At 43.0% G+C, this 72,089-nt stretch overlaps 2 protein-coding genes across 2 annotated transcripts; one reads left to right on the forward strand and one right to left on the reverse strand.

Annotated features, from left to right (window-relative positions):
- Nucleotides 1–23,429: 23,429 nt before the first annotated feature.
- Nucleotides 23,430–55,272, forward strand: TNKS2 (tankyrase 2). The gene is given in 28 exon segments (XM_033149246.1): nucleotides 23,430–23,864; nucleotides 27,286–27,510; nucleotides 31,052–31,147; nucleotides 32,774–32,810; nucleotides 34,014–34,089; nucleotides 35,002–35,096; nucleotides 36,516–36,582; nucleotides 37,494–37,680; nucleotides 38,385–38,506; nucleotides 39,271–39,362; nucleotides 40,099–40,177; nucleotides 40,679–40,850; nucleotides 41,710–41,789; nucleotides 42,041–42,186; nucleotides 42,976–43,141; nucleotides 44,007–44,226; nucleotides 45,039–45,148; nucleotides 46,892–47,080; nucleotides 47,924–48,173; nucleotides 49,161–49,243; nucleotides 49,649–49,769; nucleotides 50,281–50,378; nucleotides 50,942–51,014; nucleotides 51,843–51,950; nucleotides 53,343–53,468; nucleotides 53,471–53,528; nucleotides 55,047–55,060; nucleotides 55,063–55,272. Coding segments are annotated over 28 exon segments (3,495 nt in total). The 5' UTR covers nucleotides 23,430–23,614; the 3' UTR covers nucleotides 55,218–55,272.
- A 13,719-nt stretch (nucleotides 55,273–68,991) lies between these two features.
- Nucleotides 68,992–71,447, reverse strand: FGFBP3 (fibroblast growth factor binding protein 3). Its single transcript, XM_033149247.1, is given in 4 exon segments — nucleotides 68,992–69,940; nucleotides 69,942–70,190; nucleotides 70,192–70,356; nucleotides 71,315–71,447. Coding segments are annotated over 3 exon segments (786 nt in total). The 5' UTR covers nucleotides 70,267–70,356; nucleotides 71,315–71,447; the 3' UTR covers nucleotides 68,992–69,478.
- Nucleotides 71,448–72,089: the final 642 nt, after the last annotated feature.

Raw genomic sequence — 72,089 nt, forward strand, 5'->3', positions numbered from 1 at the left:
CCATTCTTGCTCAACCAACTGACAAGGGACCTGGAATTGCCTATTGGGGTTGCAAAGGAGCCATTACTCAGGCTGCATTTGGCTTCTCAGTTATTGGAGGGGGGGCAGCTGCTCTTGCTGTAGATTTCTTCATTTTAAAACCTGTGTCAAGAGTCCCTGCTAAGCACCACACTGCCTTTTGTTGGTTCTGTGTTTTTCTTTCAAACCAACAGGCATGTATGTTAAGCATGTTAAATGAATGAAAAGATCAATGTTATAGTTTTTTCAATGTGTGTGTGTGTGTGTGTGTATATATATATATATATATATATATATATATATATATATATAAATATAATGATATTTTTAAAAATGTTAAGCAGCATTTAAAATAGTATCTCTCTCCCTCTTTTTAATACAGTGGTACCTCAGGTTAAGAACTTAATTCGTTCTGGAGGTCCGTTCTTAACCTGAAACTGTTCTTAACCTGAAGCACCACTTTAGCTAACGGGACCTCCCGCTGCCGCTGCGCCGCCAGAGCACAATTTCTGTTCTTATCCTGAAGCAAAGTTCGTAACCTGAAGTGTTATTTCTGGGTTAGCAGAGTCTGTAACCTGAAGCGTCTGTAACCTGAAGCGTCTGTAACCTGAAGTACCACTGTATTGCCCAATTTTATTTAATACTGCTTAACAGAGAGACCAAGATTAAATCCAAATTTTTAGTATCATCCACATGGATGATGCCCACACCTTTTCCAAGACCTTCCTCAAGGTTGGCACGTGAGATGCTGGGTGATACTTATACAAAATGAAAGAGTCCACATTAGAATTTGTTCTGTGGGAATTTAACCTTTGCCTCTCTTAGTAAGCTCGGACCAAGCAGATTTTAATAACCAGGATGGGCAAGGATTTGAAGAACAGTTGAAGGGTCCCAATCCTCCTAGAAGCTTGTCTACAACCAGTGCTTTTTCTGGGGGTACATGGGGGTACACATACCCCTAAACATTTTGTGAATCTAATGGGAGAAGAAACTGTTTTTTAAAAAAGTTTCTTCTCTAGCTCGGTGAATCGTCAGTTCCGTTGCTACCCCCAATGGCGTCCTCATTGCTGTCATGGTGTTTCCTGAGTCTCAGACATAAGTGAGTGTTTAATGTGTGAAGTAGGAGTTGGAATCTAGCACGGTGATTCATCAGTTTCGCTGTTACTACTCCCAATGCTGGCTTCATTTCCTTTCCGGTGTTTCCTGAGTCTCAGATGGAAGCGAGTGTTTAATGTGTGAAGTAGTGTGGAATGTGGATGTTAGTGCACACAAACTCTTGCCAATGTGGAAGTTACTGTGAGCTGTCAGTTGTGTAATATGATGTAATGCATGTTCTTTGTACTTTTGTCCATTTACTGTATTTATTTTCCCCGATTTGAACTATAAAATGGTGATTTTCTTGAGTCAAAGAGAGAGTACCCCTAAACATTTTTTTTAGGTGGAAAAAGCACTGTCTACAACACCAGGTTGCACAAGCTGAAACATGTCCAAAAGTGCATCCATATCCAACTATGTTAAAGATCCTGTGTGGTGTAGTAGTTAAACTGCCAGAATAGCACTTGGGAGACCGGGCTTTGAATCCCCATTTGGCCATGAAGCTCATGGGGTAACCTTGGGCCAGTCACTGCTGCCTCTCAGTCTAAACTTACTTCACAGGGTTGTTGTGATTAAATGAGGAGAGAGAGAACCATGTGCGCCAATTTGAGCTCCTTGGAGAAGAATTTAAATTCATTAAATAAAATAAAAATAAATACATAAAATAAAAGCCCATGGCATCCAAGTCAGAACAGATGTGAGCAATTCCATCTGCAGCATATACTGTACTGTAATGCAAATTGCTCTCCAGAAACATCCGCAGAAATGTCGCTTTCCTGCACTGTGATTCCATGAAAGTGTTTGGAACACTCTGTTTCATTTGCCATTGGTTTCATGCTAGGCCTTTCAAGCACCAATATTAAGCATTTGTTCTCTTTTCTTGGAAAGGGCGCAATACAAAACAATCTGCATGTGGCAATGTGGATAAATATCTGAGCCATAGCTCCATGGAATCAACTGTTATATAAATAGGAATGGAGCCACCTCTGACAGTGAGGGTCTCTCGCTGCTTTAAGTTGTTGGTTTTGATAATGCACACGGAGCTTGTGTGTGCCTTTCTCTTCAATTATTGTCTGTTTTCCCCACCCTCACTGGTTCGTGGGCAGAAGGAACTGGCGCAGATTGTGTTCTAAGATATAAACAGAGTTCCTGGCACTAAGAAAAGAAGGAACAGTTTGTCAGGACTTATAGAACTTACGTTCCTAGATTCTGGACGCAGTTCTCTTCCATCCCATAATACAGACCTAGTTGAATTGCTATCAAGCTTCCGGAGAAAATTAAATTATCCAAGTCTTTGTATTAGAAAGTCAATTAACATCAAACCATAGGTTGTTATGAAAATATAATAGCATGGATCTGATCCCTTATATAACCACGGTTGCAATCCTTTACACTGGGGACAGGGAACCTGGTGGACTACAACTCCCATCATCCCTGAAAGTTGGCCATGCTGCCCTCCCAAAACTTGCTGCCACTCTGTTCCAAGCAGCTTCTGCCGCCTGAAGCAGCCGTCCCACTCTTCCTAATGGTGGGACTGGCTTCATATTCACCAGGGTGAAAATTCAGAGTCCATGTGTGTCATACTTTTGGTACTGATCCCTCCCAAAAAAATTTCAGAGGGAAAACCATACAGGTCACAGCGAAAACCAGGGTTATGTAACATTTCTAAATACCTTAGGTTTTAACCATGAAACGTTTACAGAAAATGGATGCCTGGGGCCTGCTGTTGACCTAAGGAGCAGTATATCTTACCCTAGTGTGGTTGCTGCTTAGATCTCCATGGACTGGGTGCACTTTTTGAGCCAGACAGTTAACAACCACACCCTGCAATATCTTTTCTCTTGCTGACCTCACTTATTAGCATGACATGGACACAGGCTGCAAGTTGCAACAAAACAGCCAGGAACAACTTTTGGTAGCTCCGAAAAGGGGCATTGAGTACAGAACAAAAGCATTACCTCAAACTGCTGGCAAACCCTTCCTCCAGCCAGAACCGGACTCGACTAAAAGCTTATTATTCAAGCCAGAGTTAGAAAGTAGACAGGATTGTTTATTTCAAAGGTGTCAGCAACTACACATCAAGGCTCACCTCCCGTTTTTTTAACGCCACCAACCTCCCTCCTTTTTACACGTTCATCTGTGAGAGGAATTCCAAAATTGCTACGGGGGTGGGGGGGCATGGCGTAACACAAATGTGGCTGGTGCAGAGACACTGCATGGCACAAAATGGCTGACAGGACCACAACAAGGTATGGACATCCCTCCTTCACCATCACCATCAATGCGGGAAAGGCACCTACATCAGCTGCTGCTGCACTCACTCACAGTGAGATGCTCTTTGCACAAGCACACACCTGGTCGGAGTGGAAGAGAAGGTGGGTGTCCAATCCTGACATCCCATGAAATGTGGGCATGCTTAAGATGGTGTGTTCCATATAGGAGAATATGAGCCAGGGCAAACAGGAACTGAGCAGGAAGAGCAAAGGGTGGCTGCATATGCACACTATCCCCTTAAAACACATTCGAAGCGCATTTCCCCCTTCAAATAATTCTGGGCACTATAGTTTGTAAAGGGTTGCTGGCAACTGAAACTCTGCAAGGGTTAAACCTGAGTGCCCAGAATTCTTTGAGGGAAAGAATGTACTTTAAGGGTATAGTGGGTATGCAGCCCGTCTCTCAGACATTGTGGATTTATGAGGGGATATTTACGTAGCCCTATTGTAGGCACCATAGAAGGTATTGGCAGACCCACGGGTGCCTGTGGGTGCCATGTTGGCAGCCCCTGAGCTACACCCTTGAATGTTTAGCGAGGCAGAGGGGGAACTTGAGAGGGGGAACCTGAAAATAAAGCAACACTGTACCTAAGCAGTGGTAGCTGGTGGCTCTTGGGTCTTCCAGAGTAGAAGCAGGGTCCACCACACCTGAGGTTCTGTGTCCAGTTCTAGGCACCACAATTTAAGAAGGGTATTCACAAGCTGGAATGTGTACAGAGGAGGGCAATGAGGAGACTGAGAGGAGATATGATAGCCATTGGAATATTATATATAATTCAAATATCCAAAGGTTTGTCACATGGAAGGTGGAGCAAGCTTGTTTTACCCTGCTCTGAAGGGTAGGATCTAAACCAGGGGTCTGCAACCTTTAAGATAAAAAGAGCCACTTGGACCCGTTTCCGAAGAGAAAAAAAAACTGGGAGCCGCAAAACCATTGCGGCCCACAAAAATATAAATACCCAGAAGCTCATAGCACAATTTAGACAGGTAATGAAGAGCAGGTAATGAAGGCAAAATGGCAAAATATCACGAAACACTCCCCCCCCCCAGCCAAACAACAAGCACTGTATTAAAGGAACCGTCCGAACGCCTGACGCTGCAGGGGCAAATCAAGAAGGGGAAATCCAACCCCCCAGAATACTTCCGCCCCATGAACAGCACAAAAACCTCTTTCCCCCTTCTCTCATTGCACACTTTGTAAACCAAGAAAATCTTTTTTTTAAAAAAAAAAAACAATTTGGGAATCCAGTTGCGGTGAGGTAATAGCCCAGCTGTGATGGCCTGGGAGTCAGACTCTGATGCTGAACCTGAGGGATCCCAGCCTGCATGGGATTCCCCGCCTCCAGAACCAGCTGAGCCGGGGCCAGGGCTTGAGCCTGAAGGATCCCCACCTGTGCTGGATCCCCAGGTGCAGGCATCAGCAGAGTCTGCTCTGGCTCCTGATGGGAGGGAGGACCCATTGCCTGCAGGTGCTCCACTCCCAGCCTCTTCAGAGGAAGCTGAGGCATCCCCTGGGTCCAGTAACCCACCATCCTCTCCTGAGCTACAGAGGCTCAGGGCAGAGAGGCGAAGGGAGTTAAGTGTCTGCAGGAGGAGTGCTCGCCTCCAGGCCCGGAGGAGAGGCGAGTCTCCGGAGGATCGGGACCGCCCTAAGCATAGGGCCAGATAAAAGCCAGCCAGACCCAGCCCAAGTTGCGTGAGCAACTTAGTTGCAAGCGTGTGCTCAACCTGCAACCTTGTGCCTGAACCTGCCTTGGACCTTGATCTGCTCCCTGCCTCGCTCCCTGCCGGATTGACCTCCTTTGGACCCCTAGACCCAGGACTGGATTTGGACCTCGCTTCATGGACAAACCCTTGGGGCCAGCACAGTTTGCTCACGCCACACCCGCACTCCCCCTTCGCTGGGGTGCGTTCGGGAGGAACTAGTAGCCATGGCTGACCAGGCGGCTGCGCTGGTGGCATTGGCCCAGGAGAACCAGGCCTTGACCCACACCGTGCAGCAGCTAAGCAATGTGGTTACGGCGCTTCAGCAGCGTTTGGATGCCTTACTGGCTCCTGGGGCCGCCGCCCCAGCTCCTGGCAAGTACCCAGTGGCCCTGCCAGAGAAATTTGATGGGTCCCCAGCCAGCTTTCCCATGTTTCTCGCCCAGGCCAAGCTGTATATTCAGGGGCGAGCTCGGGATTTCCCTGACGATCGCACTAAGGTGCACTTCCTGATCAGCTTGCTGAAGGACCAGGCAGCCAAGTGGGCGTTGCCGCTGCTCCGGCAAGACTCCCCCTTGCTGACAGACTATACGGGGTTTTGCAATCATCTGGAAACCACGTTCGCCAACCCTCAGAAGGGGAGTCAAGCCAATCGGGCAATTCGGCGGTTGAAACAGGGCAAGTCCACAGTGGCCACCTATGCCACGGAATTTCGGCTGCTGGCGCAGGACTTGACCTGGAACGACTCTGCCCTGCGGGACCAGTATCTCGAGGGACTTTCAGACGAGATACTGGATCAGCTGGCCACGTTGGATCGCCCTGCCACACTGGATGCCCTCATCCAACGGAGTCTGCAGATAGACGATCGGTTGGAGGACCGTCGCCAGGCCCGGGGCCGCCGGCACTCCGGCCTCCCGGCGCCGGTGCTTCCCTGCAGTTCCGTGGCCAGAGCTGAGTCATTGGAGGAGCCGATGCAGCTCGGGGCAGCGCGGCCTCGCCTCTCCCCCTCGGAAAAGACTCGGCGTCGGGAGGGGAACCTGTGTCTCTACTGCGGTGGGAGTGGACACTACGCCCAAACCTGCCCTGAGAAACGCCAGCCGCAGGGAAAACGGCCAACCCCAGTAGCCGATGGCCCAGGCTACCTGGGGTCCCAAGCATCGCATGATGGGCCCTCACCAGTGGAATTGCAACACCTCATGATACCGGTGCGTCTATACCCCCCCGGTGGGCCCTGGATTCTCACCCACGCTCTGGTGGATTCGGGGGCAACCCGCTCCTATATGGACTCTGCCTTCGCCACTCAGCATCAGGTGCCGCTTCAGAACAAGCCGGAACCAGTACAGGTGGAGGCAATTGACGGACGGCTCCTACGCTCGGGCGCTGTTACTCGGGAGACCCAGCCCTTGGTCCTGTGCTACCAGCAGCACCGGGAGGTGCGAACCCTGGACATTGCCACCATGCCCCGGTTTCCCCTGGTGCTTGGGATGGACTGGCTGGAGTCGCACAATGTTCAGATCGACTGGGTCAATCGGACGGTACGCTTCCCAGACCCGGGTTCCCATGCTCAGTCCGAGTTAGTAGCAGCTGCCCCCATGGGTCAGGCTTTGTCAACGCTCCCTGCTGTGTACCAGGACTATTTAGACGTGTTCGAGGAACAGGGAGCAGACAAGCTGCCGCCTCATCGGTCCTTCGACTGCGGCATAGACCTACAGCCTGGGGCGCCCCTGCCTGTGAGCCGCTTATATTCTCTTTCGGAGCCAGAGCGTGAAGCCTTGCAGGACTTCCTTCGCAAGAACCTGGAACGCGGGTTCATTAGGCCCTCTACCTCACCCACTGCCGCTCCTGTACTCTTCGTTAAGAAGAAGTGTGGGGAGCTTCGCCTCTGCCATGACTACCGGGCCCTGAATAAGATCACCATCCCAGACCGGTACCCCTTGCCCCTTATTGCAGAATTGCTGGAGCGGGTGCAGGGGGCGCAGATGTTCACCAAACTGGACCTCCGAGGGGCCTACAACCTGATTCGGATCCGTGCCGGGGACGAGTGGAAGACTGCATTCGGGACCCGGTATGGGCAGTTTGAATACCTGGTTATGCCGTTCGGATTATGCAACGCGCCCGCCGTGTTTCAACGGTACATCAACCACGTGTTCCAGGACTTGCTAGACAAATACGTGGTGGTGTACCTAGATGATATTCTGGTTTATTCCCGTGACCCAGCCCGTCACGAGAGTCATGTTCGGTCCGTGTTGCAGCGCTTGCGGGAGCACCGACTGTACGCCAAGCTCAGCAAGTGCGAGTTCCACCAGCGGTCAGTGGACTTCCTTGGACACCGACTCTCCCCTGACGGGGTGCAGATGGACCCTGGGAAGGTGGCTGCGGTTCGAGAGTGGGCAGCGCCCCGGAACCGCAAGGACTTACAGCGGTTCCTAGGGTTCGCCAACTATTACCGGACCTTCATTGCAGATTATGCTCATCGCACCACCCCATTAACCCGACTGCTGCGCCCCAAGACGCCCTTCTCCTGGGATGAGGAGGCTGAAGTGGCATTTCAGGGGTTGAAAGCCTGTTTCCAGAGGGCGCCGATTTTACAGCATCCTGATCCCTCTCGTCCCTTCGTGGTGGAGACTGATGCCTCCAGTACGGCTCTCGGTGCCATCCTGTCTCAGCAACAAGGACCCGATGCGCCACTGTTACCCTGCGCTTATTACTCCCGGCAGCTCCTTCCGGCGGAGCGTAACTATACCGTGTGGGAGCGGGAACTACTGGCCATCAAGGTGGCCTTTGAGGTCTGGCGCCATCATCTTGAGGGGGCACGACACCCGGTGGAAGTGAGAACGGACCACCGGAATCTGGAGTACCTCCAGACCACCCGCAAGTTGAACCAAAGGCAGATCCGGTGGGCGCTGTTTTTCTCCCGGTTCCAGTTCCGGATCCGCTACATCCCTAGCTCCCAAAACCGGAAAGCGGATGCCCTGTCCCGGAAACCTGAGGACGTCGCAGACACTGTACAGCAGGCAGTACCGACGACTATCTTACCACCAGCCGCATTCCTGGCCACTCAGGAGGCCAAGCCGCTGCAGGCTCGGGTGCGAGAACAGCAACGGGTCGACGCTTGGGCACAGGAACGGCTCCGGGAACTGTCTGACGGGTCATGCCCTCGATATCCGGGGCTGGCCCTGCACCAGGGCCTACTGCTGCACCAGGGTCGTCTATACATCCCACCAGGACCATTGCGGGCTGAGGTTCTCCAGATGTCCCACGATGCCCCAGCAGCAGGGCACTTTGGGCGGTACCGGACCACCCATCTGGTAAGCCGGGAGTTCTGGTGGCCCCGCCTGAAGGCTGATGTGGCACGCTATGTTGCTGGTTGCGATGTCTGCCGGAGGGCCAAGGGTCCTACCGGGCGACCCCCCGGTCTGCTCCAGCCATTACCAGTCCCACCGCGTCCCTGGCACACGGTCTCACTGGACTTTGTGGTGGACTTGCCCCCATCTCGTCACTGTACCTGCCTCCTGGTTTTCACGGACCATTTCACTAAGATGGTGCACTGTGCCCCCTGCCCGTCCATACCCACAGCTAAGGAAACGGCTCAACTGTACTTGCAGCACATCTTCCGCCTGCATGGCCTGCCCGAGCGTGTGGTTTCTGACCGCGGCGTCCAGTTCACATCCCACTTCTGGCGAGCCCTGCACCAGACCCTTGGGACGGAGGTCTGTCTATCTTCGGCCCACCACCCGCAGACCGATGGCCAGACGGAACGGGCAAATGCGGTGCTGGAGCAGTACCTCCGGTGTTACTGCAGTTTCCAGCAGGATGACTGGGTCGATCACTTGCCATTGGCGGAGTTCGCCTACAACAATGCAGTGAACGCCTCCACCCAGCAGACCCCGTTCCAGGCCTCCTACGGCTACCATCCTCGTTTGTTCCCGGACGTGCTGCCAGCTTCCGCGGTCCCCGCAGTGACAGACTGGCTTCAGGAGCTTCAGTCCCAGCAACAATTATTGATGGAGCAACTGCGCCAGGCCAAGGACGCATACAAGGCCCAGGCTGACCGACATCGTCAGGAGGGGCCAGAACTCCATGTTGGCGATCGGGTGTGGCTCTCTACCCGTCACCTGCATCCTTCTCGGCCCTCACGAAAGCTGGATGCACGGTTTGCCGGCCCATTCACCATCACTGCGCAGGTGTCGCCGGTGGCGTTTCGCCTCCAGTTACCTCCATCGCTCAAGGTTCACCCAGTGTTCCACCGGTCCCTACTTAGTCCAGTCGCCCCGCCCGACGAGTTCCACCCAGACAATCCACGACCGCAGCCAGTTTTGGTTGAGGGGGAGCCTGAGTACGAGGTGGAGCGCATTCTCGACTCACGATACCGCAGGGGGAAGCTCCAATACCTCATCGACTGGAAGGGGTATGGGCCTGAGGATCGTTCATGGGAACCAGCGGAAAACGTCCACGCACCTGCCTGCCTCCGTGATTTCCATGCAGCTTACCCCAGCAAGCCTGGTCCGGCCCCTCGGTTGAGGGGGGGGCCTGGGAGGGGGGATGGTGTGATGGCCTGGGAGTCAGACTCTGATGCTGAACCTGAGGGATCCCAGCCTGCATGGGATTCCCCGCCTCCAGAACCAGCTGAGCCGGGGCCAGGGCTTGAGCCTGAAGGATCCCCACCTGTGCTGGATCCCCAGGTGCAGGCATCAGCAGAGTCTGCTCTGGCTCCTGATGGGAGGGAGGACCCATTGCCTGCAGGTGCTCCACTCCCAGCCTCTTCAGAGGAAGCTGAGGCATCCCCTGGGTCCAGTAACCCACCATCCTCTCCTGAGCTACAGAGGCTCAGGGCAGAGAGGCGAAGGGAGTTAAGTGTCTGCAGGAGGAGTGCTCGCCTCCAGGCCCGGAGGAGAGGCGAGTCTCCGGAGGATCGGGACCGCCCTAAGCATAGGGCCAGATAAAAGCCAGCCAGACCCAGCCCAAGTTGCGTGAGCAACTTAGTTGCAAGCGTGTGCTCAACCTGCAACCTTGTGCCTGAACCTGCCTTGGACCTTGATCTGCTCCCTGCCTCGCTCCCTGCCGGATTGACCTCCTTTGGACCCCTAGACCCAGGACTGGATTTGGACCTCGCTTCATGGACAAACCCTTGGGGCCAGCACACCAGCTATTAAAGAACAATGTAGCTAATTCCAAGGCAACTGAATAACAAAGAGGCCACCGATTAAGCTGGCCTGGGGGAAAAAAGTCAAAGGGCAATTCTAAAATGCAGCAGGGTGACTTTTAAAACATGACGTTTTTTACCCACCAAAACTGGTGACCTCCAATATGTCCCCAAACCACTGCCCAACACGGATGCAAGTACAGGCTCCAAGCACTATAAACACCCAGAAGCTCATAGCACAATTTAGACAGGTAATGAAGAGCAGGTAATGAAGGCAAAATGGCAAAATATCACGAAACGCTCTCCCCCCCCCCAGCCAAACAACAAGCACTGTATTAAAGGAACCGTCTGAACGCCTGACGCTGCAGGGGCAAATCTAGAAGGGGAAATCCAACCCCCCAGAATACTTCCGCCCCATGAACAGCACAAATGCAACCCTAACAGTTTAGCAAACTTATGCAAAAGCACACAGCATTCACACTGCCCCAATCACTATTGGCCAGCAGAGGGGCTGGGCAAGGCAGCTGAGAGGGGCTGAAGCAGGGGGCTGATCACGTCCCCCCTGCAGGCGCGGGAAAACATTCCTTCAGAATGGATAAAACCCTTCTTTCAGTCCATGGGACTCCCGCTTCTAGGGGGCAGGGGGCTTCTAGGGGGGGCGCTGCCCCCTCCTGCCCCCCCATTGGTACGCCCATGCTCGGGCCCCTTCTCATCCCGTTGGGCCGCCCTTAGCTGAACAGCCGGGCTTCCTTTTCCTTCCCAGACTGCCACGTGTCCTGGAGCCAGGCCCTTCCACTTTTTTAAAAGAGGGCTTCCCCCTTGCCCGCCGCCGCTGGCCCAGCCCGCAGCTGCCTCCTTACCTCGTCGAGTCGTCGCGCCTCGTCGAATCGCAGCAGCCAGCAGCTCCACCAGCAGCAGCCAAACACAAGCGCTGGGACAGGCGCCAAGGAGGGAAGCTGCTGCGGTCTGCTGCTGCGCCTTCGCTGGCACGAAATGAGGCACGCATGAGCAGCACAGCCGCCGGCAAGGTAGGGAAGTGGGTGGGTGCAGGCGGGCCAGCAGCGCGGCGCAGCGCCCCCTACATTTCGGCGCTAAACGCACCGGCCCTGCCCGGAGCCGCAGCAAAGGTGCAAAAGAGCCGCATGCGGCTCCGGAGCCGCAGGTTGCAGACCCCCGATCTAAACCATTGGCTTCAAGTTACAACAAAAGAGATGCCAACTAAACATCAGCAAGACCTATCTGATGGTTAAGAGCTGTTCGACAGTGGAACAGACTCCCTCAGAAGGTGGTGGACTCTCCTTCCTTGGAGGTTTTTAAACAATGCTTAGATGGCCGTCTGTCATGGATGCTTTAGTTGAGATTCCTTCATTGCAGGGGCTTGGACTAGATTACCCTTGGTATCCCTTTCCGCCATGGGTGTAACCAGGATTTTTGTTGGGGGGCAGGCCTTTTGATGGGGGGACAGAACCTCAGTTTGTTATGTATTTTCATTGATTTTTATTGATTTAGCAGAGGCAGCTGCCCCTCCCGGGCCCCCTGGCTACACCCATGTTTCCCACTCTACAATTCTATGATTCTTAATATCCTGTTATGTAATGTTTTTGCTTTCCAGGACATTGCTACTTTATCTTCTTCAGCCCAGCCCATCTGAAAATTGCATGCTTCGTTATAGATCACTTTGCCCTGCGGCTGATATATGGTAACCTATAATGTCTTAAGCATCAAGGGAAACTTTATTCCAGCATTGTTGTCTTGCTTGGAGCAGTTTCTGCAATTTCATATGTAACAAGGAAGTTCTAGAAGCTTTTGATCTTCAGGTCATATTTTCCTGTCAGGACTTCACCCACGTTTTGAGGAGACAACCGTCTCTACTAGATATACCCGTATGGGTGGGTTTGCCATTTTCTTGCTCCAAGATGCCTTTCCACCTACAAAACGAGATTCCACACACACACACACCCCACCACCACCATGGAAAAGTAAGTTGGGGTGGGGGTAGAATTCTGAGCAGCAAAATGGCTGGAGGGGAAAGGGTTAAGCAACTCTTCACCATTAACATTCTCTGATTCAAGCTTGCAGACTCCTTTCATTTTAAAAAAAAATCTGCCAGGAGATTATTGCATGCACGCTGTGTAACAGTTGCTCTCAAAGGTTGTGGCGCGTGACACTGGTGTGGCATTAGCAAATGGCAAGTGTGCTGGGAAGATTCAAGGGCAATCAAAGAAACTTTTAAACATTTCAGTTTAGTATAGCAGACCTTCCAAGTGTCCCTATTTTCCAGGAACGTCCCTGATTCAGAGAAGCCCTGCCGCTTTCTGATTTGATCCCAGAATGTCCCACGTTTCCTTAGGATGTCCCTATTTTCATTGGAGAAATGTTGGAGGGTATGGAGTTGTCTGACCCCCGAGCCATCTGAAGGCAATCTTGTATAGGGATTTTTTTTAAAAAAATGTTTAATGTTTTATTACCGGTATGGTGGAAGCTGCCCAGAGTGACTGGGGCAACCCAGTAAGGCGTGTGGGGTATAAATAGTAAAATTACCATTATGGAATGGGATGGCCCTATTTTCATCAGAGAAATGTTGGAGGGTATGGTATAGTGTAGTATCAAAATATTTTCCTTTTTTGCCTTCAGATGGATAGATATCTTTTCATGGATAGATATGGATAGATATCTTTTCAAAATGAGAGCAAAAGGATCAAGTGATGCTGAGGACAATCCTAGCTGCCGCTTGACTGGACTGCTGGAGAAGACTTGTTTAATTGGGCACCAGTAGCCAGTGCAAACAACCCCCCCTGCCCACATTGGCTATGCATTTCCATATAATATCTACACTGGCCAACAAATGCTATGATGTCAAAATGTTTCAACAAAATTTGTTCCAAATAAAGGGACATTTCCTTCCTTCAGTTTTGTTAGGTGACCTTTTGTGGTCAGTTTTTAATATTCATCCCTTTTTGTAGCTCATTATAATCAGTGCTTTTTTTCTTTTGGAAAAAAATGCACCAGTACTCATCATGAAGTTGTTACAGTAAGTGCCACACTTTTAACATTTTGAGGAGGAAATGTGCCGGTAGGCCTACTGCATACCCTTGAGTACTCCCAGGAAAAAAAACCAGGTACTGATTATAATTTTTAAAATGTTCTGATTACCCCTTTATTTCAAAATATCTAAAGGTGCATTGAACTCCATGGAATGGGCCAGATTTTCACAACATCCCTTCTATTTGAATATTGACCTTTCACAAGGCTTTGGATTTTTGAATGTTGCTTTTGTATGTTATTTTTTCATACATTTGCTTCACATTGTGAGAGCTATTCTAATCGGTACTGTTATAGACCCACATTAAAGACAGAGGAAAACTATGGGGCAGATGTATTCATTTATTGGCTGGAATGATGCTTTGGGAAGGAGGGTAACCCTTGGGGTAGAATATCCTGTTGCTTTCTTTGTACATCAAAATGCTGGATGCCAATGAGTCATTCATACTATTATTTCAGATGCGTACGTTCTGAGATCTTGCCCCTTGTGCAGTGATTATCACAACGTGGTTTCCTAGTGGAATATATTATTTCTAGACACGAAATGGAACCTGTTGCGACTCTATAAACAAATGGCCCTGAAGGATGATTAGTGTTGACACAGAGCTAAAAATGTATGTTCTTTGGCTTTTGAAAACAACCGTCCTTTCTTACTATCTCTTATGTAGGGGTATCTGTTAAGTAGAATTAAAACCCTGTGTATGTCAATTGCAGGTCACTGCTTTTCAATCAGCCAGTTATGTTTTAACTCTCAGCAGGGTAGGAGAGTAAAAATATAAGAATATGAGAAGTGCCCTGCTGGCTCAGGCCAAAGTTCCATCTAGTCCAGCATCCTGTTCTCACAATGGCCAACCAGATGTTTCTGGCAATCAGAACCTAAATGCAACAGAACTTGCCCCACCTGTGATTTCCACCGACTGGCATTGAGAGGAATGCTGCCTCTGAACCTAGGGCATTGCTTTTGTAAATGGAATTATCTAAGTCACATATTCAGCCATCCTGGGCCTCAGTATTGGAAGGTATGTTTCCTATAGGTTCAGACCCTGGTGTGGAACTTAAGAAACAACCATCACTTTCTTAAATAGGAAACAACAGGGATCAGAATTCCAAGCAGATGAGGCAGGGATTGACAGGATGATTCCAACTCATGATAGGTTTATTATCTGTGCTCTGGACAGGATGGGTGTCCTGACTAGGGGAGAGGATAATACGCAGGGGATGGATAATACCCAGAGTGGCTGGGGAAACTCAGCCAGATGGGCGGGGTACAAATAAATAAATTATTATTATTATTATTATTATTATTATTATTATTATTATTATTATTATTATTATTATTTGCTCCTTGATAGCAGATAGCAGAGGGCCTTCTCAGTAGTGGCACCCGCCCTGTGGAATGCCCTCCCACCAGATGTCAAAGAGAACAACAACTACCAGACTTTTAGAAGACATCTGAAGGCAGCCCTATTTAGGGAAGCTTTTAATGTTTGATGAATTATTGTATTTTAATATTTTGTTGGAAGCCGCCCAGAGTGGCTGGGGAAGCCCAGTCAGATGTGCGGGGTATAAATAAATTATGATTATGATTATGATTATGATTATTATTATTATTATTAAGCATACTCTTAAGGGGAGTATAGATCAGGCATAGGCAAACTTGGCCCTCCAGATGTTTTGGGACTACAACGCCCATGATCCCTAGCTAACAGGACCAGTGGTCAGGGATGATGGGAATTGTAGTCCCAAAACATCTGGAGGGCTGAGTTTGCCTATGCCTGGTATAGATGTTGAAAAGCAGTTTAAAGCCCTCTTAAACACTAGCTCAGCTGCCTGGAGTCTGCAAGGGGTAGCTTTTTGTATTCCTGGAGTCTTCTTGCACATTATAGAACCCTAATTATGCAAGGGGCTGCAGGAAATTGCACCCAAACATAACTATGCATGAACTTTAGTGAGTGCATGAAGGAATTAAGATCATAGAACTGTGTTCCTGGACTCAGGTAGGCCATGCCGTCTCTTCTCTGATGTGGGAGGAAGTGAAATTTTCTCATTCTTCCTGTCTCTCTTCTCCCCATGTAACTGACCAAGGAAGATGTGTCTAAGCTTTGCTCCAAGCTTAGAGCATGTGTTTGAAGCTATCTCTCTGTGTTTTCTACACAAGAGTATTCTGCCTGTGTTCTCCTTACTGTTGCTTGGGTAAATGCATGAATCTAACATTTGGAATGTTTGGTAAGTAACACATTTTAAACTTACTTAACAGTGAGTGGTCTGTCCATTGCAAGATGGGTAGAAAGAGGGGAGCGCTTTGCAAGTGGACTAAATGGAATATGCAAAAGGTTTAATAGCCTATATGCCAATGCTTCACTGTACTTGCTTGAGTGTGTGGCTCTCCCCTGCTGGAGAGAGAATTTAGCCCACGTTTTGAATCAAAGCACTCAGTTGATTCTTTTATTATTTACCATGCACACAGGTGTCACAGGAATTCATATTTTTCCTCACACAGAAACTTCTATAGAAACAAAAGTCTCCCTGCTGTGAAATAGCAATAGAGATGGAAATGTCTTCCCATCCTTACTGCCTCTCTCCCTTCCAGGTGTTTAATGCCCAAAAAGGGTTTAAGAAAGCTTTGAATATGAAAAGATGGTTAGATGGCCGTCCATGATCAGAGGCATCTCTTGACTCTCTCTATAGCACTCGATTGTTTTCAAATTGCATTCTGGAGGACCCTGGTGTTCTTCAGTGAGAAAACCAGCAAAGATGAGCTGGCTTCCATGAAATACCATTTGTTCTGCACTGTTTATCTTCCCCCATACAGTTGCGCACCATGTGGGCAGTTTTGCATATATTCTAAGTTCATGTCCTGGCTTGTGCAAACTTTTTAAGTTCACCCTAGAACATGACCCAGAATGCTCTTCAGCAGACAAGGGCTCTGTGCATATGCACAGGGGTTCCAAAGCAGACAAGTCTTGGAAGGCAAAAAGCTTGAAAACCACTTCAAAGCATTTGATTTGCCAGGCCTTTTGAACTGCCACCCTTTATTCTCACCCTCCTGCCACTTCCAATTCATTATTTCTATACCTCAGAAGCTCACTAATTATTGAGGTGTTAAACATAATTATATTAGGTCATTATTGCTATTGCTAGTAATTAGAATGGTACATTGTGTAGGCTAAATCAATCACAGGGATGAGGTTGAGAACAGGCTCACCTTTTGTATGCCTTGAAACTAGGTGTTCCATGAAAAGGATGTCTAAATTGCTGAGAAACTGCCTGTCTAAGCTTTGTCCTGAACTGACATTTAGCCATTTTATGTGTGGGCTGCTGAAGTCACATTATTACGGCTTTTAAAACTCAGTTGCTTCCTTGTTCTCCTTCCATGTCCTTTCTCCCAATTAAAAATCTGGCAATGAAAACATCACCGGTCTTATGGCCAAATGCTCATATTTACACAAAGTCTATTCTGTAGTGTTCTTTGGGGCAAAAAGTATCTTCCTTTGGGGGTTTTCTTCCCTCCTTAGGAAGAAAAAAACACCTTTTTATAACTTAAGAATCCCTCCTTTCTCTTGGAATACTTGAACTCTCCTAGATATCTTTCTAATAAGTGGGAATTAAAGGAGGTGCAGTTTACTGGAAATTGAGTAAATCTGGAAAAAAATTATGTTAAATATCAGCCAGGGGGGTTCTCAAGTTGAGGAATAGCTACTGTGAATACAGCATCCTAAATCTTTCTTTCCTTTCTTTGACATTTCTAGTTTCCTGTCATGAAAGCTTGTTCTCTCACAACTCCCCCTTCATCAAATAGACTGAACATCTCGGTAAGTTAGGGAAGTATGCATGTGTGGGCAGGTGGGTGGAGAATCTTTCACTACCAGAAGGCTGGAGGCTAGCCTTATGTAAGTGAATACGGTTGGCTAGCACCTTGTCATCATGTGACCCGAGTCCACGAATAAAAATACTGGAACAGCATGTGCTGTGTTTTGTTTTATCTTTAGCACCTGCTCAGCCAATCTGTCCTCAGTGAGATATATTTGTGATCTGGCAGCATCCCTGTGAACTTTGGGATCTGACGAGCTTTAAATTTGTACCAGTATTTTAATTTGTATTTACTGGTGGTGGTGCACATGGGTTAGCAAACAGATTGCTGTGTCCTCCAGTCTTATTTCTGTGCCTCCTCTCCCATTACATAACAAGCAAGAGCTGGCTTAGGAAATGGTTGGAGCATCAGATATGTGATGGAAATGCTAAAGGAGATTTAGAGAGAATCTCCCAGGCCTTGAATTAATTATTTACATTGGTCTATACACTGTGGAAATTTAGAAGATGTACCTTGAGCAATGTTTTCAGGAGAGTCTTCAGAACTGAGTCCAAGGGGAGTGTCAAAGAGATGAAGTGATAGGGCTTATTGACCAAGTCATTGGGTCCACTGAGCATTCACTCAAGAGACCTTTATATATTCCTTCCCCCCTTCTTATTTGCAAAAATAATAGAAAAAGAATTACATTTAAACAGCAACCGCTCATTTCCAGCTGACATTAACAATGGGTATATCCCATTGGCTGGCATCCGTCTGTCTCAGGATGCCAGTCAATGGTCAAGCTGTTGGATGGTTGCAGCGCCGGCTGTGGCTGTGGAGAGACATGTTTTGTTGCAGCTGGGGCAAATGAAGGCGTCCAGTTGTGCTATCCAGTTGGCACAATTCAGAGTCTAGTTATGACCTATAAAGCCCTACATAGCTTCAGTCCAAGCTATCTGAAAAACCGTTTCCCCTCATATGACCCTGCCCAGGTTTTGAGATATTCAGGGGAGGCCCTTGGTCTTGCCACCCTCACAGGCCCATTTGGTGGGGATGCAGGAGAGGGCCTTCTCGGTGGCTGCTCCGACTCTGGAACTCCCTCCCTGGAGAAGCTAGACTGGCACCCTCCTTATTGTCCTTCTGCTGGCAGCTAAACCTTCTTGTTCCAGCAGGCTTTGGGGAAATGGCTGCTTTTAATGAAAGGGCCGCTGCCGTGCCATGCTGTTATTATTGTAATTATTTGTATGCTTTAAACAGATTTATATATGCATATAGTTTTAAATTCTATTAATTTTTAAATTTTGTTTTTCCCCCTATTTTCAGCAATTCTTGTTTTTTATCTCTCAGCAGCCTTGAGTCCTGTCAAAGAAAAAGTCAGGGCATAAAAAGAAGGAGGAGGAGGAAGAGGTGTATCTGAAGAAGTGTGCATGCACATGAAAACTCATACCAATAACAAACTTAGTTGGTCTCTAAGGTGCTACTGGAAGGAATTTTTTTTATTTTGTTTCGACCTCGGCAGACAAACATGGCTACCTACCTGTAAGAAGAAGAAGTGTTTAGGATTGCAGCCAAAGATATGACAGCTGGAGAAGTAAAAAAAACCATGATGACCAAACCTCGGCCTAGTTTTATGATATTTATAGCCACAGAAAAATCTATAATATATGTTTCTGTCAATACCAAGTGTGCCTTAATTCCATCCCCCACTAATTCCAAGCTATGCATCGTAGCTATCCTTCTTTGTGCTTTTCTGCCCCCTGGTGGCAAAAGTATTTTCAAGTCTGCAAGTCTTTGAAGAATGGTAACAAGGAATTTTAGGCTTGATAATGTACCACTAGCTGCCACGTTGCTTCATGCTATATAAGAATCCGTGGCATAACACTGCATATTGAGCACAAATAGAAACACAATAATTAAAATGAAAACAAAACACTACCCCTCCATCCCTTATGCTTTGAGGGACCGTCGCATGCCACACAGAGTGGTGCATATCCTGGCAGTCCATGGGCTCAAAACAGCAGCCCAGCCTGCAACAGTCAGTGTGGCATACCGGTAATAAAAAATGGCTGCAATGGTGAGGTGGCATAACACAAATGGGTGCCATATGTAAGAGAAGAAAAAGAGGCAGGGCCACAAAATTGTACAGGCACCCCATCAAGGAGTATTAGCCACTGCCTCACTTGTTCACAAAGAGGAACTCTTTGCACCTCTCCTCTGTTTAGAATGGAACAGAGGGAGAGTGTCTGGCATCCAAACACAGGCATGTTTAAAGGAGCACGTTCCATCAAGAAGGCAAGCCAGTGCAAACAGCATTGTGGATTTTTGAGGGGATATTTACTGAGCCCTGTGGTGGGTGCCATAAGGTTATTTCTTAATGAAGTTGCTCAGTCATGAGAAATTATTGAAAGAATGCTTCTGGCTAGAGATGAAATGGAATTCTCCTACTAATTTCAATGGAGTTGGGAATAAGTACAGTGGTGCCCCGCTAGACGAAAATAATTCGTTCTATGAATTTTTTCGTCTAGCGGTTTTTTCGTCTAGCGAAGCGGCAATGACAGCCGCGCTCCGCTAAACGAAAAAAAAGACAAAAAAATATTTGTCTTGCGAAGGAGCCCCGTTGACTTTTTCGTCTTGCGGGGCAGCTTCCGCTAGACAAATGCCGTTCGTCTAGCGGGTTTTTTGTCTAGCGAGGCATTCGTCTAGCGGGGCACCACTGTACAGTGGAACCTTGGGTTAAGAACTTGATTCATTGAAACTGTTCTTAACTTGAGGTACCACTTTAGCTAATGGGGGCCTTGTTGCGTGATTTCTGTTCTCATCCTGAAGCAAAATTCTTAAGCTGAGGTAGGCCTACTATTTCTGGGTTAGTGGAGTCTGTAACCTGAAGCATCTGTAACACGAGGTACCCCTGTAGTGTGTGTGTGTGTGTGTGTGTGTGTGTGTATAGAAATGTAATCTATAGTGGCAATGTTTTGTCTGCCAACCCAATTCTGAAAACTGGAATGGCAGTGCCAGTGGAAAAATAAATGGTCATAATAATCATTTGGTATTGTGAGCTTAGGCATCTGATTGCTGTGTAAATGAATTCATCAGTATGCTTTTACCTAAACAGCTACTTGATGGTGATCAGGGATTTGACAAAATAATAATTTATAAGTTATTTGTACCCCGCCCATTTGGCTGAGTTTCCCCAGCCACTCTGGGCGGCTCCCAATTGAGTGTTAAAACAATACAGCATTAAATATTAAAAACTTCCCTAAACAGGGCTGCCTTCAGATGTCTTTTAAAAATAGGATAGCTGCTTATTTCCTTGACATCTGATGGAAGGGTGTTCTACAGGGTGGGCGCCACTACCGAGAAGGCCCGCCATCTGGTTCCCTGTAACCTCACTTCTCGCAATGAGGGAACCGCCAGAAGGCCCTCGGCGCTGGATCTCACTGTCTGGGCTGAATGATGGGGGTGGAGACACTCTTTCAGGTATACAGGACCAAGGCCATTTAGGGCTTTAAAGGTCAGCACCAACACTTTGAACTGTGCTCGGAAACGTACTGGAAGCCAATGTAGATCTCTCAGGACCGGTGTTATGTGGTGCTGATGGGTTATTAATATTATTTTGCTGCACCAGTTTTAGCCTAGTTAGTACATCAGAGGGTCCCAAATTGTGCACCTTTCCAGGAAACTAACGTTTTGGATCCACTCTACCACTCTGGGGTCTTAGGATGGTGAAAATTATGGTGGCATGCAGTGTGGACCTCCACAGTAGTGCCTTTCCAAGAAAAAAGAGACAGAGAAAGAGTCTATGAGAGTTAGGCACCCCTAAGGCACTGACCAGGTGATCCTAACTGTACATAAGACTGGGCTGAATGGATTAAGTGTCTGTGTGTCTGTGAACGAACGATTGAATGAATGTGTGCAGAAATGTAATACATTATGGCACTATTTTATTTGCCAAATCAACTCTGGAAATGAAAATAGCTGTGTGTAGAAGGAAATGTGGTCAAAATGATCATTTGGTTTAGACATGATTACTCTAAATGAGTCTATCACTAAGCTATTATTCATATCTCAGGGATATGAATAAGAAAGTTAATGAATTGGATAGTTGCCTGAATGGGTAATTCACCTGAGGGGATGTGCTGAAACAACTAGCAGTTTGGAGTGTGTGTTTTTCCAGTTAGCATTAGCTGGAACTGGGATATAATATAGGAATACTATACAAGTTGCTCTCTTGGGTTTTGCTGCCAGTTTTTAGGAGTCTGCTCTCTTCACACAGGCTCTATTTGTATATTCATACATAAAGTGATTACAAAGTCTTCTGTGCTCTAATATCCAAATAAAACTAATCCCTAAAGTAAAATTTAAAAAGCTGAAATATATTTCTGTTCTTCACAAAACTCTTGTGTGTTTTGCTTAAGGCTTGAAGTAGATCTTGGTAGCAGCTGGATTTTTTGTTTTCAAAGATGTGAGATCAGTTATTGCATGCTTCTTTGTCCCAGAAATCTCCAGTTCAACCTGAAAACGGCATAGCATCAGAACTTAAGCCACTGTTATCCAAATCCCATGCTTGTCTACTCAGAAGCCCCACTGAGTTCAATGGAGCTTTCTCCTAAGTAAAGGATGCATAATGAGTAAGCCCCCATTAAATTCAATGGGTCTTACCTCTGAGTAAGCATTTTCAGGATTGTCCTATAAATCTGAAATCTCCTCTTATGCTCTATTTTAAAATGATGACTAAATATATACTTTGTGGCTTCAACATCAAGTTCAACTACCCCATTTTCTGAATACCAGGTCCAAGTTCTATTTTGTTATGTTTTCAAAGGTTGTAATGCAAGTATAACCCAATCTGAGGTTTTGGAATTTTTCTTATGGACTAAAAAATCTGTTGCTTTTCTAAACCCTTTAGTAATAAGCCATGTTTCACTATATTCACACTATAGCTATTTGCAAACCGACACAAAGTGAGATTTTTATGTGCCTCTAACTGAAACTTTTAAGAGACTTAAATCTTCACATCACAGCTCACAAGAGTCATGCTTCATGTGCTGAAACATTTTCCTTTGCATTGAGAAAGATAATCAAATATTGTTGTATTACAAAATCCTGCAATTTAAAATAAACCGAGCCATATCAATTGTGCTTGCCATTTTTTCCACCAGACATGTGTTTTAGAAAACCGAAATTAGCAATGGGGCAGGGGGGTCCCAACAAGCAGTTATCCTATTTGCCTAGGTCCTAGGACATGGACACTGGAATGAAGCCCAACTTTACACTGCGCTGCTGTCAGGTGGGCCTGAAGCCACCAATTTCTATGGCGGGCATGCCCAACACTGCCACTCAATACCAAACAACAATCCCATTTCGATGCCAAGGAAGCTTTACTCCAATACTGCAGGGGTGGCAGACTTCCAAGAGACTGTGATCTACTCACAGAGTTAAAAACTGGCAGTGATCTACCCCCTTTTGGGGGGTTCAGGTCAAAGTTGTTAATCTTTTTTTAGGAAGGAAAGACCTGTTTTTTGAGGTTCAGGTCAAAGTTGTTAAGAGGAGGAAAGTCCTGTTTTTGGGAGGTGCAGGGCAACAATGTTGAGCTTTTGGGGGGGCATGGTTGTTGAGCTTCTTTGGGGGAGCCAGTGATGTACCAGTGATCTACCACAGACGTCCAGTGATCTACCGGTAGATCACAATCTACCTGTTGGACGTGCCTGCAATACTGTACTGACTTCATGACAGGAAGCCGGGCCTTATGAGGAATGGTTGAAGGAGTTGGGTATGTTTAGCCTGGAAAAAACTGAGAGGAAAGAGAATAACCCTCTTCGAATAGCTAAAGGTATGTCACATGGAGGAAGCAGGAAGATTGTTTTCTCCTGCTCTGGAGGGTAGGACTCCAACCAATGCATTCAAGTTACAATAAAGGAGATTAGGACAAAACAACAGGAAGAACTTTCTGACAGCAAGAGCTAGTCAACAGTACGGCGGTCTCCTTCAGGGGGCTGTGGACTCTCCTTCCTTGGAATTTTTAAATCACATTGGATGGCCATCCCTCAAGGATGCTTTAGTTGAGATTTCTTGCTGGAGGGGGGTTGGACTAGATGACCCTCGGGGCTCCCCTTCCAACGCTACAATCCCGTATTCAGCTGCGCACTACATTATTCCTAACGCGTGTCTGCCCAAGCAGCGGTACCCACGGGAAGCTGACACCCAAGGAAGCCGGGCTGGGGGGCGGGGCTTCAACCACGGCTCTCCCGACGTCACTCCGCTGCTCTAACCGCCGCGCCGGCAGTTCTCTCGCGCACATCGCGCGTGCGCCTCCCCTCCCGCCTCCCCCCCCCTTCATCGTTGCGCGCGCATCTCGGCTGCTCCGCCTTCCTTCCCCCTCAGTGGCTGCCTCGGCCGGAGGCGACTGTGGCGTCGAATTGCTCCCCGCGGCGGCCGCCGCCGCCACCGCCGCCTCCCCCCGCCGCTCTCCGCGGTGAGAGCTCGGGCCGCCTATGGCGGGTGTTGGGCTCTGAGGGCGAACGCGGAAGGAAGTTCGCTCTTGCCCCCGGCATGGCGGGGCGGCGGGGTGGAGCGGCGGCTGGTCCCCTGGGGGAAGCGCTGCCGCCGCCGCCGCCGGCGTTGCTGTTGTCCCCGTGCTGCGCCGGGGGGGCGTCGTCGTCGTCGTCGGAGCCGGCCCGCGAGCTCTTCGAAGCCTGCCGGAACGGCGACGTGGAGCGCGTGAAGCGGCTGGTGAGGCCCGAGAACGTGAACAGCAGGGACACGGCCGGCAGGAAGTCCAGCCCCCTCCATTTCGCCGCAGGTACTCGCGGGTGGCCAGGCCGCCTCGGGCGTCTCCACCCCTGACTCTGACCCTGCATGTGAACGGGGGGTTCGGGGTATAGTGGCTTTAGGGCCGTGGGGTTGGGCCCCTTCCGCCGAGGAAGGTGCTGTTTGTTTATTTGGGGCTTTAAGGGGAATCATTCAGGGAATTGGTGGGCGGGTGGGTGTCCCCACGACCGCACATTTCCCTCGTGGAAATAAGAGGAGCCTATAACCCCCCCCCCCCATCTCCCTGATCTCTGGCCATGCAGGAGGAACTCGCGAGATCCTTGTCCCTGAAAGCAGCCTGTGGGGGCTTGTGTTTAAATGGCCACCGTAGCCAAGAGCAGCCAGACTGCCCCCCCACACACACACAGCGAGGGAGGCCTACAAGTGGTGGCGTGGGCCGACCTTCCGCTCCGTGGGCGGGATGCATTGTTTTCAGTGTCTCCTCGGAAGGGCTGGTGCATACCTGAAAAGTGGCGTCCAAAGGGGAAGCAAACCGGTACTAGCCAAGTCCTCACATTCAAAAGGTTTTCAGTTTGAGAAGGAAACGCATCGATGGTGAATTTGTTAATAAGTCTGCAATCCACTCTCAGAGCTAAAACGATGGCCCACATCCTGTAAACATTAGTTCACGTTGTGCTTTGTGGGCGCTTTCAGGAAGATGTTGTTGTGTAAAACATGCACATAGATGGGTTGTTGTGATTAGGCATGTGTGTGTTTAGAAGTTCCTGGAAATTATTGGTCACAATTTACATGTGTGCAGCTGTCACATCAGAGTTGATAATTATTTTGTAATTCCATCTTGTAATTGCACACAAGGATGCCTTCTTCAGATCCAAGGGTTAGGTGGTGTTTTGCAACGCTCAGTTTGGCCCAAATGGACAAACAGAGAAAAGGAGGCTGGAGCTTCTTAGATGCAGGTTTTCCAAAGCCTACTGATTTTGGCTTGCTTCCAAGATAAGTTTGTTTTGGATTGCAACTTAATGCCCAAGTTGTTTAGTCCATCTGGCACGGTGAACTACTGAACTGTCATTAATTTGCCCAGATTGGAACAGGCAAATTTATTCTATCAAAAAACCCCAAATGATGTCTAGACCAGCAACAGACCACATTTGCATATCACACCAAACCATGCTATGGCTTGTAACAAACATGCAAATATACTGGCTCCATAGGAGGCTGTGTTTCCTTTGCTCCTCCCAAGGTCATGGTTTCTTAGGTTAGTGTGGCACAGCAGTTAAGATTTGGTTTACCATGTCATCTGAACCTGGGTTTGTGATTTAAACTCTCCTTAACATTTGTCTTATACTTACAGGTAGTGGTTGAGGAGGTTGCCTGGTTTGGATGAAACACTAAACCAAACTTTGGCTTAACAGCTGTTCTGCATTAACCTAAAATACCAGGGAGGAACAGTAGTGGTGCAAGGTTTTCTCCAGAAGCATATTTGCATTTGCACAAAACTGTGGTTTGACTTAGTGTGATATGTGAACTAGGCCCCAGGTGATTTAAGGAGGGGGCAGCACGCAAGGAGAGGGAGACTGACTAACCCTTGCAACCCCCATCAAGAAATCCCCCATGTGGCATTTAGGTTTACGAAGAAACTTAATTGCTGTGGCAGGGGCAAGTCCAAGGAGGGGATGTCATAGGCTGAATCTAGAGACAAATCCCTTCAGCCCACAGGCCAGCAGTTCCCCAACCCTCAGCCATACTCACTGAGGGAACCCACTGAGGGGAAGGCATCCCTACAAGTACTTTAGCCCTGAACTCTTCAGGGCTTTGTATTGTACAACCAACACTTGGAAGATAAGCCACGGAATCCAATTCCTTGAGGGCTTACCTTGAGGGTTGAGGGCTCCTGCTGAATGGGGTGGACTGTATACAGTGGTAGCTTGCAAGACGAATGCCTCACTAGACGAAAAACTCACTAGACGAAGGGCATTTACTAACGAAAGGGTGACTCACAAGACGAATTTTCCTATGGCCGCAACTCGCAAAACAAAAACGTTTTGCTTTTTTTTTCTTAAAACCGCGCTTCCTCCGACTGTGCTTCACAAAACGAAATTTCCACTATATGACAACACTCACGGAACAAATTAATTTCGTCTTGCGAGGCACCACTGTACTGCAGATGTGTGCATTCAAATCCTATTCTGTTAGACCATAGTATTTTTTAAGAATTGGAAGCAGTATAACAGATGCATCACTGCTTATGGCAGGAGCAGACAGAAGGTAGAGCTACATGATTTGCAATAGATATAGAAGGGTTTCTGACTGAATTGAATACAGTGGTGCCCCGCTAGACGAAAAACTCGCTAGACGAAAGGCATTCGCTAGCGGAAGGCTGTCTCGCAAGACGAATTTTTCAATGGGCTTGCCTCGCAAGACGAAAAAATTTCCGATTCCCTCCCCGTCAAACTGCTCTTCCCCCGTTAGTGCTTCGCAAGACGAAATTTTCGCTATACGACAGCACTCACAGAACGAATTAATTTCATTTATCTCAGCTTCTATGTTTCCTACTTGTAAAGTAGAAGCATTAATTAGTTCTTTGCAGCTCTACTGCATATTGCTTGAGTTTTGTCTTAGAATCCCTGATCAATAGTAACTCCGATATAGACTTAATCTTTTATATGCACATTGTCAGGTGCAAATTGTCTACCCTGTGCTACCATTTTTTAATCTAGCTTTTAATCTTTTTAATCTTGTCTACCCTGTGCTACCATTTTTTAAATCTAGCTCCACCCCATAGCCACTATGTTGTACCTATGTTGTATATCCTGAAGGCTACCCATCCCCCGGTTGACATTGTGTACTGTATAGTTATCCCATGGTTCCCTCAGAGAGATGCAGGGGATTCTGTATTGTTTACTGATGATGCTGACTCTGGCAACTGTTTCTCTGTCCAAATGATAAAACTTCCATTTGTTTACTATATAATGATACAAAATGGAGGTTTAATGCAGAAAGTAACATTTTAAAAATCCACAGTTGGGGCAATTCCTTTATTTGAACCACCAAAATGTCAGCTGTTTGGAACTAAATAGGGTATTGTCCAACTGCCAATTTATTTATTTATTATGGGCACACATTGTGTTTTTTGCAATAAAATTAGGGAATGTATACTTAGAACTGATAAGAAAATACACAATGTATACTCCCCCCCCCATTTCTGCTTATTTCTTGAAAAAATGGAGACTTCAAAACTTCAGGAAATTTAAAATCTCCAAAATAGGAGCGATCTCCTGTTCTGTTCATCAGCCTTTCTTTTATTTGGTTAGCCAGAAGCAGTTCTTTGGCATCTTGTCTGGTTATAGCACTCATGGAATGTATAAGGAAGATTAGCAAGTTAGATTTTTGTTTCTTAGCTTTAGCTTTCTTCCTTTGAAGACTGACTATGTAAAACTACTTTTTTGTTTCAGGTTTTGGTCGAAGGGATGTAGTGGAATATTTGCTTCAGAGTGGTGGTAACGTTCATGCACGAGACGATGGGGGCCTCATTCCACTTCATAATGCCTGTTCTTTTGGTCATGCTGAAGTTGTCAATCTTCTCTTGCGGCATGGTGCAGATCCTAACGCACGGGATAATTGGAACTACACTCCCCTTCATGAAGCTGCCATTAAGGGCAAAATTGATGTCTGCATAGGTAATTTTTGAAAACACTTGTGTTCTCTGGATCATTGGTGGTTCAGTCACCATTCAGATGATATGTGGGGAAGTTGCAGAACAATCAAGAATTGATCCTGGATATTTTTGCTTTTTTTTTTTTTTTTTATAAGATTTTATTATTTTTCCATGAAACAAGACAAAACAACATTAAACCTACATGCATAAACACCATAAAAACATAATAGACAATCAACAATACAAAAATACAACAAAACCATACAACAAAACAAACTTATACAAACCTTGCTAAATACTTATCTCTGTTTCTAAACTTGTTTTAACTTCTTAGGGGGGGACTTCCCCTGGTCCCTCCTCTGTCTTCAAAAACATATATACTTTTAAGGTAGCTTCATTTCTTTTATCATTAACTTAAACTCAATATTCTAATATTTTTTAAATTTATCTAAACCAAAATATTCCTTAACATATATTCTATATCTTATCATCTTCTTATACAAATAGGTCTATCCAATCAAATATTATCTTCTTAAACAATTATAACTCTACTTATACTTCTAAAGCCGATTCTTTTATATATTCCTGCACAAACATTCAAACATTCATTTTAACATGATTAACTAAATAGTCTTTAAATTTCTTCCAATCTTGTGACACCTTCTCCTCCCTCTGGTCTCGGACTCTGGCGGTGAGGTCTGCAAGCTCCATGTACTCCATCAGTTTCATCTGCCATTCTTCAATTGTCGGTATCTCTTCGCCCTTCCAAGTTCTTGCCAATAAAATTCTAGCAGCTGTTGTGGCATACATAAAAAAGACTCTATCCTGACTGGGTATCTCATCATTGGTCATGCTCAAGAGAAAAGCCTCTGGTTTCTTGCAAAAGGTAATTTTCATTACCTTCTTAAGCTCATTATAAATCTTGTCCCAGAAGGCCCTTACCCCTGAACACGACCACCACATGTGATAAAAAGTACCTTTTGACGATTTACATTTCCAACACACATCCGACATTTTAGAGTTCATTCTAGCTAGCTTGACTGGTGTCAGATACCATCTATAGCATTTTCATTACATTTTCTCTTAAACTATTGCAAGCAGTAAAATTAATATCTTTCCTCCACAATCTCTCCCAGTCATCCATCATAATATTATGACCAACATCTTTTGCCCAATCTATCATTGTTGATTTAACCAACTCATCTTTAGTATGCCACTCTAGCAACAAATTGTACATCTTGGAAAGGTTTTTTGAGTTCGATTCGATCAGTTCTGTTTCCAGTTTTGATTTCTCCACCTGAAAACCGACTTTTTTATCTAGTTTAAAAGTTTCATGTACCTGATGATATTGCAACCAGTCAGGGACTTGACTTTTGACTTGATCATAGCTTTTCAGCTTAAATAAGTCCCCTTCCTGTTGCAATATGTCCATATATCGCAACCATCTAGCAGACATATTTGGTCTCTTATAGGCCTTAGCCTCCACTGGCGATATCCATCTAGGAGTCTTTCTCTCCAGTAAGTCTTTATACCTAATCCAGACCTGATACAAAGATTTCCTAATTACATGACTCTTAAAAGTTCTGTGAATTTTAACTTTGTCATACCAAAGGTATGCATGCCAACCGAACATATTATCATATCCCTCCAAGTCCAACACATCTACATTCTCTAATTTGAACCAATCTTTTAGCCAGCAAAAGGCAGCTGCTTCAAAATAAAGTCTTAAATCCGGCAGGGCAAAGCCTCCTCTCTCTTTGGAGTCTGTTAACACCTTAAACTTAATTCTCGGCTTTTTGCCCTGCCATATAAACTTCGATAGATCCCTTTGCCAAATCTTAAAGCAGTCCATCTTATCCAAAATTGGTATGGCTTGGAATAAAAACAGCATCCTTGGTAGAACATTCATTTTAATGGCGGCTATTCTTCCCATTAACGACAGTTTCAATCTTGTCCATATCTCCAAGTCTTTTTTTATCTCTATCCACAGTTTTTCATAATTGCCTTTGTACAGGTTCACATTTTTTGCTGTGAGATTGATACCTAGATATTTTACCGATTTGACAAAATTGAGGCCGGTGCCCTCCTGTAATCTTTGTATCTGTTCTGCACTCATATTTTTACTTAAAACTTTGGTTTTCTGTTTGTTTAGTTTGAAGCCAGCTACACGTCCGAATTGTTCAATTAATTCTAAGGCTTTGGGGACACTGCTTTCCGGTTCTTGTAGGGATAGCATCAGGTCATCTGCAAAGGCGCGTAATTTGTATTCTTTCTCTCCCACTCTGATTCCTTTTACCTGTTTCTCTTTTCGTAGCATGTTTAAAAGGACCTCCAGGACCGTAATAAATAATAAAGGGGAGATAGGGCACCCTTGTCTTGTTCCTTTTTCAACTTCAATTTCCTCCGATATCACGCCATTTATTATTATTTTAGCTCTTTGTTCGGTATAAATGGCTTTAATACCATTTAAGAATCTTTCTCCAACTCTATTTTTGCTTTTTTCTGACAACAGAGATAGAAACCATTCTCATCAGGGCTTTGATTGTTGAACTAGCTCCTAGGTCCTGTGATTTTCATAATATGGTGCTGGTTTTGACAATGGTTCCAGAGCTGAAAGTGATCCACAGGCAATTTTTAAGTAGTGCATGATGGGGGCTGGATGGCAAAGGTATGAGAACCACTGGTTTAAAACTGTCTCCAGTGTTCTTTTTATATAAAGTGACACAATCATGCATATCTTTTAAATTGGAAAACAAGCTTTCAAACAATCTAAGGCCTTCTTGTAGAAATGAGGATACATTATTCTTTATTAAAATAATATAAAATAAAGATACAAAAAATATCAATAACAGCAACAAAGCCCCCCAACAAAAACCCCTAAACAGTACCCCAGACCTAATAGTGCTAATAGTGGCTTATTGGGGAGTATCAAACTGTAATTACATGTGAATGTGGCTGTTACTATAAGGTCGATGGAGCCTGCCTTCTTCTAGTTGCAGAATAATATGTTCATTGAAATGTTTCCATACATTTCTCCTTTCCCACCCTAGGGCTCAATGAGGGATTTACTTAGCGCTCACATTAATTTCCTTCTAGAGCACTTTGTTGGAGAGGGGGGACTGCTAGAGACACAGCAAACACTTTTCCTCTGTTCTAGCTAATGCTTTCTGCTGTATGTACATGCAGCAATGAAGGAAAGGGAGTGTGTGTGCAGGCATAAACTGTACTTGTGACTGAAAAAGAAAGCATGAAAATTGTGTTTTCACAATGGAGTATTTTCCAACTGTTCTGTTTCATCCTTAGGACCAGTTCTGTGACTACCTTTGCTTGATTCTGCTGTATGTATAACTGCTTTTGAAAATACGTGTACACTTCCCAAGTGAAACTAGCCTTTTACACTGAAATGTTCAGGGTTATGTTTCGTTATCAGGTTAGCATAATTCTAACTTGATTCTTAGCGTAACTCTTATAGTTTTAGATTAGGGCATCTAATCCCTTAGCATCTCCGCTGAGCTACTTCCTTGTCAGGTTCTGATGAAAGCTTTATTTTTTTCTCCTTTTAGTACTGTTACAGCATGGTGCTGATCCAGCTATCCGAAATACAGATGGAAGAACAGCATTGGACTTGGCGGATCCATCAGCAAAAGCAGTGCTCTCAGGTAAATGTTGTCTTTTTGTAATCTGTAAGATTTAAGTTTTGGCTACTATTTGCTGGTAAGGTGGTATTGCTCCTATTATGCTTGGTGAGAGTAATAATCTTTGTTAACTGGAGAAGACCTGCTAAGAAAAAAAATACAGTAGTACTTTGTAAGATTGGTAAAGGAACAGCCCATTTATTTTTTACCACTCCTCTGGGAAATCAAATATAATGGCTTGTTTATCCTACCATCATGCAGAATAAGTAATATTTGAAAAGAGTGCTACTTGTGTGAGTTTAGTAGCTGGCTTCAGAGTTGATTGTTTTCATTTTGAGGGCTAAGCTTTTGATTCCAGCTGTGCCATTTATCTAAATTAGCAAAATTATATTTTGTATATACCATAGGTTTTACTGCTTGCCTGAATGTTTAGCAGTTTTTGATTTCATACAAAAATAGTGGGGTGGTATTCAGCTAAGTTTTACTGAGAGCAGTGCCACTTAAATTAATAAACCATACTAAGTTAGGTCGTTCAATTTCAACAGGTCTACTCTAAAGCCTAGTTACATCACACCCAGTATTTTAAAAATATCAAACTGGATTCGGTTCAGGGTGTTGGTCCTCATAAAAGCTGTAAATGACTTTGTCCCAAGTACTTGAAGGAGTAACTTTCTCTGCATGTCCCAGTGTGTTGTGTGCAGTCAGAGGAAGAGAAATACATGTCTATTCATCCAGGCCTTTAGACGTAGATGACTTTATGTAAGGGTCCAGTAGTGCTCCTCACGAGTAAAGGCAATGACACAGGATCTGTATATTTACATCAGTTTATTATACAGATATGTACAAGTCAGAGCTCAAATTCCATGACTGTCTTAGTCACTCTCAGATTCCAGAAGTGGCACTTTGCGAGAACCAGTATGGTGTAGTGGTTAAGAGCGGTAGACTCGTTATCTGGGGAACCGGGTTTGCGTCTCCACTCCTCCACATGCAGCTGCTGGGTGACCTTGGGCTAGTCACACTTCTCTGAAGTCTCTCAGCCCCACTCACCTCACAGAGTGTTTGTTGTGGGGGAGGAAGGGAAAGGAGAATGTTAGCCGCTTTGAGACTCCTTCGGGTAGTGAAAAGCGGGATATCAAATCCAAACTCCTCTTCTTCTTCTTCTCCAACAAATCAACCTGGGGACCCCAAGTCTCCTCCTTTCCTCTTTCTGTTTGAGCCCCCTACATAATTGGGGCGACGGAACTACCGATTCCCCCTCCGTCCCTGAACTGCTGAGTTGGTGTCAGAACCCTGCAACATCTGATTGCCCTTCCGCCACGGAACTCCCTCCCTGCCTATCGCTCCCACAGGAAGTCTCAGGGCTTCTCTGGTGGTGCTGGGTACTTTCAACATCAGGGGTGCCTCCCTCCACCTCAGCCTGCTCTCCGCTGCCTCTGAAGGATCCTCTGACACTTTATAACTGTAATTTTAATTATTGTATATTGAATATCGCTTTATCAGATTTTGTTTCTAGCAAGCCAGCATACTATTTGGGGAGGGAGGACAGGATAAAAACACAGAAAAACAAAAAACAACAACCTTTGCTTTATAAAAGTTTTACACATTTGTATTTGAAATAAAAAATCCTATCTCCTTTTTGCTAACTTTCAGGTGAATACAAGAAAGATGAACTCTTGGAAAGTGCCAGGTAGGAAATAATAAAAGATGTAAGCTGGATCTACTACCCTGCCTCTTTCAAAAATACCCCAAAAATGAGACAAGCTACACTTTGAAGATTTTTTCATATTCTGCATAACAAAGGCTATTATGTACAGTTATGGATTGGAAATTATTACCATGATCTTAATGTCTGGCATTCTCCATGCAATGGCAATACTTCTCTAATGCAGGCTATCCACTCTGTGTGTGGAGGTGGGGGAGGCAGGGACAGTGCATGAACGACATTCAAGGAAGGGCCTGCGACACGTACTCTACTCTACTTGACTCTTTTCATTGGCTACAGTACTGGAGTTCATAATACAGTGGTACCTAGGGTTATGTACTTAATTGGTTCCGGGTTGTCGTTCATAACCCGAAAAGTACGTAACCCAAAAAATGCACTTTGCGCATGCGTGAACTGCGCTGAATGCGCAGAATGCTTCTGCACATGTGCAGATCATGCGCCGAAAAACACTTCCGGGTTACGGGAGTACGTAACCCGAAAATACGTAACTCAAAGCGGACGTAACCCGAGGTACAACTGTAATGGCCTAAGCCCTAAACAAAAGGTTGGCCCTGGTCAAACTTCTTAACAGGTAAATGAATCACACACACAGAGAGAGAGAGACACAGGTTTTTGTCTTGACAAAGATAGAATCTGCCTAAAATGTATTGCCCCCGGACAAATAAAACAATACCTTTTAGGAAACCAGGAACTAGCTTACAAACAACCTGCCTGAGGCACCATATTAATCTCAGTCCCATTCCTAAAAGGCAAGTGTCTAGTCCAGAAGTAACCCCCACACCTGCACACCTTCTAGAGGGTTGGAGAAAAGTTCTGTCCTTATGTGTCCTCTTAGATTTCACTCTTCAATGAAAGGGGCAAACTTTTGCACTTCTTGCTGGAATCTTCACACACATCAAATGTGAATGGAATGCTGCTCTCACAGTGTTGAATGTAACCGCTAGTGTTCCTACAATAAAATACCAATAGATACATTGCTAGCAACTGTGATTAAGGATTTTAATATATGATATATGAAGTACCATTGCACCAATAAAATATATTCCAAAGTTTTATTTTTAATTGCAAAGCATTCAGGTAGCTGTTTGTAGTTGCTTTGGAGTATGGTGTAAGTTGAATAAAGAAGGATGCATGCCAAATGTTCAGGAATTTTTAATTGCCTTTTAGGAGTGGAAATGAAGAAAAACTGATGGCTCTTCTCACACCACTAAATGTCAACTGTCATGCAAGTGATGGCCGAAAGGTATTTTTGTTTTAAAATGCCCACTTTAAAATGTTAGATTTTTTTTAAAAAAAACCACACACTTTACATTAAAATGAATTTGGTAACATACTTTAGTTAATGTTTTGAATTATATTTTAATTCAGGAATGTTTACTTAAAGTAGAAATCTGATATTATGTGTGTTGCCTAGCTGTATAAACAAAAGAGCCATGGATGTTCTGTCTTGGCAATATCAGTTGTTCTTTAGTTTTTAATAAAATTGTACTTTTGAAAGCCAATCAGAAAAAAATGTTAACAAGGAATCTAATACAGAGATTATGCATTGGTTTTCTTTGCCAAAAATGCTTGCTGTATCAGTAATATTACTAGTGTGCTAGGTAGCATTAATTACTTTCTATAAATTATATTTGCCTGGGGTGTGGACAGAAATCAAAATCTGTTGTCCTTTATTATGCTGTCCTCTTTAAATATATTTATGTAACTAGTTTAGCTTGAGAAAAGATTGCAGTAACTTTTGCCTTTGAACAGACGTGGGAAATTAAGCCTCATTCTTTCTCTGGCTCACTGTGCTGTACTCAAATGTAACTTATTATGCGAAAGGCCCTCCTAAGTCTATGGGTTGGATCCAGAGGTAGCATTCCATGGACGGAACAGCTCTGAATAATCAGGGAAGGCTTTGATCCAGCAGAAAATGAAGCTGCTGGACTAGATGGGCCACTTACCTGATCCAGCAGGCTCTTTTTATGTTCCTAAATATCCTTCTGCCAGGTAGTAGAGGATGTGACTTTTTGCTGACACTCCTCCCTTTGCAGCCCCCAGTGTCATGCTACAGATAACGTAGAATGTTTTAACTGATTTATTATAATTCTTTTAATGGAAAATTGCCTTCTATTTATATAACCGTTAGATTTATGTATTTTTTTATTTCTAGTCAACTCCATTACACTTGGCAGCTGGCTATAACCGTGTTAAGATTGTGCAGCTCCTGCTGCAGCATGGAGCAGATGTACATGCTAAGGATAAAGGGTAAGACTTTCTCGGGAGGTTGTGGTATGATTTTGTAGATTCTGTTGAAGCATGGATTAGATTTTATCTCTGAAATGGGCATGCCAAAACTTGTGGCACTTTGTTCAAAGAATAGGCCATCTTAACCTTTAGAAATTCTAAATTCAGAAGCCCTCTTGGACATTAGCTTTATTTGAAAGGGTTGGGATGCCTTAGCAAGCCCCACTTTTTGGGGCATACAGTGGACACTCGGGTTGCGAACGTGATCTGTGCGGGAGGCACGTTTGCAACCCACAGTGCTCGCAACCCACAGTGCTGTGTCTGCGCACGCGTGGGTTGTGATTTGGCGCTTCTGCGCATGTGCAAAGCGGAATTTAGTGTTTCTGCACGAGTGCCGAAACCCAGAAGTAACCCATTCCGGTAGTACCGGGTTCGGCGCGGTGCGCAACCTGAAAACGCACAACCTGAAGTGTCCGTAACCCGAGGTATGACTGTATAATCTTTCCAGTAGCACCTTAGAGACCAATGTAAGTTTGTTCTTGGTATGAGCTTTCGTGTGCATGCACACTTCTTCAGATACACATACATGCACACGAAAGCTCATACCAAGAACAAACTTAGTTGGTCTCTAAGGTGCTACTGGAAGGAATTTTTTTGTTTTTTATTTTGTTTGGACTATGGCAGACGAACACGGCTACCTACCTGTAGCTGTATAATCTTTGCCAGTTTGTGCACCCCTTCATGATTTGAAGCACAGTCTTCTGAAGCATTTGGGGGGGGGTGTTAAGACCGGCAAATGTGTTGCACCGGAGGAGGCAGTTCTTGCCAACTGCTTCTACTCTTACCTGTGTAATTTTCAGTCATGTGGGAAGGGAATGACTGATTGGCACTTTAATCAGATGATTACATGAAGCTTTTGATAAAATAAAAAGGGCATGTTTTAACATGGACTTGCATGAGCACTATGCAGAGTCTTTCCTCCAACATGTTGTACTCTGTCAATCCAGGGGTTTTATAACTGTTGCTTTCCCTCAAATTTCGTGAGTTAATTCTGCAGTCTGTTATCTTCAATTACAGGCTGATTATCTGCAAATATTTATTTTTTTACCACATTGCTGTCTCTAATGCCAACTGACTTTCTTTGTAATCAAATTTAACTTGATTGAACCTCTCCGGTTAAAAACAACAATATTATTTGTTGACTTCAGTAGGACTTAATTGCTATAAGTTGACCACCCAGTTGTTATACTTTTGAAGAGCATTGAGCCCAATGACAGAGGAGCTCCCCTCTTCGCCCAATATTTGGTTTTTCATTTTGTCAGATGAATGTTTGGGCTTTCTGTTTGATACTAATAATGAACAGTGTTTGACAATATTTTATTTGTTGAAGGAGATTTTTCAGTGTTCATGCGCTAAGTTATTGGGATTTCCCCCCCACAGAGATCTTGTTCCTCTTCACAATGCTTGCTCCTATGGACATTATGAAGTAACAGAACTTCTTGTAAAGGTTAGTTTCTTAATTGTGTGCGATTTTTATGGGAAGGTTATTGCAATTTTGTTTCTTTCTGTTTTTGTATTTTGAAAATTACTTCCTGTCACCTAGATTTTCAAAATGGGCATTGAAGTATGTATATTATTTAATGTGTAACCCATTTTAGATTGCATGAGGTAAAAAAAATATGGAAGAAAATGTTGGACTGATTGTGTTTAGGGCTTGTACGTCTGAAAATGCTAAATTTTCACTTGACTTTCTGTATGGGATCAAGTAATACCACTTTTTCTTTCGATAAAAATGTCTCGCGAGAGAAACATGAGATTAGGAGAGTGATTCAAGATAAAGATACTGGACTTCTGAAATTACTGTAATTATATTGGCTGTAACGACTACTTGCCCAGCGTGTTCTGAGATTGTTCCTGGAAGTATTGGTCTTGTGTGTTTTTTAAGGAAACTCAGGTTCAAACAATTTATGGATACAGTGGTACCCCGCTAGACGAATGCCTCGCTAGATGAAAAACTCGCTAGACGAAAGCATTCGTCTAGCGGGAGGCAGCCCCGCTAGACGAAAAAGTCTATGGGGCTGCCTCGCAAGACGAAAAAATTTCGTCTTTTTTTTTTTTCGTTTTGCGGAGCGCGGCTCCCATTGCCGCTCCGCAAGACGAAAACCCCGCTAGACGAAAATTTTCGCGGGACGAATTATTTTCGTCTAGCGGGGTACCACTGTAAAGGCACGTGTCTTGTCATGAAGCTAAACTGTCACTGTTTGAAGGAAAGCAGGACTACTAATCTAACAGAGTTTTCAACCTTCTGCATATGAGTGTTTATGGGTAATGTTAGATGGATCATGTCTTCCCTATAACATCAGAGTTCTAGTTTAGTATTATCCAGCATAAAATTATGAGTTATCTTTTCTCTCCTAGCATGGAGCATGTGTGAATGCAATGGATCTGTGGCAGTTTACTCCTCTGCATGAAGCAGCTTCTAAGAACAGAGTGGAAGTGTGTTCTCTCTTGCTGAGCTATGGTGCTGATCCTACACTGTTAAACTGCCATAATAAAAGTACAATCGACTTGGCCCCAACACCTCAATTAAAAGAACGATTGGCATGTGAGTATAGAGGAAATGGGATTGACTGAGAAGAATTGATGGATATGAACATTCCCGCCCCCGTCCCCCCAGTTTCCAGTAGGGACCCACACTTTGTAGCCAGTCATTACGGTGGAACCCCGGGTTACGCACGCGATCCGTTCCAGATCGGCGTGCGTAACGCGGGTGTGCGTATCCCGAGCGCACGGAAAAAAACCCCAAAAACTGGAAGTGCGATTTGAGTGCTTCTGCGCATGCACGAAGTGCGCAGAGGCGTTCTGCGCATCCGGGGGTTGCGCACACTCCGGAAACGCTTTTGGGTTGCGGGCGTTCTTAACTCAAACGCCTGCAACCCGGGGTGTGCGTAACCCGGGGTTCCGCTGTATTTGTGATACCTACTACCTCCCCTGAGTCCTCGTATGCACAAAATCAGAGGCAAGGCCATGTCCCTCTCCCATATATTTTTAAAAAAGTTTATAGTATCAAGACATTTAAAGGCATCTTTTCCCCCTCAAGACTAGGCATGATGACTATTCTGTGAATAGACAAATTTACTATTTTTTTTTTAAATTAGAGGAACCATTCTTAATGATTTCTGCAAATGTGTCTTAATGCAGAACAGTGTGTGCATTTGTTTGAAAGTAATTCTATCCTAGCAGCAATAAGATGTACCTGTGATAATGGCTTGAGACCTGTACATCATGAAATCTTGTTTTCTCTTCTAGATGAATTCAAAGGTCACTCACTGCTACATGCTGCGAGGGAATCTGATGCAGCTCGTGTAAAAAAGCACCTTTCTCTTGAGACTGTAAATTTCAAACATCCCCAGACTCACGAAACTGCCTTGGTAATTTGTTGAATATATATTTAAGTTGTGTGGTAGCTAAGCTAGGCAAGTCGACATGCAACTATTCTCCTTTTAACCAGCTTCGGTGGCCATACTGTTTAACATGCGTTGTTGTTTTTTAGGCATAGTTTATCCAAATCCATTTGTTGATAGTTCCTTGAACTTCATTCATCTCTAAAATACTGATTAAGGAGAAGGGAACAGCTAAGACCTGAGTAAAAGGTGTAGGGCCTGTGTGGCTTCCGCATCTGGTCCTCAGCTACCCTTCCTTGACCCCTGCCCCCCTGCATGCACCAGTTAGTCTTAAAACCAGCCCCCCATTGGAGCCCATGGAAGGCAATTTTCAAGTCTTAATTGCCACATGGGGTGGGTAGGGTACAGTTTGGGAGAGCATGTTAACCCACCCCTTCTCCAGCACTATAACCCCTCCAAATGACAGTTATGCTTTTTTCAAACTTAATTGGTGCATGGGAAGCATTTTCAAGGTAGGAGAAAACCGTCACTGGTGCAGCAGTTCAACATGGAAAGAGCCTCCCAGTTGGCTTTAATGCAAGGCTGTTTCTAGCCTAATTGCTGGTTGGAGGTGTGACCTTTCTTTTGTGGAGATGGCAGTGGTGCAGGCTTAACCCTTCCCAGAGGTAATCTCCATGAAAATCATTCCTTCTAAGCACTTAGGCCTGAAAAAATACTCCCATATTTCCATGTGGTTTGGTTTCACCATAAGCTGATAAGCAAATGATACAATGATCTCACTTTTTTAATAGCACTGTGCTGCTGCATCTCCATATCCTAAAAGAAAACAAATCTGTGAACTGCTTTTAAGAAAAGGAGCCAACGTCAATGAAAAGACAAAAGAGTGAGTTTTCATTTCACTTTTTTATTCCACCCTGCTTCCAAGCAGCTCAGGACAGTCCTTCCATTAGTGGTTTGGAAATTGTCCAGTTTGTGATAAACCATGATTGTGGGTGCATACAACAGAACAAGTTAAGATTGGAAGAAAGTGAATCTAAATGCTGCCAAAGTCCTTCTGGCCATGTGAGATGAGAACTAAGGAGACAGGTGAAGCCTCTGGTTCATTCCAGCGTGCAGACTTAGTTTCCTTAGAATGTGCTCACTGCATAACAAGTCAATTTCAAACCATGGTTTATGAAGCTATCTTGTTGAAACTAACCATAGTTAACATCAGCCATAATTCCAGGTGCAGGCAACATGATAAACTGTAATTAACTTGAAACAGAAGCAAAAGCTTCTGGACTACTTGGTTGCATGGAAGGAAGAGAAAGCCCAAGGCTTTTTGCTGCAGCTTCTTCTGGTTTATGCACTTTATGGTAAACTTTAACAGGACATGCAGATGTGGCCATTGACTTGTTGAAGGCCACACAAAGATGATTTTAATGTTGCTTTTATCAATGTGTAGCACCTTGCTATATTTTTATGAGAAGTGTTGTTTATAAATACTTAAAAAAATAATGCATAACTGGAGTTCTCCCCAGTTGCAAACTGATGCTCTAGCCATTTTATTTGCATACTAATTATCAATTATCAGTCTAAGAAAACTCAGTGGAAACTGTCATTACTTTTTTTAAATCAAGCTTCCTGACACCTCTCCATGTGGCAGCAGAAAAAGGTCATAATGATGTTGTTGAAGTAGTCATGAAACATGAAGCAAAGGTATGAGCCACTTAACTGTAATCAGGCATATTTTTATATATAATAAAGTAGAGAATTGCAAACCTTCAAATTTTGTAACTTTACTCCTAATAATAACCTTCAGGCATGTACCTCTTTGTGATTCTCCTGACTGTTACATTAATGTATTTTAATATTCGTTGGAAGCCGCCCAGAGTGGCTGGGGGGACCCGGCCAGATGGGCGGGGTACAAATAATAAAATTATTATTATTATTATTATTATTATTATTATTATTATTATTATTATTTATTGGCATTATATAGAGACCAAGATCAAGATTTTTGGGAATGTTTGAACTCTTGATAAACAGTCAATTTTTGCTATAAAGATGCTTTGCAGGCAAGAAAATTTGCAAACCCATTATTCCACAGTGTAGTTTTTTTGGTTTTTGTAAGTGGAATTCCTACAGATAGTTCTTGAAAAATGTATTCTGCATACTGTTATGTTAATGATATTTTTAACATTCTGTGATCATCTCTAGGTCAATGCTTTGGATAACCTTGGGCAGACATCTCTGCATAGAGCAGCACACTGTGGTCATCTGCAGACCTGCCGCCTGTTGTTGAGCTCCGGGTGTGATCCATCAATTGTGTCACTGCAGGGTTTCACAGCATCTCAGATGGGAAATGAGAGTGTTCAGCAATTATTACAAGGTAATAATTTTAACACTTCTGACTTGTCGATGTATCGGCTACTTTAAGCAATCTTTAGAATTTTTTTCTGTTGGAACTAAAAAATAATTGATGTGTATGATTTGCAGTACCAGCAAATGTTTGCTACACTACAAGCTAAAACTAATTCTGAAACCTTCATCCCTTGCGCCCACAGATTCTGCTCCACCTGAGGAACATGCTGAAGGAACTTCAAAACAGAAAAAATGTCATGGGCAATTAATGGTGGCCTGTTTTCTTAGAATAGGTACAAATGGTTGGCCTTGCTTTTTCAGGCTAGGCTATTACACAATGTTAAAGTGGGGGAGTGTTGTCACTCTTCTTCAAGTGACCCCCTTTTCCAATTCAGAGACGAAGAGCGTAATGACTGGTGGTTCTCTTCTTTCTTTCATCTTGCTAAAGTTATGTCTACAGTATAAGATTGTGTGTTGCAGTTGCAACTTTAGTTGGCTGTTTCATGAACCTTTGTCATTCAGTTGGTGGTAATTATCTGACAGTTTGTGTATGTTAATACTGCATACTATAATTCATTATGGAAAATACTTATGTCTCAGTAAAAAAATGTCAGGTTCAGTTCCAACAGCACATGTCTAATTTTGCATTAATAATAGTTTTGCAGCTACCTGTTGTACCTGAGTTTCTCTAACTGGTAATTGAAAGTTTAGTTGGTATGTTCAGTTAAATTGTAAATCAAGCCTTTTGTCTAGGATAGTTATGTTTTTGTAGACTATGAGATCTCAAAATGGTATTTCTCTAAGGGTTAGTATTAATGACTATTTATTATTGTCTTCTGTGCTATTTGAACTTGGTTAAGTAATTTATACTCTCATTTATTTTATAGAAGGTGTCCCTTTAGGCAACTCGGAAGCAGATCGGCAATTGTTGGAAGCTGCAAAGGCAGGTGATGTGGACACAGTAAAAGTAAGTTTAGAAACGGATTGTGGATTTTCTTTCTCTCAAAAATATGAAATATATAAGTGTTGCTGGCTAATTTGTGAAGATTATTCTCAGGTCTTCAGAGATGAGAAAACGTTGAAAAATTAGATAACTATTTTAATTCCTTTGAAATACAAAATCATATAAAAGACAATTGCTGTTTTTTGGGTTTTTTTTTTAAAGTTGGCTGAATATTTGGCTGAAGTAACGTGTGTCTCAACTGTTGTGTTCCTTAGAAGTTATGTACGGTACAGAGCGTGAATTGCCGGGATATTGAAGGCCGCCAGTCCACTCCACTTCACTTTGCAGCAGGATACAACAGAGTATCAGTGGTTGAGTATCTTCTGCAGCATGGTGCTGATGTTCATGCAAAAGACAAAGGGTAAATATTCCATTAAATAGCTCATAGCGAATGTAGGGAGTGGAGCAGAGGGAGGAAGACAGTTCTCCATTCTTCCTTGTGTTAGTGCCTGACACATGTATTGGATCAAGAGTGCTTTGGGTGGGGCTATACTTCAAAAAAAAAATTCTGGAAAAAATAGGTACCACAGGGTATCATGGCTTATTTCCCCATAACCTTTTTGTCATCTTAAGTTTAGTTTCAGTATATTGATAAGGCATTATCCACCACATAAGGCTAAATGTTCCCTCAAGCATGTATTAAATGTCTAGGAATCTTAGAATTCAAGTCCTCTATACCTTCAGCGGCTTAACATTTGCAAAACCTGGAACCCCAACAACTGGTGCTTCTAGCTGACGTCAGCTTTACAAATTACAGAATTGTGATGGCTGTATGATCTTTGTGTTGACCTTAAATATATACACTGCATTAGCCTTCCCCAATCTGGTGCCTATGCTGACCAGAATTGTAGTTCAAAATGTATGGAGGGCACTAGGTTGGGGAAGACTGCTTTGTAACTGGGGGCTAATTGAATTAAATCTATCTAGTTGACTAAAGTATTCTATTTATCCCCATATGAACACATAATTCTTCATGCACTTATTTTTTATGAAATAATTTTTTTTAATAGCAGCTATACTTAACTGTATATTTAGGTCAGTCATTAAAAAATTGAGGTATTTTTTTAAGATAATGAAAATGTTAGCCAAAATTAAGGCACCCTGCCGAGTGATGCAAACATTGATGGATGTTTTTCCTTAATATTTTCAGAGGCCTTGTCCCTTTGCACAATGCTTGTTCTTATGGACACTATGAAGTGGCTGAACTGCTGGTTAAACATGGTGCAGTTGTCAATGTAGCTGATTTGTGGAAGTTCACTCCTTTACATGAAGCTGCTGCAAAAGGGAAATATGAGATTTGTAAGCTTCTGCTACAGGTGCGTCACATGGAAAACTGAAGCATGTTTCAGTTTCATTAGTTTGCTTATTTCCATTTAGTGGTATTCAATTTGTGTTTAAAGAAATGTTTCAAACTATCCCATGTTCTATGTTAGAGCAACTACCACAAGATTCATCTTGTGTCTGTTGCATTTAGAAGCAGTCCAGTGTGTTTCATTTCTGTGCCATATTGTTCCCTTTCAATTCATTATTTGGGTTAAAATTTGATCTTTTAAATCTGAAATTGTATTTCATCCCCATGGATTATAATGGGGAATTAAGTGGATTAAGCCTGTTAAATGTTGGGCAGACTTTCTGCATGAACCTTTAAAAGTTTATGTGTTTATTTTATATACTGCACTTTCATATAAAATGTTGCAAGACTGTTTCCAACTTTAAAACACAATACTATAGTAAAGGCAATAAAATGTCAAACACATTAGTAAAAGCTAGACCTATCCATGAAAATGAAAGATCCCACCACCTTGCTCACCCTCCGCTTTTCCCCAATCAGCTTGGTTTCATTTCTCAAAAAAGGGAAGGTGGGAGAATGGTTGTGTATTTAACCTTTTGTGAGGTGGGGGGAAATGAGGATGCTTGGAGGGTCCATTAGCCACCTCAAGATGCCTTGTTAATAGCAGGACCCAAGTCAGCAACATGGAACCAGAACCCAAATCACCTTGGTTTGCCTCATAATTTGGGCTACCCATATTGCTGATGAGCATTCTTAGTATATTTGAATATTTGTTAATAGAGAAAGAAATAATCAGCTGACAATGATATAAATTTTAAATATGTTTCTACTTGAGTTATGAAAGCTAATGGATGTGTTGTTGGGTTTTTTCTCTCTTCTTATCAATATAGCATGGGGCTGACCCCACAAAGAAAAACAGAGATGGAAACACACCATTAGACCTTGTTAAAGATGGTGACACAGATATTCAGGATCTCCTTAGAGGAGATGCAGCTTTGCTAGATGCTGCGAAAAAGGGCTGCTTGGCTCGGGTGAAGAAATTGTGCTCCCCTGATAATGTAAATTGCCGTGATACACAAGGCCGACACTCCACTCCACTCCACTTGGCAGGTTGGTGTTACCATATTAATGCATTTGTTAAGGATCTGTCTTGGACTAGAACTTGTAAAGGGGTTGTTTAAAGTAATTGGATTGTAGTCAGCAGTTGCAAAAGCCAAAGGCAGATCCTCAGGCTAATCTTGCTTTTTTACTTCCTTCCCCCTGCAGTCTTCTGTACCTTCAAAATTGCTATTTAGACAATTACAATGGGTTACATCCAATCTTTCTCTTTTCTTTCTTTGCACTCCTCTTCACCCTGAAAAAAATAAATCTCTTCAGAGCATTGGAGGGCCAGTGGAAAAAAACATGGACTGTATTGTTCTGTACCAAGGGAATTGAATTTGGGTTGAGGGATCTTACAAAAAAACCCACCTAGTTTTAGGCAACCTTTCACTCACACTGAGTGCAGTGCAGCCCACACTGTTCAGGAGGGCTTCCCTGAACCTCTGGAGAGGGGGCAGGGGAAGAGAGATTGGATACAACCTAATGAAAAATTGTCTCAATAGTAGAAAATAGCAAGAGTGACTGGTGACTATGCAAGTCTAGTATCTCAGCCTTGTAAGCTTGCTAACAGCACCTCATGGGAATGGACGCACACACACAAGGCTGAACACGGAAGGCTATGTATGTGAAGCTTGTGTTTTGTTTTTGAGTTGGGCTTCTCCATCTCAGAGTATACATATAACCGTCTTTACTCTGCAATTTAAAAAAATAGTTCAGAATTCTATGGTTCAGGTAAGCTGGAAAAGAACTTTGTTGATACATTCATAGTAATATTTTTAAGTGCCTTTTGATAATCCATAAAAATGTTATTGTCTTGCTAGCTGGTTACAACAATTTGGAGGTTGCAGAATATCTGTTACAGCATGGAGCTGATGTAAATGCACAAGATAAAGGGGGTCTAATTCCTCTACACAATGCAGCATCCTATGGGGTAAGTATATCATAAACATTTGAACTAGATCAATTTCTAAAACCATGAATTTTATAGCATCTGCTTTATGCTCTGTGAACCTTTTCTGAAGCTTTGTTCATGATATAATCAAAGTCACCTTTCTTAAATTGCACAGAGATTGCCAAAATTGGGGTGTTAAATACACATGATTGCTTTGTTGTGGTTTCTTAAATGATGCCTTGTGGTATATTTCTTTTTCTGACAGAAAACATATGGTTCTGGCAATATTCTCTACCCTCTCTGAACTTGGATAGGAGTTAGAATGGGCCTTAGGCCCACATCTACTTTCCCTTGTTTTAGACGCTATGGGAAGAAGTGAATGATTGAACCAGAAGATCTAAAATTTATTTGAGCACAAATCAATGTTTGTTGGTGTTTGCTTAAATACAGTCTTTTGCCTGGATTACAGCCCAGGGTAGATGAGGGTTTTCTAACCTTCATAATATTTGTGGAAAACAGTCCTTTTTCATAACTCAATATTGAGTGACACACACACACACACACACACACACACACACACACGTACGTCCTTCATGCTGTTTCAACTCGTGTATTTGCATGTTTAATTTCAGTGAATTCCAACTCAAGCTGTTGATTTTTACACCTATCTATTGAGAACTTGTAGTTAAAGCTTCTGTTGTTACTGCTCTGATTGTCTCCACCCCCCTAATCCCACTCCAAAAAATATATGGGATAGAGGCATCCTTCACTGCTAACAGACTAGAAGCAGTACTTCCGAAACCAGCTGCCACAGATGATTTTGGAGGGTGAGGGTGTATGTTTTTCGTTACTAGTGCAACTCTAGCGAAGAAGGGAATCTAACCAGGATAGTTTAGATTGTGAGAAACTTAATGCAAGATTAAGCAATTTCTTACTTTTATTTCTTGATCTGCTCTCTAATATTAGAACACTTTGAAGGAATAGTTTCCAAATTAGGTTGATGGTCAGAAGTAGAATATCACAGAGGGGGCGGTTTCATGAGATCTACATTGTGGCTCTGTGAATCAAGTTATACACTTTGCTAATGCCCTGAATACAGAAAGTGTATGAATACATTTGATTTCTTGCAGAACAAGTATTCTTTGTATCAACATTGAGTGTATACACTGTCATGGGCTTCCTAGATATGGAGATTACCCAGCATGATGTTCCCTAGGAAAGGCACTATCCAGACCTTGCCCATTCTAGTGACCATCATAACAGGTAATCTCCATAGCTATGTTCTACTCACAGTACTGTAAAACAGCCATTCTGTTAAGCATGCTGGTTGTTTACATACATGGGTAAAATATTACATGTAGATGGGGCTAGGGTTTAAGAGCATGGAGTATGAACTAGAAGCTGTCAGCTCAAATCTCAACTTGGTATTGAGGTCATTTGATGGCCTTGGGCAAGAAGCTGTCTCTCTCCAGCAGGCTGTTCCCCAATGCCCCACAGTCTCCCTGTATAGAGATGCAGACAACCAGTTGAATAAGAAAGGCATTTCTATCAATATCATATCTCATATAAGAGCTTCCAAGACAGGGTGGCTATCTGAACAAACACAAAACAGGGAGGGGCGAGCTGACCTGCGTCCAATAGCAGAGTACCAAGACTTGAACTGCCCTCTTTGTTTTGATGGAATGTATTTTGCAATGTTCACTTTTTAGGAAATCCAAAGGAAAATTGCAGCAAACTTTCCCCCCCGAGGGTTGCACTACATAAATGTATTTTATTTTCCAGCATGTAGATGTAGCAGCTTTACTTATAAAGTATAATGCGTGTGTAAATGCTACGGACAAATGGGCTTTCACACCTTTGCATGAAGCAGCCCAGAAAGGAAGGACACAGCTTTGTGCCTTATTGTTGGCACATGGAGCTGATCCTACTCTGAAAAACCAGGAAGGACAAACGCCTTTAGACCTAGTCACCGTAAGTGATGGGATTTTTTGAGAAGTTTGCATTAAGCTTCAGTTCCTGGCTCCTGACCCGGACATGAAATTTGAGAGATTAAAAACGTGTTGTTATTACGGTGGGCTGGAAGCTAAAAAGCAGTTCCTCAAAGTTGGGACTGAAGATGGACTCAAGGAATTTAGTTTAGGTGTGGCTTTTGGAAGTACATTTTTCAGAGAGGAGATAAACTGTTATTGGATTTGTGCTCATTTACAAACATATTGCTTGATGTTATTACCTAGTATTTTCTGGGCTACTTTATGTCTTCAAGTTAAACTATTGATAGAGACCTGCCATTCACAGTTTGTGACTGAAAATGTCTAGGACCAAAACTCGCAACACAGAATTTCTTACTTAGTATAATGTTAAAGATAGCATCATTGTGCACTCTGTGGCACCCTAGGAGCTTGCAGTTTATATTTAGGCTAGGATCATAAGCATGCTTTCCTGGAAGTAATCCTCTTGAACTTAAGGGGACTTCTAAGTAGGTATGTATAGGGCTGCATTGCCAATCTTTCTGCAATAGTGTTTGCCACATTAAAAAATGGTATTTTTAATGTGTGAGGTGGGCTACACTGCAAGTGAATGATTTTTGTATCGGATTTGCCTCTAGGGTCATGCCTTTCATTGCATTGTAATTATACACAAGCAAACTCTGGATAAGAGTGATAATATATCTGGTGATACTTTGTAAGAAAACTTGGCTTTTTAGGATAGCTCAAGTAAAAGGCCACTCACTGTAAATGTTACCCTGTCTTCATTTATGTTTGAATAAATTTGTGAATGTCTTAATGATATTCTAATTTTTTTAATTATTTTCAGGCAGATGATGTTACTGCATTATTGACAGCTGCCATGCCACCTTCCGCCTTGCCATCTTGTTACAAGCCTCAGGTTATAAATGTATCTCAAAACACAGCATCTTCAGCAGATTCACTTTCTTCAGTTCCATCTAGCCCTTGTAATCTGTCCGCTGCCAGTAGCCTTGACAACTTGTCTGGTAGCTTCTCTGAACTTTCAGTTGTTAGTACAAGTAGTGCTGATGGGGCCACTGGTTTGGAGAAGAAGGAAGGTGAGTCCTGCCTTTACTGATGAATTGACTTACTCAGATGAGTGGATGATTTATTAAGAATTAGGACAGTTCACACATGCATCAAAGACTGCAACATCAAGAAATGGTGCTACAAGTGGTATTCCTATCCACACCAGATTCATTATTGCAGACAGAATCTGATGTAACTTTAGGCACAGTAGTGCTCTGCAGGTCATTCAGTGAAAGGCATGTATGTGTGATTTGGATTATAGATAGATATACCCAAAAATGATCTTTTCTGTTTCTAAGATAGTCACATGCCAATACATTTTTTTCAGGGCAACTTGATTGGCCGTATGGTAGAAAGATTACTTGAATGTGAGGCTTACGTGTGTTAAATTTACGAAGGGTTTCTCACACAATGCCCTCATCCTCCCAGCGCCATTCCTGTAGTTATTTCTGAAATAATTTTTTGTACTTGCACTTCGTTGTTTGAGAAGATTTCCCTAAGAATAAATCAAGATAAAAAAATTTTTTATTTGATTGTATAGAATATAGGGTCAGCAAGTATTTTAATTTTTTACTTAAAACACACATTGTCTTCATTCACGGGTCAACCATAGTTAATTGTTTACTGGGATTAGGTCATTTTGCCCACTTTATTACAGTCCCCAGCTTAATTGTGTTAAACGAAAATTCTAGTTTGGATGCGTTTCACTACAGACAAACTATGATTTGTACCCAAAGTTTTTTCTTGACTTGCTAATCATAATATTAATACTAAGCCATAGATTGTGGGTTTATTTCTCTTGTGGGAAGGAGCACAGCAGGCAAAATCAGCATGCTTACTGCATACTAGTGGCTATGGTTTACCATGAACTTGTAAAGTGTGCCACAGCATGTCCCAAGTGTTGTTGGACCTATATCCAGAAGATTGTTTCTTATTTATACTCTCATGAACCTGCAGAAAAGGTAAAATACATTTAGCTCTTTAATATGCAACTAATGTCTGCTTTTCCTATACAGTTTCAGGTGTTGATTTTAGCATAAATCAATTTGTGAGAAATCTTGGACTTGAACATCTAATTGACGTATTTGAGAGAGAGCAGGTGCGTAGCTTTATTGTTAGGGAAACAAGTTGCACGGTGCAAATGTAAAATGAGAAATTTTAAATTGTGGGGGGGTGGGGTGGGGTTGCATGATATCTTCAGTTCTTAGTCAAAACAAAATAAAAAATAAAAAAATTCCTTCCAGTAGCACCTTAGAGACCAACTAAGTTTGTTCTTGGTATGAGTTCTTGATATATGCACACGAAAGCTCATACCAAGAACAAATGTAGTTGGTCTCTAAGGTGCTACTGGAAGGAATTTTTTTTATTATTTTTTGACTGGCAGACCAACACGGCTACCTACCTGTAACTTCAGTTCTTAGCAACATGAAGTTTTCCTTGCTGAAGATCTGTGCCGTAATCCGAGTTTAATGTGAAACTGCATTTATGTTACTTTTCTTTGTAGATAACATTAGATGTACTGGTTGAAATGGGGCACAAAGAATTAAAGGAAATTGGTATTAACGCTTATGGGCACAGACACAAAATAATTAAGGGAGTTGAAAGACTAATCTCAGGACAACAAGGTATGTTGCAGATCAAATTTTTGGGGTTGTGTTGCAAGTTGTGGAGGAGCAGAAGAGGAAGGGAACATTAATGTGGAAGTGTGGGCTTGCTACTGCTCAATGTCACCCTAAGTTTTTTGGGTTTTTTAAGAGCATGTGTGTGATATGCAAGCTCATTTTTCTATAATATTGGAACCAGGAAACATTGCAAGCAGAAATTATTATGGATTCTATGGATTCTGTGGATTGTATCCAACAAAGTAGTTGCATTAGCGCAAGGACTTCTTGCTTGCACAACAGAATTTGCACAGACTCCCCAAAAATCTGTTCCAGAGGGTTGGGGGGAAAACCCAGAACAGATTCAAGTGCAAATTGAGGGAAGGGGGGAAATTTAATTGTGCAACAAGAAGTCCTTGTACTAAGAACAGCTTTGTTAGATACAACTCTTAAGTTCTAAAACTACAATCTTATATATATATATATTTAATTGAGCTGTATGTCTCTAAATATTACCTGTTGCATTTTCTGATAGGTCTTAACCCCTACCTAGCTTTGAATACTTCAGGTAGTGGAACAATCCTCATAGACCTATCCCCTGATGATAAAGAGTTTCAGTCAGTGGAAGAAGAGGTATATATTTTGATTCCTATTCCATATAAAAAAACCTCACTGTTGTGTAATCAGATGTAATAAACTTAATTCATTTTTCAGCCTTGGCTGATTAAGTGTTAAACACATGGTGCTCATCCTCATGTTATGTCTTTTAATTTTGTTATGAATCATTGTCCCCAACTGAGGAGACAGTATCACTTGAGATAAGATAGGCCAAGCAATTCTTGTGACTTTTCCAAATATCCTGAACTAACATAGTGCTGACATGTATTTGCTGTGGATGGGCTCAAAGAGCAACATAATACCTGCTTTAAATCAGGACATGTGAAGAAGGGAATAGAGGTTCAATGTGGTGAGCCAGAACACACAAGTGGCTCTGCAAATTATATACAGCCGGTTTTAAAGCAGCCTGCCATTTGAATTCTGCTTATAATGTTTGTGGAAATAATTATAAAATTCCTTGTGGGAGAATAGCTCAGTTGCAGTTGCTTTGCATTCAAAGACACTAAGCAATTTTTTATTCAGCATAATGGAATCTAATAAAAGTTAAGGTTAGAAATTCTTTGTTTATTCCGTTTCAGATGCAGAGCACTGTTCGAGAGCACAGAGATGGTGGACATGCCGGCGGGGTTTTCAACAGATACAACATTCTAAGGTAACTAATTGGTGTCTCTGTCACCAAGAAGTCATTGTTGTGCTATCAGTTCTTGCCCTTGCCCTTGAATTAATTGTGCAGCCTGGAAAGTAGAAATATATACTATGCCAAGGAAACAAAAACTGGATTTGTAATGAATTAGAAACAAATTTGCAACTTTCAGTTTATTGACAATGCTGTCAGTGGGCTGTTAAAGAAATAGAAACACTTCGGTGGGAAGAAAACTAAGATGAGTCGTGGCATTAATAAATGTTATTATGGCCTAAGATTTCATGGTCTAGAGGCCACGGGTAATTTCCAGTGAAATACTTAGGTTAGCCCAAGGACTTCTGGCTGTGAATGAAACTTCTCTTCCCTCTCCACACACATCCCTAAATCTGTTCTTGGGGGTTCCCACCCTCCTTACACTAATGAAACTGCTTTGCTCGATAGAGCCCTGTTTCATCAAATGCTTAAAAGTGTAATCCTGAAATGCATGCTTGCATACACACACATACATATATACAGACACACATGGGGGTTGTAAGGAAGTGTATTTAGAGAAAAATTAAATACAAAAAGTACAGATGGTGGCAGTTCAGTTAGAATATGTGCAAGAGGAGCACAATGATACTGTACAACAATGTGATAGATGATAAAGCAAGCATCTTGACATTATTAACTAGCATTTATAGTGAGAAAAAAAATAATTCTCTGTATTCAGGGCCAAATCAATAAAGTTGAATTTCTTAATTGTAATTCCTTTTCCTAAGCAGATTTGTGGAAACTGCTTATATTATAGACAACTGAAAAAAACTAATTGTGAATTCTGGATTTTGTGCCCTTTTAGATACAAAAAGTATGTAACAAAAAGCTCTGGGAAAGATACACTCACAGGAGGAAAGAAGTTTCTGAAGAGAATCATAATCATGCTAATGAAAGGATGTTGTTCCATGGTATTTCAAATTATTTTTTTCTCATGTTCAGTCATTACTATTTATAATGTTCTCTGATTTTTTTTAATACTGAAATTTGAAATGATCTACAATTCAATTCCAAATAATGTTTAGCATTACAGTCTTTTAAAACTCATAAATATTATTGACCAGTAGCTACCATGTAATTTCATATTGTTAATACAGTGGTGCCCCGCTAGACAAAAATAATTCGTTCTATGAGTTTTTTCGTAAAGCGAATTTTTCGTCTAGCGAAGCGGCAATGGAGCGCGGAGGTTTTCGCGCCCCCCCCCAAAAAAAATCGTCTTGCGAGGCAGCCCCATAGACTTTTTCGTCTTGCGGGGCAGCCTTCCGCTAGACAAATGCTTTCGTCTAGCGAGTTTTTCGTCTAGCAAGGCATTCGTCTAGTGGGGCACCACTATATTGTACTGGTATTTGTACAATACTGTTACCATTAAGTGCCTGGAAAAGAGGAGAATCGAAAAACCTCTAAAAATGGCCGTGTGTGCTTAAATCTCTTCTCAAATCTGGGATTATATTACACAGAACAATCTGTATTGATTTTTTAAATTGAGATTTCCATTACAATTGAGCATTAAAAGCCTAAAAAGCTGAGTGAACATAAAAATATTGGTTTTTAATGCTCGACTGTTTTAGCCTTTTCATTCTGCTTTTTTAGTTGTCTTTGTTTGCTGGTATTTAATAATTGTGTGTTTATTATATACACCCACACACCCCCAAATATTCTCCTCAGTTTAATAACACAGAAAAGCAATAGAGAGGCAGGTTGAGTATATAGTTTTCCAGCGAGTGTTAATTGTGAAAGGCCCATTATTGTGAGCAAAGAGACTGGCCAAAAAGCACTTGGCACCAAAAGATGGTTGTCACAGTGAGTATGCCAGGCACCTGTCTATCCTGTAATTTACAGTTGCAGCCTGATATACATCAGTGCATCCTAGATCTACTTTGTGAGTCTCAAGGGTCATTTCTACTGACTGCAGCATCTCTACATGAAACAGGATTTTTGGTTGCTGGTCATGCCTCCTTTAGTGTCAAACCATCCCCAGATAGCACAGTGGTGATTGTGTTTGCAGGCCTAAAGCAAACCTCTCCCGTGTGATATTGTGGCAACACCATTAACGGGATTTATGGACCAGGCGTGGTGCCAAAATTTGTAGAGGTAACAACAAGGCACTCCTGATTTTGTATCCCCCCCTTTTTTTTTTGCTTCCTCCTCCTTCTAATGTATTTAGTTGGACAGTGTTTCTGATTTTGTGTAATGAAACTGTCACTACAGTATTTTCCTGAGTGTTATTTACAAGATGGTAAAATATTCAGTGCTAAGAACAAATATAATAAAGACTAACACTTTTTATTATAATGTACTCGCAGGCTCCCCTTTTGTGAATGCAATTATTCATAAAGGTTTTGACGAGAGGCATGCATACATAGGCGGAATGTTTGGAGCAGGAATTTATTTTGCTGAAAATTCCTCCAAAAGCAACCAGTATGTGTATGGTATGGTGGTGGCACTGGTTGCCCAATTCACAAAGACAGATCTTGTTATGTCTGCCATAGGTAAGTTGTAGTAAAGGTTGTTTGACCTGGTTTTTAAACTTTGTGATTACATTGTTGTAAACCCACTCTGGAACCTTACACTGAAGGGCAGACAATTAATAAACAACAGAACAGAACTATATGAATTGTACAGTGGTGCCCCGCTAGACGAAATATTCGTTCTGCGAAAATTTTCGTCTAGCGGGTTTTCGTCTTGCGGAGCGGCAATGACAGCCCGCGCTCCGCAAAACGAAAAAGAAAAAAAATAAAGACGAAAATTTTTCGTCTTGCGAGGCAGCCCCATAGACTTTTTCGTCTTGCGGGGCAGCCTTCCGCTAGACGAATGCCTTCGTCTAGCGAGTTTTTCGTCTTGCGAGGCATTCGTCTAGCGGGGGTACCACTGTACTAAAATTTGTTGAACTCATTATTGCTTATTTAGAGATGTATATGCTACTTTTTGGCACATCTCTCAGGAGAGAGGATACATAGTTACAGTGGTTCCGAGAAGGGAGGGTTAGTCCTGTTTTTGTGAGTGGTTCTTCTGCCTCTGGCAGACTCTGGATCCAATCCATCATTTACATCTATAAATCAAGGTAGAAGGTTTCTGTCTTGTTTGTTCCTAGTGCTTCTTTCAGCAGCTATCAACCCTAAAAATGGGTGCATATTATGTTACTTGCAACCAAGTAATGTTTGCCAAATGAGGAAAAAAGTAGTATTGACTTTAAAACCTTGTATGCCTGCTGCTGCGTAAGAACATAATTTCTCTACATTGATAGGTGATCTTTTAATTATCCAATTTTGGTCAGGATCTGTAAAAGCTAAAAATTTTAAGTTCACTGGAAAAAATAGACTTAAAAATATCCTGGTTCAGTGTTGGATTGTGGACACTGTCTTGATTAATTACAATAAATGTCATGGAGAAAGTCCTGCTACCTGTATGGGTAAGGGTAAAGATACCGACTTTCCCAACACCTGTCCCAAATTGTAGCTGGAATATCATGTCTGCATTCTGGGCCACCCATTTATGGTTTTATGGATTGTAGTGGAGCCCTTAAATTGTGGGCTTTATATTAGCAAGCATTCCTTTTTAAGTTTTGTCTTTGTTGGAGTCCTGGCCAGATTGTTAGCAGTTTGTTGCCTTTTCATTCATGAGACTCTTAATCTCAGTTCGTGGTTTGAGACACACGTTGGGGCAAAAATATTCCTGCATCACAGAAGGTTGGGCTAGGTGACCTTTGGTTCCCTTCCACTCTACAATTCTATGAAAAGCTATAGGCCAATCCTTTAAGCTACATAGTGTTCTTTATCATGTGCTTTAACAATTTTTGTTGTGTGATCAGAATTTCGAGAGAGAACAGTGCGGAGAACAAAAATAGGTGTCTTGGTGTTCTTGGATCAAACTCAATATTAAGAGAATATGGTATACTCAAGTAAAAGTAATGCTTTTTGTAAACCTTATTTGCATATTAGAAATTGAATTGCTTGTTTATTTTGTGCCTTTGCACATTTATAAGTAAAGGGTTTGTTTTCTTTATATAGGCAGTTGCTGTTTTGTCTGTTACATTGGGCAAGTCTTTTCTACAGTTCAGTGCAATGAAATGGCTCATTCCTCCTCCAGGACAACCATTCAGTTACTGGCGGCCTAGTGTAAATGGACTAGCTTTAGCAGAATATGTCATTTACAGAGGAGAGCAGGTAGTGTATTTTTAGTTTCACTTTCCAAACACGGTTTTCCTTAAATTTGAAGGTTTGTATTCATAGGCACCTTGGATTTTTATATCTCGCCTTCCATTTGTTTAATAGAGAAATAGCTTTTTCCAACAAAATCCTGCACATGTCTACTCTGCAGTCGGTTCCATTGATTTCAGTGGGGATTAACTCCCAAGTAAGCACATAGATTGCAGCCTGAATCTGTGAGAGTTCTTCACTTGCTCAGAAGTGCATGATACTTTTAGCTATTTTGTTCTTATTATGGCAATTATATTTCATCACATGCATTATTCCCATAACATTCTTACAGATGACAGAGAATAATAAACATAATTTAATATTTCAGGCCTTCCAGAATATTTGATTTCTACCACAGATTAAGAAGAGGATGAACCTGAAACTGCCACAGAAGCTTGAAACCCCAGATGTTTTGCAGAGATCAAAATGAAGAGTACACTGAATTGCTGAAAAAATGTATCCTACCCCCCACAGCATTGTGGTAGAAAATGTGAATAAAATCTAACATTTTGACTTAGTAAAGCTTTAATAAATATATAGTAAGTTTTCTAAAATTTCAGAAACTTCCTTTTTTCAGCACTTTAACAGATCTCATTCCAGGTGATACTGGGTTTGTCTGTACTAAATTATAAAACATTAACTTGAACTTTGTTTTCTATATACTGTTACAGTGAAATCTTAACAAATTGTATTGCTATATAGGAACTCATTTTACTAATACTGTGTTCTTTAAAACACTACATTTACACTGAGTAAAATTGTATTTGTAAAACCTGTAAATAAGAGCTTTCTACTAGCCTGGTATTTATTTACATTGGTTTTGTAATATAAAGTGTTTCACAGCCCAACATATGCAAATATTCCCCCCCCCCAAATGTTGCATTACTCATCTGCATTTCACTATCCATGAGATTTGGGAACCCCCCATGTAATTTGCCAATCAAATAGAAACATACACATGATTTTAGCTAAGTAAGCAGAGTTTAGTGGAGGAAATGTCCCAGCAGTCTAAGTAATATGCATTCCTGAGAAACAGAACATTCCAATTCCTCAACAGATCCTCCACAGGATATCTATTGGAGGAGGTAAATCAACTTTATACACATGGTGAGTTAAACCTTTAGGCACCCATTTCATACAAAGGCAATATATTTTGTAATGAGCCAATCTATATCTCCCTCTACCTCTAGCAGTACAAAGCTAAGCATAGAGATGCAATGAGATCAAATTTCTTCTTGAATGCAGGACTCTGTGAGTGAAGTCTGCTGTCTACAGTTTCGCTAACCAACTTCCTGTAAGACTTGTTCTGCTTATTGTAGACAGTAGCTGGGTTTCCCCATGAAAGTCACTGGAGGCAAAAAGGCAGAAAAGGAAGTACTCACACCTCCTCAAGGCACTGTCAACTTTTTTCACACCCTCTCCTACCATCTGTTTTCCTTATTTCAGTTCCATCTAGGATTACGCATTTATTTCAAAGTCTCTTACCTAAATGTAAATAATCCCACATTTCATTTGTCCACTTTTTAAATTAAGCATTTCAATGGGAGTTCTTCAACATTATGACCCATAATGTAATTTAATTGTGGATCATTATCACATTAGGGGTTAAGAGAGATTGCCAAGACTGCTTTGACTGTCTGATTCATATGGGGACTTGAGACAAGAGTCCTAAACAGTTGCATTGCACATGAAGTCAGTGCATGGATAGTTATAAAATCATGTGGAAAATATAGTAAATATCACTTTTATGTGATTGCTCCTGCAAGCAATACAAAAATATAAAGGGGTCTTGATTTGTATGGTACTATATCACTGCATGTTTTCCACTCGCTAGCTTAATTAAATGATGGATCAAGTGTTCATGCAAAACCTGCTAACTATCATTTAAGCACTGAGATAATTCATTTCATTGCTGAAAATACTTCATTCTTTGTGAATGATTATTTAATATGATGTAAATTATTGTGGTATGGGTAGCATTTTAAATGGTACCACAAGATTGGTTAGAATGGTTTTTTGTTTTTTGTTTTTAATTTTGCATGACATACCTTGCTTTTTCGGAAGTAATGGTTTTGCTTGTGTTGACTTGAGGTGAAATTCCAGCCTCCTGTGCAATTAGTGCTTTATTCATCTTGAAGTGTCTTACCTGTATTGTACGACATTCCATTCCGTTCAGCCCCAAATAAACTTCATTCACAAACTTTTTGGTATGGTTGCATCATTACAATTAAGCGTGGCAAAAAGGGCAGCGACCCACTAACAGCAGACATCCCCCCCCCACACCTCCCTTACTCTGGAGTTAAGTTCACTCACAAATTATAATTAATCACTGCCTGTTATCTTGCTTGAAGAGGCTGCATTGCTGTGGCCTGGCCCCACTCCCATATTTTTGCAGAAGAAGAGGAGGGGAAACCAAACTCATTCTGACGGGGGGGACCAGAGAGGAGCAAGTGAAGTAGTTGTTTTGGAAGTCCTGGTTCTTCAAGTAGCGGGGTTCACTGTACAGAATGAGATTTAAAGTGACCTCCCCCTAAAGTTGGCTATACAAAGGAATAATCATCTTTCCCCGATCTTTGTGTTGCTCTTTGGACCACAAAGGCAGCTATGTAGGATAGGCACAGTCACACAAAAGGACATTTCTATTCAGAAGTTTCTCACTTTTGCCAAATGACATTAAATCTTGTGATTATTGTAATTAACCCCCTTCGCGCTTCCATATCCTAGATCAGGCATCCCCAAACTCGGTCCTCCAGATGTTTTGGGAATACCATTCCCACCATCCCTGACCACTGGTCCTGTTAGCTAGGGATGATGGGAGTTGTAGTCCCAAAACATCTGGAGGGCTGAGTTTGGGGTTGCCTGTCCTAGATGGTGTGGGTGAGCTTGCTTTGCTCTCCGTGCTCACCTATGTAAAGTAGCCTCAGACACTTAGGCCTGAATGGGAAGTTTTACGTTAGTTCAGCTTTAACATCATCCCAACGTTCTAATGAGTGGTTGGCAATGTTGCAATGCTGCCACGCTCCCTGCACTTTTGCTTGACAATTCTCTCAAAAGGTGATTTGTAATAGTGCTTGCACAGTAGCTGCTTTCGTAGCATTCCTGGAAATACTTGGTTCTGGAGAATTTCACTTCTTCAGAAAGCTGACACGCACACAGAAGAAACGTAATTTTTACAGAAATTGTACGCCCAGCACTTCCTAGCTTTTTGTGTTTTGTATTTTTGCACTAGGGGGCACTAGATCCCAACATTCAAATGTGCTATTGACTCATGATAAGAGTTGGTCTGTAGCTACTGGAGGAACTATAGAAAGCAGAATTATGTCCTTTTATTTTTACTATGTTACTTTTAATAGATAAAACAGGAAGGAGTCAGCATTTCTAATTGTCCAGGAAAAAGAAATAAAACCTCCCACTTTCCAGTGTTCTGCCCAAGCAGCAGAACTGAGATACATAACAAGATTTTTAAATGCTAAAGATTTTTTTAAATTAATAATGTTAAAATATTGTAGATTTTACACCCATCTTTTATAAAATAACTTAGTGGGCTGCCCTTATGGGACTCCATCCCATTAAAGACAAGGAGACTGACTTCTGAATAGACCTGTATGTAGACCACTGTATTTATTATAAGTTAACTACACACTGGCTTCTTAATGACTGACTAGAGCTCTGCTACCTACTGTGTAGTTGTATTTGTAGGGTGTATCTTATCTCACACAAAAGAGGAAAGATGCATCTTGTTCGGAAGAACGGAAGGCAAGGAATCTAGGACAGCCATGTTTATTGGAAATGGTCAGTTAAGCTTTGGGTACTCATGTTTTCCAAGTAATGTGGGAGCTGCAGCAGGGCTAATCTTCCCCGTGTCATCAGGGTGAGACCTTGATGTGACTTCCCTGCTCCCAGTTACAGTGTCACCTGATCTGCTCTTGCATTTGCACAGAGCATCTCATGCTAACCCCGTGGCCAGTGCCGGATTTACGTATAAGCTAAACAAGCTATAGCTTAGGGACCCACTCTCTTGGGGGCCCCCAAAAAAAATTAAAGGGAAAAAAACTGGATGTACATTTCCAAAATATAAGCTAAAAAAACATAAAACCTACATACAGCAACAGTGTTTTGTGTTGTGTAGGCTCCTGTGATGTAAGTAATGGGCCTTACCTGCTAGCCTGCTCCCTAAAATATCACAGGTTTGCTTATTTTTATATATAGGGTGCCTACATTCTGCATGGACTGGTTACATGGCAACGTGTGCAAATGGCTTTAGATACCTATTTGGTCCATAAATTGCCATAGCATACATTCAACACAAAAAACAGTGACAATTTGTTGTTGACAAAGGACAGCTGGACATATAAAGGGCCCCATTACCTTCAGTAGCTTAGGGCCTCATCAAACCTAAATCCGGCCCTGCCCTTGGCGCTGGAAAGAGCAGTGCTGCTGTCGCTCCCATGCCATCCCGTGACACAACAGCCCAGCTTTAACATCCATAGTATTTTGAGGTAAGTTCACCATTCAGTTTCATCTGCCCTGCTGCCCTTCTTTGCCTCTTCTTTTTGGAACCCTCTTCCAGAAAAGCTCAGGTGGGGCTGCCACTTTCGTCCATAAATTCCTTCGTCAAAACCCACTTTTCCCATGAAGCTAACCCAAAACACGTTGCTGCCTGAGGTGAAAGAGAAGATGGCGCCTCCCCACTTCTAACTACAAAAGCCAACCAGACTGGTAGTTGAAATTTGTTTCAAACAAAGGTGATGGGACAGGGTTGAAACAAAGTATAATAATGTATGTTTAAAGAAGTTTTAAATGTTTAAAGTTTTCTTCTGTTTTTAATGTTCTGTTGAAAGCCGCCCAGAGTGGCTGGGGGAAACCCGGCCAGATGGGCGGGGTAGAAATAATAAATTATGATGGTGATGATGGTGATGTCTGCATTCATTAATATACATACCCAATTAGAATAAATGGGTGTGTTTCATATTTTTGTTTTTTTTAAATACCTGGAATAGTTTTTAAATGTTTTATATACGAAATTGCTTTTAATTGCTTTTACATTTTGCTTTATGGGTGTAGCTGTGTCATTCGTTTTATAATTGCGTGTTTTATTGTTATAACCTTATGGTAGCTGCCTCATTGTAAAGGGCAAATAATATTTGATTATGACAGATAGAACAAATGATGTTTATTTATTCAAGCAGAATAAGCATCCCACCATAACATGAAGGATAATGTGAAATTAGCATATGATTCCAGAGGTCTGTTATACCTCTTAGACTCTTTGAACGGGAAGTTAATTTCAGGGGGGGGGGGAACATGGCTGCTCTTTGTCACCTGTTTGTTTTTAAAACACTTAATGTCGGTGTGAAAAAACCTGGATTTGCAACCTTAGAAAACCAAATAGCTTTCAATTTAACAGTTAACGTGAACTTCTAAAAACTCAGGTCTTTTAACTGTGTGTAAGTTTTCCACCCACAGGTATACCAAAGGCCAAAATATTCTTGCACGGTGTCGAATGTCAGAGAAACCCAACAACTCTGGCGGCACAACGAGAAGCCGTAGCTCAGTATGCCAAAGCCAGCACAAGAGAGACCACCAGTTCTGACAATCCGTCATTCACGTTTCCCACTGTTTGGCTCTATTGAGGCAAAATGTGAGAAGCTGCTCCCAAGTCCTCCCCACACAAAGCTCTTTATGAGTCTTTACTGAGGCGTGATCCAGGCAGCTACGCTGAAGTTGCCAGCCTGAAAGCAGCCCCTCCTCATGGCATTTGGCAGACTGGCTTTGGGAGGAGGAGGATAGATTTATGAGTTGTGAAAGATGGGCAAATTAAAGTCCTGGGCATTCTTGAAGGGATTAGACTTTCTAGGGCACAGGCATATATTTGCATATGGCTCTGACTTAGCACATTAGCATTGTCTTCCTGGCTCATTTTAATACGCTTCCCAGCCTCTCTTCCCTGCCTCTTCACCCATTCGCCCACTCCCCCTCACAGCAACTCCTCTCACATCCTTTTGTTGCCTACCAAGATAGTAAATAACGGAGAGGCCACCTTCGAGTTCCAGTCAGAAGTGTGTTTTTTTTTTTAGCCTGCCAATCTTCGCTTGACTGCTGAAATAAAATGAAGACGCCCTGCATTTTCACAGAAGTATTCCAGTTTCAAAGCCCCATTTCATGTTACCACATGCCTTACAACTCTGTTAACAGAGGGTCCATAATGCTGTCCCTACATACATGATTGTCATTGCTGTTGCAAGGGCCTGAGAGACTAGTCAGTGCTATGAAGTGAGCCGCTCTGAACACCTAGGGAAGGTGCTGTACAAATGGTAATATTATAAACACTTGCTTTAAAAAATAAATAAATTCCCAGGCCCATTTCTAATCAAAAACACTATGTTTTCTTCTGGGTCATACCAATTTTGAGTCTCTTTCAATTTCCCCTCTGGTATAATTAATTTGAACCGCCGCCCAGCCCCCCAGACCCCCAATAACTCTTTCGTTGATGGAGCCAAATACTGGAATGTATCAACCAGGAGATGAAGAACCTGTGTGTCTTATGTTGTTGGACTGCAACTCCCATAATCCTTGACCATTGGTCAGCATGCTGGCTGGGGCTCATGGGAACTGGAGTCCAACAAGATCGGGGCGAGGGGGGCACAGCTGTTCCAATCTCTGATTTAAGCAAACATGTTTTCTAAGCACGTGGAGAAACGTTTAATCCAACCCATAGGCAGCTAGGGGGGTTAACATAAAAAAACCCACCTTCCAGGTCAAAGATAAATTGGTCTGTTTTGGGAAGTCTGAACTTTCGCAGTGCTTCACTTCTTATAGTGTAACTGCAGGCAGGGTCCTATGTGTTGTTGTTGTTGTTGTTGTTGTTATATTTATTTATTATGTCTATATCCCACCTTTTTTCTCCAATGAGCTCAAGGTAACATACATGGTTCTTTCCACTCCTCATTTAATTGCCCCAACAATCCTATGAGGTAGGTTAGACTGAGAGGTAGCGACTGCCTCATGGTCACCCAGTGAGTTTCATGGTTGAGAGGGAATTTGAATCTAATCTCCCAAGTCCTAGTCTGGCACTCTAACCACTATACACCACTGTTTGGGCCTCTAGCTATAGTGTAGAGTATATAGGCTGTTATACTTGGATTAGAAAAACTTGAGTCTGAATCCCTGCTGAAACATTAAGTTCACCAGCTCAGAATTTGTGGGCAAGTCACATACTAGGAACGGGGCGGCTGTTGTGAGGATAAAATGAGATAATGCCGCACCCCACACTGCACTGAACAGCTTGGGGGGAAGGATGGGATAATGAATTAACAGCTAGGAACTTTGATGTCTCACTTTTCCTGCTTTTGGTCCTAATTTTGCATTGGTTCTACTGTGCAATGCCTTCCCTGCCCTCCTACATGTGACCTTGGCTTTAGCAGACATTTTCACCATCACTCTCTGTCTGTACTTTGGCTTCATTAAGGAGCAGTGTGCAGCTGAATCATGTCCTTCTTTAACCACAACAACCATGCCTGGTAGCACATAGGAACCTACCTTTCACAGAGTCAGATTACCAGTCCATCTAGCTCAGTATTGTCTACACTAACTGGTAGCCACTCTCCAGGGTTTCAGTCTGGAGTTGGTTACATCTGGAGTTGGACTGAACGTGTGTCATGTGCTCTACTGAGCTACAGCCCTTCCTTGCACAGATCCTAACATATAGGGTTTATGTGAAATATTTTATTTCTGTCCTTCGTTCTTTTTGAGATAGATTAGATAGATAGATAGATAGATAGATAGATAGATAGATAGATAGATAGATAGATATTAATTTCACCAATGGAAATTATTCAGATAGTGTTTTGGATAGTGTTATTTGGATAGTGATTTGTCAGCAAAGGGGTTTTCATTTAGCAAATGAATTTCCTGAATTTCCTTTGGGAGTTGCTGATTTAAACACTAGAGCCTGCAGAATTGCTGTCAATATGCACAGCAGTCTTTGTTATGGTCGAAAGCAGGGTCCTTATTGGTCCCTCTCCGGGTGGCATGACATCATGCCTTATCTTCAATAGGTCCTTCGGATTGCCTAAATATCAGTGGATAGCTGCTAAAGAATAGGAGAACCACAGGGGGGGGGGATATGCTCCCCCTGTGTGGTCTCGGATCCAATGAAAACACAACTTGCCTTGGGATAAAGGAAACCCTCCCTCTGCCCCACCTGCCCTCTCCTCAAAGTTGCTTGTGGTCTTGCTTTTCCTATTAAAAGGGCGATGAATTGCAAGCTACGATTTCATGCCAAGATACATTAGACAGCAAAATCTCTAGGAGCTGTTAACCCTCAGCCTGAGGTGTCGGGAGGCCTTTGCTCTCTGGGTAGAGGCAGGCAGATAATTTTTACACCATTTGTCCTTGGACAGAGGCAGTGGCTCACTTCTAAATCTCTGACATCTTTGTGCCTATCAGCATGAAGCAATATTCCTCTGTGACCTTCTTGCTTATTCTTGTTAATTCTCTCCTACCAGTAGAATCTGAGCAGCAATTTTATTCATTATTATGAAAGGGCTTTTATTTGCTATTACATAATCAATAATAATAATAGTTGTTGTTTTTAAAAACAGCTCCGTCCAGTGGTGCTGTTCTGCTCAAGCAACAGGTTCCCACTACCATAGTGAAACTTCCCCTTTATCTCTCCTGCAGCCTCCTCCACACCTTCAAAATATGCCCCACAGAGTAGAGGGACCCCCTTGGAGCAGATTTGGGGAACATGTGGAAAAACTAAGGGAAAGCCCGAATCATAATCATAACCGTAATAACAATGGGCAGGAGTATTCATTTAAGTACTAATGCAATATATAGTGTATCTCTTTGGTGATTGCTATAATAAGCAAGTCTTTTCCTGATTTCTGATTCCATGTATTTCATAGAATCGTAGAGTTGGAAGGGATCCTGAGGCTCATCTAGTCCAACCCCTGCAGTGCAGGCCTAGGCAGCTGTCCAATTCGGGGCTCAAGCCTTCAACCTTGGTGTTCTCAGCACCACGAACTAACCAACTGAGCTATCCAGCTTTTTCATTCAGAAAAGCTTTAAGTTACATGGATGTGCCTGCTTTACAACTCCTGCAAGACATCTATGTATCTTGTACTCATGTCTACATACCCCGGTACAGAACGTACAGTGAGAAATGTTGCTGAATAGAGAGCATTGACATGAATAATGTTCCCTTCTAAGGTACTACGCAGCTATTGTGGTTGACGTGGCATTTGTCCTTTCCCCTCAGAGTTTTTTGCAGCCCTGGGAAATTCTCATGGCCTTTGTCGCATTGAAAACTGTATGTGAGCGAAGTGGAATGTAATGTGCTTGCAACAAGGGCCTTGGTGCATTCCAGGAGGGGAGGGTCTTGTTCTGTGGGAAGGCTGGCTCTTGATGAGTAAAATCACGCCATTGCCATCACGCCACTTCCTCTATTCAGGAAAGTGGGCTGAGTTAAGGGTGGCCCCCTTCTCTCTCCTGCCCCTCTCTCCCTCTTCCCCACAAAGGTACAGGCATAATTAACCTTGTGAACACTTGAGAGCAATAAGAACGAAACATTGGCCCTGAACTGAGGGTAGCTTGGGATGTACAGTGCTGTGTTTTCACCAAGTAAGGCACGTAGAGCGGGGTGGGTGGGTGGGGAATGGCTAAGCTCTAAGACACCAAATTATTTCCAAAGCTGTTTAATATTTTATACAGGATCTTGCTTTGAAGATTCTTTTCAATAATGAAACGTTTGTAGGGGGCAAGAGAATTAGTTCCAGCCTCTAGCATTTCCAGCTGAAAAGCCTTGGTGGTGTTTAACATACCCGGTAAAATCCTTAGAAATCCAAAGTGAATGAAGTAACTTGTTTCAGTAAGGAAAGCCTGCCATGGAAATGCCTATTGTTTTATACTCCCCCCCCCAACCTCACCCACTGTTCTGTGTTTCAGAAAAGCAGCCGCAGAGCAATAGAGAGCAAAGTTAAATGAGAAGGCAATCTCTTGTAGCATTTAAAAATTCAGCTTTCTGGTCTGCTTTTGTATTAGGGCTTGGGTTTCTTTTGGTTTATATATATATATATACACACAGACACACACATATAATTTAGTTTTCTTTGTACAGTAATATCTCTATGCAAATGATTATTTAAATAAATTATATGCATGAACATTATAGTTAAAGTTTAATTTTCAAATATGAAATGAACTAGTTCCACTTTTCTACAATTTTGTCCAGGCAGTACCATCTGTGTCAGACTGGTATAAATGAATTTGGACTATTGCACTTCAGACCAAATTTATTTACTACAAGAGGCGAGAAAGAAAATATATCAATGATCAAATGTCAAGGTCTTTTTCTTTTTAAGGGTTGGTTGGATTTTTTTCCCGCATCTTTCTCCAAAACCACAGGTCATTTAACATGCTTGTAAAAAAAGAAAGAAAGAAAAGAAAAACTTTTCAAACCAGGTCAATTAACTCTGGTAATCAAGGCATACTTAAGCTATCATTTTAACTAATGTTCTTCTCTACATAACTAAAGGCAAGTTTTCAAATTGTTTCTTTCATCTAAAGGGCTTCCATAGTGAGCCTGAGTAATATCTTTGGTCCAAACATGTTATATTTGGTTACGCGACTCCTGCAAAAAACCACAGCCCCATGTCTCATCCTCCTCCTCTTTTGTGCATGAGCTTTTAGTAAGGGAAAACCATGTAAGTAAGAATATCCACATTGCAGGGGAAACAATGGCACTTAATTTCATGTAACTCATTTCATTGTCAGAGCTCCCGAAACAGTAATTACTAAAGGCAGCCTTTTGAGGTGGAGAAGATGAAAAATGTTGAGGTGTTTAAAAGCCTGAAGAGAACTTAAATGAGAGCTATAAATTCCCTTAGGTGAAAAAAGCTTCTTCTTCCATGAGCATCTCTCTCTCTCTCTCTCTCTTCTCTCCTCTCCTCCCCTCTCCTCTCTCCTCGCTCTCTCTCTCTCTCGCTCTCTCTCTCTCTCTCTCTCATCGTCTCTCTCTCTCTCTCTCTCTCTCTCTCTCTCTCTCTTTCACTGCTGCTCCAGCAACTTCTTCACCATCCTCTTTTCTGATTCAAACATTTTGGTGCCTCAGCACCCAGTGTGGGGCCTTGGGCCCAATCATTCCCATTGTGCTTCTTGCTCCCAAGAACAAAAGAACAAATAGATCAAAGATTTGGGGAGGGGGGGTGCTGCCTAAACAGTGTCATGTGACCAGCTATCTCTGGGGTTTGCAACCGTCAAACTGCAAACTGGCCCCAGTTATCCTTCACTATTCATGTGGAGGCCCAGGTTACCTAGCAACAGCTTCCTGCAGTCATTTGCATAAGTTTATACATGCCTGCGGCTGGTTCCTTGTGAAAGTTTCTAAAGTTTTAGCTATTTTGAGCTTTTCTCTGGGTGCCCACATGGGTACAGCCTGTGGTGGTAGTACTGTGAAGCTGGAATAGTTTCTGTTCCACAGAAGCCCCCAAGCGTCTTCATTCTTCAGCATTTAAGATTATGTACAGGCACAAGTATTTCCGCAGTACTGGAATGTGTTACTTTCCATGAAATACAATGTGCTAGGTGAAATGCTTAGGGCAGTGGTTTTCAACCAGTGTGCCATGGCACCCTGGGGTGCCTTGAACAATAGTCAGGGGTGCTGCGGGCAACACTCGCCTCTATTCCTCTCTTTCCTTCCCTCCCTCCCTCCCTCCTCTGATGCCCTCTCGTATCTCTATCTCTGCCTCCCAAAGGCTTGCACAGCTGTTTGTTGCAGCATTCCTGCCTACAAGCTCCCCAGGCAAATGGTGCCTCTGGGGCTGGCCAGGGGGTGCTTCCCAGGGCCCTGTGGCGCAATGTGAGGAGGCACCTCTCTTTGGGGCGGGGGAGCAGCTTAGAGACCAGAGGCGGCAGCTGTGGCTGCCCAGTGGACTCTCAAGAGGGGAGAAGAGAGGTTGAGGGGATCCTCCACAAGGGTGGGGTGAGAGGCTGCCAGCACTGCAGGGAAGGGGTGACATAACTGGACTTCTGATCCGCACAGGGGTGCCGCAGAAAGGATGTAGTTGGTCAAGGACTCAAAAAGGTTGAAAATCTCTGGCGTAGCACATATTATTCAAGCTTGGATGCTATCCACTTCTGTATCACTTCTGAAAAATCAAAACTGATCACCTGATTGTGAAGTTGGACCCTTCTTGTCTCAAGGGCCCGCTACTTTTATATGTTGTGGAAACTGCCAAGATAAAAAGTCCTATTTGTTATGTCAAGCTCATTAAAAAAACAAACACCTCTCTGATTACCTTATTTTTTCATTATTGCTATTTTTTCTTAATTTTATGTATTTGTCTCTCATTGGAACATAAGCTCCTTAGATTTTTTTTCCTTAAAATTCCTCAGGTAGAAGAAGGCAAATATAAGTCTCCTTTCAAGGCTTTTAGAACAAAGATCAACATTCTTACCCTCCAAGATTTTCCCAATTGTTCTTTTATTATAGAAAGCAATACATCTTCCCGTTTATCATCCTCATATTTGTTCTTCAGCATCTGCTTAGGTGAAAAGGAAAAATTGGCACATATGTGTAAATGCAAGCACCATTCTCCCAATCAAAACAGGGGGAGTTTTTAGGTAGCTCCCGGCTTGCAATGTTCAGTGCTGTAGTCTCAGGGAAAGTTGACCATGTGCTGGAGCTGCACGTACAGAACAGTCCCAAACCTTAATATTGAAAGCAAATTCTGCAAGCTTGATCTCTCTTGGAATTTGCCACTGGATAGAAGCTTTTTAAAGGCAAGGTTTAAAATGTTATTGCAAGGCTTCCCTTGAGAGAAACTGACATTCTTTGGATAGACTGTGGGAAATATGTCCTATATTATATATTGAATGATAAGCAAAACTATTGTGCTGTATGTAACCAGTGTGAAATGGGCTATTGTGAAGTAGGCAAGAGCTCTGATAAAAGTTAGAACAGTCTGTTGATAAAATTGCTGCCATGGCTCTAAGCATAAGTCCCAGCAACTGTGATACAAACTATGTGCGTCAAGAACATTTTGACCGATTATGTTTGTTGGAAGAAGAAGAATCTGACTGAGAGTGGGAGAAAAAAACATACCCTACCTAACAGAACGAAGGTCTCCTTCAGTACTTCTCAGAGGCTCCACAGTGCGAGTGAGGTGGAATGCAGAAAGCAATAGCTTATGACGGTGACACTTCTATTGGCTCATAAATACTGACTCTTAGCTATTTCAAGCATTTGACAATAGGGTGGTACATAAATTCAACCAAGTCACTCTGCATCAATGGCTAGATTCATTAAGATGGAAGGCAAGAACAGTGGGTTTTAAACTGGGGGGTGCAATACAGTTTGCCCAGGACTGAGGAAAGTCCTGTGAAGATGTAGGGAGCTAATAACTTGACTGCTCAGCAAACCTCCCTTATATGCTAATGCTTCCTAGGGCATGAGGGCAAATCATGCACCCACTTTACTGAAGCTAAGCTGTTTTGGTCTGGTTAGTGGCTGGATGAAAGGCTGCCTCGAACCTTCATGTATGCTATGCTGCCTTGCATTTCATCTTGGTTGGATGGTACAAACACACTAAAAATATATATAAAATAAAAGTTTGTAAAATGTGATAGCATAGATATTGATAGCAGAGATTTTTTTACACTGTGTAATGAAACACAAGTACAGGTTGCTGTAAAATAATTTCATTTATTATTATCATTAACATAATAATTACGCCCAATAGCATCTATTCTTGCGATTATTTTTAGACATGGCAAACTGAGAATTAGCTACTTGATTGTGGGTAGGGAAGAAACTGCCTGGAGCAACAGGACAGTTTACTTAACAGCTGGAGCACATCTAGCATGGAAGGAACAATATGTCTTTCAACTTAACCTACCTTTTTCTAGTGCACACCCTCGCCTCTTGGTTAGCAGCTGCTGCAGGATTAGTAGGAATGAGTAAGTTATACATCCCATAAAAGCACAACCGCCGCATCCTGCCTCCCCTTCCTCACAGCCCCAAATCTTCACCCACGCTCTGTTGGCGCTCAAAAACATCCCATCCCACTTGACCCTATTCACCCCTGCCTCCATTTTGCCCTCGTCCCAAAACACCACATTTGCCTTCATTCCTTCCAACACTATCTCTACCTAGGCTGTCTGCTGTACACTCTGCCTTTATCCCCCCTTGCCTTTAACCCTCCCCCCACCCTGTGCCCCACCCTTCTCCCAATTCTCAAGGTTCAGCCGTTCCAGAAATTCACAAAGAAGTTACATAGCGAATGCCACTTCTCTTCGCAGTAGGCCTCGACCACGCCTGCATTGAGCTCTGTGGGCTGCTCAGTGCCTCCTGTGACCGATGTAGGTTGCCTGCTGGGGGGCTGGGTTGGGGCCGCTGAGGAGCCAAGGCTTCCTTTCCTCTTCCCCTCTTTGTTTCGCTTGACTGGGGCCTCCGCCTTGGCTGGGCTGCTGATCGCCCTGTTCCTGGGCACCTGAGGTGGCTTCTTGCGAGGCTGGCGCATCCTTGGCACGGCCTTTCCCCTGGATCTACCTTTAGCAGTCCCCTCAGAGGCCCCCGGGGCGTCAGTGCCGGGAGCGGTGGGCACCAGGTGTAGCTGCGCTTCAGAAGTCCCCTTCTTGCTACTGCAAAGCCGGGATTTGAGCGAGCTGCTGTCCTGGCATGGGTGCTGCTTCTTGCGGAGTTTTGCCCAGGATCTGCTTCCAGAACTGGCGGCCTTTGGAGCTGTAGGCAGCGCATAGCTCTGGCTGGCCCCGGTAGACGCATTGCTGCCTCTTCCCACCATCCTCTCCAGGCTGGTGGCAGCTGAGCAGGAGTTCGGTGGCTTCTTCGCCAGAGATCACCTGCCAACTGCACAGGTGTTTGTCACGGGTGGAGAACTGTCCGGACTGTGCCCATGGGGAGGAAGCAGGCTTCACTTTTTCGCTGCTCTCTTTTGCTCTTCCTGCCGGTAGTGCCTTCCAGGCAGCTCAGGAAGAGAAGGGTGAGCGGAAGGGTTTGGGGGAGCCTCATTTCCTGAAGTCAGGGGAGCTGTTGACATTTATCATGCAAAAGCATCTGTGATAGAATCTTAGGTGAGGGGCCCTCTACATTCCCAAAGTCCTATAGAGGAGAGAGATATAGGTCAGCTGTGGACACACACTGAGCAGATAAATATGGGCAGTGATAGCTAATTGCAAGTGAATTCTCAAACTTTCACTGGCATAAAATTCTTCCTAACTCACTGTGTGACCCTCAGCAGTGGGTAATGCCTCCAGTACATACCCTCTGGACAAAGCAGACACTTGTTATGTTTGTTATGCATGTGTCCCAACCTGGTATTTTGTGTTCCAAACAGCATCCCCTGGGATACCCAATAGCTGTTATGCAGTTATATCAATGGTGCTGGATTTTGGTAGTAAGCAAAACTCCTCTGCATCTTTGGTTTAAGACAGAGAAGGACTAAAAACTTGGAATTCTTAAGAAGAAAAGCCACCCCTGTCTACATTCAACAGAGGAGCTGCATTCATTTCTGTTTGATTCCATGTGGTTAAAGTAAATGTCCTGACATTATGACATTAACAAACAAACAAACACAAATTTGTTTAAGATGCATTCAGAGTAAGCACCGTTGTTCTTAATGGGCTTACATCTGAGTAAACACATATAAGATTGTGCTGTTAGAAATCTATCAGATTTCTTTCTATGATACCAGAAAAAGTGATAGCAAGGTTTCGTTGAAGTGCTCTTTTCCACTGCTGCCTTCCTCTCTTCTCCACGCCCCCATCCTGCTTTTAACAAAGACATTGCAAACTCCCAATTTCTTCCTGCTTTCCAGGTTTTCTTTCATGCATTTCCCAAATGCAAAACCATCTCTCCAATTTGGTGCTGCTCTTAAGACATAATGAATCTGTTGGTTAATTTGGATGTGAGATCACTGGTTGCATGATGCAAAAACAAATATTTTTGCTTATTGCAGCACCAAAGAAGCTGCATGGGAGGATCCCCAAACTTGTCACCAAGCTAAATTAAACAGTTCCAGTACTAATCCCCCCCCACTCCTTCTGGCGGTTATACTTACAGTTCGTTGCAAGAGGCAGAGAGCTCTCCAGGAAAACTGCAAGCCTGCATGTAGCGTAGTCTCTGTTAGAGAACTGTACAGAGCATGCATGTGTTATCAACAGTCCAGTAGGGGCCAGCCACAGCCGATGCCCCTCCCCAGTCTTATGCATGCAAACACACACACACACACACACACACACACACACACACACCCCAAGAGGAGAATCCTGAAAAACAAACCTCTTGACAAAAAGCAATCATGTTCTGTTCTTTATGTATTTATAGACAACGTATTGAATAGCTAAATAAATATGATCCCAATACTCACTGGCAGAATTTGTTACTGCTGATCTCACAGTAGCCCCCAATATCTGCTTTGTTCAAATTAATCACTCTACAGCATTAGCTCTATTGCAAAGTAATTAAAAATTCACGGTACCCATTCAAATAGTTCTTACTATTAAGATTGGCCATGGTAGGTTCTGCTCCTTGTAGGCAAAAGCGTTTCATTTGCTTGGACTACAGCCATTTGTTTTGTAATGTTGCCTAACACCTCAAAAATGAATTCAACTGTCAAGGAGCCAAAGCTACACAACTTTAATGACAACTGTCTCCTGAAAGTTTGGAGCAATGAAATCAACTCTCCCTTTAAGTTTGTACCACTTTTAGAGTGAGACAGTACATAAGACGACGTTTTGCTGGTACATGACTGCAACCAAATTGAATTAAATTGTACAGAACACAGTCACACAAAATTTAAGATCAATCCTTTTCAGTTACTCTTTTATGTTGCA

This window comes from Lacerta agilis, chromosome 5 (assembly GCF_009819535.1).
Source record: "Lacerta agilis isolate rLacAgi1 chromosome 5, rLacAgi1.pri, whole genome shotgun sequence".
NCBI lineage: Eukaryota > Metazoa > Chordata > Lepidosauria > Squamata > Lacertidae > Lacerta > Lacerta agilis.